At 40.6% G+C, this 72,089-nt stretch overlaps 1 protein-coding gene and 1 pseudogene across 2 annotated transcripts; both read right to left on the bottom strand.

Annotated features, from left to right (window-relative positions):
• Positions 1-26,630: 26,630 nt before the first annotated feature.
• Positions 26,631-26,730, bottom strand: LOC118971706 (U6 spliceosomal RNA; annotated as a pseudogene).
• Positions 26,731-52,699: 25,969 nt separating this feature from the next.
• On the bottom strand, positions 52,700-69,717 carry SLC30A10 (solute carrier family 30 member 10). 2 transcript variants are annotated; one of them, XM_073221397.1, is made up of 4 exons: positions 68,664-69,717; positions 67,980-68,095; positions 61,996-62,235; positions 52,700-58,809 (listed from the first exon to the last, which is right to left on the bottom strand). In XM_073221397.1, exons 3-4 carry the CDS (start codon positions 62,216-62,218, stop codon positions 58,328-58,330), a joined length of 705 nt encoding a protein of 234 aa, XP_073077498.1. In that variant the 5' UTR covers positions 62,219-62,235; positions 67,980-68,095; positions 68,664-69,717; the 3' UTR covers positions 52,700-58,327. The 2 variants fall into 2 exon arrangements, with proteins under 2 accessions (XP_073077498.1, XP_036870484.2); XM_037014589.2 differs by having other exon boundaries at positions 67,980-68,057; positions 68,664-69,417.
• Between the last annotated feature and the right edge of the window lie 2,372 nt (positions 69,718-72,089).

Below are 72,089 nucleotides of genomic sequence, written 5' to 3'. Positions count from 1 at the left end.
AAGTTCCTTCTCTGTCCCCAGATGACATCTTAGGCAGATCCCACAGCTTTCCCAAGCACTCTGAGATAATTTAAATATAACTGAGTCTAATGACCACCCAACACCAGATTAATCTTATAGCCAAATTCCTGCCCAGTGGGGAACGTCTTGCCCTCCTCCCACTGCACCCCGCAGCTCAGGCCCAGACACTGAGGGCATTTTCTTGTCCACTCGCCTCCCCAGTCGGCTGTGTGCTGTTACCCATCCTGCCAGTATCAGGCACAGAAGGATGTGATGAAGGCTCTCTAGAGACCGTTTGTATCTCCTGTGACGAGGGCCGTACCACGCCTCCTGCTGACCCTCGACAGCTCCACAGGCATGGGATGATGAGCACGCACCCCTTCACGGGTTCCTGTGCCTCTCCAGTAGGTTTTACCAAAGGAATTCCTGCAAGGTGATCCCAGGAAAAGTCCTTTTCTTTGACTCCATATTAGGCTCTTGAAAACCTGCCCACTTTCCCACTGTTTGTGCAAATAGGCACCATTCCCACCATAGCTGCACCTCTCGTGTCCCACCAAGTGCAGATCCATCCTCAGCCCCGGCCAGCAGACCTCCCCAAGAGGGATATTAACCATGCCTTTTATTTTCTGTATTTCTGATGCTTTGACATCTGCGACTGGCTGATCTGAGGGTCGGCCTCTCCCAGCATTCACAGTGAGCAATCTACCTGCGAGGGCTCCTTTCAAACACAGACCAGCCAGGCCAGAGCCCACACCCCAGCCACCTCCGTTATTGGCCCACAAAAACCAGAGCCCTGCACAGGTGCCCTGGTCACCCCAGAGCCAGGCAGCGGGCAAGGAAGGACGGCCCTCAGGCCCAGCACCCACGGAAATTATTCAGCCTGGCTAATCCCATATGTGCTTACCTGCCTCGCCCACCTCTTCCGCAGAGACCACAAAAAGACTCTTACCCAGGGTTTCTCCCTCTGCCACATGACTGATCCCGGGCCTCCCCATCCCCATTTCCATACCCCACCACAGCATACCCCGCCCCCTCCTCCTGGGAACTGTGAGGAATAAACTATCTGTCCAATGACAAAGAGTCTCTTGATCTATTGGCCTCACTATACCTCACATTTTCTATTAATATATTGTATTTTAAAACAGAATGGCATCAAACCCAGACCCTATATCTCCCAAGCTCTTGAAAACATTGACTCAACCTTTGGAGGCCCCTACACTTGGCTTAAGGGACAGGAACCCACTCTGCACACTCTTGTGTGCAAGCAAAAGGAACCTGCCACAACCCTCGCCAAAGGAACTCTTAGTCTCCAATTTCTCTCCGAAAAATCTTCCACATCTTTTATAACCTTGAAGTGAGTGCTGAGCAAAAGGTAACAAAACCACGTTCACAGTCCTTAGCATACTCCAAGCAGGTGGTCTTTCCCTGTGATACTGTTATCAGTCCCCAGCAGCAACTAAAATGGACACGGAAAGAGTCCCAGTTTAATATCCTCTCATATAAGCCTCCTGGTTCCACAGATCTGCAGCGGCTGGAGAGGCGCAGAGTTGTCAAAATTGTGTCTAGAGGGCTTCACTCATCAATTACAAACTTATTCTCACTTTACAAATGAGGAAACAGGCTCAGCAAATGAAGCTTTTTATCCCAAAACCTCAAAGAAAGTCAGAGAGAAGCACAAAAAAAGAAAAAATAAATAATAAACCAAAACAAAGCAAAATAAGCCAACATGGATGAGGAAAATCTCACCGAAAAGCTACGTATTCTTGTGATCATTTAGCAATACATACAAATGTCGAATCACTATGTTGTACATCTGAAACTAACATAATGTTATATGTGTCAGTTATACCTTAGTTCTTTTTAAAAAGCTGGCGATAAGTCACTGTACCAAGGAAGGTATCAGCTCCCCCTGAGAAGGAGCCCATTCTCTGTGCTCCACAGGCCCCTGCGCACATGTCACTGTGACCCATGTTGCCCCTGTTGTCTTACTCCCTGTCTCCTCCTAAGAGCCTGAGCCACTTAGGACAAGATCTGATTTAGCTTCGAAAATCCATCAAAAATTACTATGTACCTTCCATATTCAAGATACTGGAATAAAAAAGATGAATAAGGTATGGCTCTTGCTCTCAAAGCATTTGCAATCTAATTTCAGCAGGTGGAGGATGAGGGGGTTGAAAATAAATAGGTAATTTTAATATACCACACTAAGAGTAAAAATTGAAATATATCCAAGATCATATAAAAGCATAACAGGTGGGGGAAGTCTTCTTGCAGAAAGTGACGACTTTGTCTTGGACAATGAATGGGAGTTGGCTAGTAAAGGTAAAAGGAAGGGATGACAGAAGGGTGCTCCAGGCAAGAGGCAAGGCCTGAGTCTAGTACCGTGTTATGCACCCAGAACTACCAGTCATATAATCTCTTAGAGAGTCAAGTTCAAGGCAAGGAGCAATGGGAAGCAGGCAGGAGGCAGTCAGGTTAAGGAGATGGTGGAGGGGATCATTGGGCTACATTAAAGAGCCTCAGTTTAATTACTGGGATTCATGGGGAGTCACTGAAAGGCCAGAAAGGGTAACAGGGAGATTTGCATCTGCCAGAGAAGGAAGAACCAGAATCAGGAAGGCCTTGAAGACAGCATTGCAGATTGGAACGTATCTGCGCAAGTGTAAAGTCCTGATAAATTATGCTTTTCTAAATATATCAAGTCTAATTCCCATTCATTCTCCCAGTACATTTAGCTCTATGAATCTGCAAAACTGATTTGATCTTTCAGGCCTAAATTAAGACACTCTCTGAAGAGTCAGGCAATTGGTTATCCCAGAAATGTTGTTTACGTTGAGATTATTCTTACCACGGGTTGTACGTGAGCATCAAAGGCACTCATGTGGAAGGCAATGCAACACAACCAGGAGAGAGAACTCTTAGAGTTTAGATCTGGGCAAATCCTTTCTGTGCTATTTTTTATGTGGTGAAAAAGGATTTTTTAATTACTTGCTAACTATAGTCTCTCCCCCTTTAAAATATAATGAAGATTAAACCCAGGAAGTTCAAACTGGCTGTGTTTATTTCATCCCATTCCATAAGAATTGATTTAGGGAATAATTTTACTCATGGTGGAAATGAAAAGAGAGCACAGGCCTGAAAATTCCAACCCCGTCAGTCAACAGGCATGGTCTACAGTATGCAAATACCTTAGCAGGAACTCTGCGGAAATCATTTTCCCTTCTCTACTTTGAATTAGTCCTTTGGAGCTTTAAAACTCAAAATCAGAAGTTTCCTCTTACCAAATGTCAGCCCTGGAAAATCACTCCCTACCCCACAAAACAAACTCTCTTTGGGGTTCCCCCAGCTGAAGTTGATTTCCTGACTCTACCAAATGCTTATACTCATTAATGTTTTATGTCCTCTAATTGAGGAAATTCTCTCTTTCCAAAGGCGTAACTATTTCCAACAAGATCCCACTGCTTCTCTGTGACAAGCCTGCCAGGAGAATTACTGCTGTACATTTCAGTATTTTCTCATTTCTGCCGGTTAAAGGGAGGAGCTGCACCCACACCATCCCCTCCCTCAATCGAGATGCATTTATTTCCAGATGCATGACAGGAACGAACAGAGGATTGTCTGCTGATTCCCTTGAAGCAAGAGGCTTGCAGGGAAAAGTTTTAAATTACCACTATTTATTCTTTCTTCCATTTATTTTAAGACATCTCTATAATTATCCCTATCCCCTCACCCACCCAAGTTAAAAAATTGACTTGGGGTTAAAAGTTGGGAGAGGGGGTCAGGAGGCTGGGTAAGTCATTGTAAAAGAATGCCAGATAACCAAAGTTAGTATACCTAGAGTGAGCAGAACCCTTCTGGAATGATGTCATAATTACTAATATAATTAAGTATTTGATCTGTATAGGAAACACCATGGTTAGAAAATGAAAGAAAAGCTCAGAGAGTTACAATGACTTACCCACATGCCAAATAACTAGAAAAAAACTGGTATGGAGCTGGAGTCTGGTAGTCTTGAGGCTGCCTGATTCCACACCCCAATGTTCTCTCCACTGTGTCCACCATCCTGAAGAGGAAATGAACATTTCCCCTGCTCAGATCTGAGTGGACCCACAGCTGCATTGCAACAAGAGCCAGTCCTTCACGAGATAATAAATGCTGGTGTGGATATGGACAAAAGGGAATGCTTGTGCACTGTTGGTGGGAATGTAAATTGGTGCAGCCACTATGGAAAACAGTATGGAGGACCACAAAAAATTACTACCATATGATCCAGCAATCCAACTTTGGGGAATATATCCAAAGGAAATAAAAACACTAACTTGAAAAGATATGCCCCATGTTCACAGCAGCATTATTTACAGTGGCCAAGACATGGAAACAACCTAAGTGTCCATCTATAGATGAACAGATAAAGTTGTGTTTTACATAGACACACACCAACATATTGGAATATTATTCAGCCATAAAAGATATCCTACCATTTACAACAACATCAATCAATCTTGAATGCATCATCATAAGTGAAATAAGACAGAGAAAGACAAATACTGTATGATCTCATTTACATGTGGAATCTTTAAAAAAAAAAAACTAAACTTATAGAAAAAGAGATCAAACATGGGGTTACCAGCATCAGAGGGTGGTAGGGAATGGGAATTGGAGCAAGCTGGTCAAAAGTACAAATTTCCAATTATAAGATAAATACTAGGGATGTAATAAACAGCATGATGACTATAGTTAACACTGCTGTATGGTATATATAAGTTGATATATAACAAGAAGAGAAACCTTTTGTTCACACTGTACCTATGTGCGATGATGGATATCAGCTGAATCCACTGTGATAATCATTTCACAAATTGTGTAAAGCAAACACCATCATGCTGTCTGTCTTAAACTTACACAGTGATATATGTCAATTATTTCTCAATAAAACTGGGGAGGGAAACTATGGTCCTTAATAATGAATACTATTAAAATTATAAACACCAGATTTATAAAAACCATTTCAGCTATTATACCTTATGATACCACTTTATTACTTGTTGAATAAATCCTTCCTAATTTGAAATGTAACCCTTCTATAGCACTATTTCTCTATTCAAATCATTTCACTGACATCCCATTATCAAATGATGAAGTTCAAATTCCTCGGTGGGTATCAAAGCCCTTCATTTTTGAAACAGAGTCACTTGGCACCAAATGCTTATGGGTTCTTCGGGTTCCCTAAGCTGGAACAGACTGTGGTGAGCCGGAGGGCAGGTCTGAGCAATCTGCTTTATAATCGTCAAAGCTGAATGATAAGTACCTTCTGTCTACTTTTGGTATATCTGAAATTTTTCCATAATAAAAAGTATTACTTAAGTTCACTCTAATAGCACCATATTTCCCAAACTAAAAGTATGGTATTGCCATGTACCACCGTCATAATTTCGGCCATCTCTTAGCAGTATGTAATATCATATGTAATATGTTTCTTTATATTGAATTTAAACTGATCCACTGTTATAGTAAGACTCGTGATAATAACATTCATTCAATCACAGATTTAATGTGCTAGCGATACCATCTTCCAATGTACATTAAAATCCATATGTAACTATCAGAATTAAAATATTTCTACCTGTGCCATTAACAACGATCATTCATACCAATAACGGTATACAGGCCACACTTCAGGAAACAGCAGCAGAAGAGCAGGACCGAGGCTCGGCCCTGGACACGATCAACAGGTAGTTGAATCACATTCGAACAAGAGGAATGTTGAGAACATGAGTTAAAAAATAACGCCTTCGTAAAGTTTGAAGGGGGCCAACCTGAGAAAGACTTCAAATGCCAAGTTAAAGAATTTGGGTCATTTGGTGGAAGTTTCCATTACTGAGGAAATGGAATTATCAGAGCTACATGTCAAGAAAGCTAATCAAGATGCAACGTGTAAATGGTTAATTAAATTCCTGATCTCCCCCACTCCAAATCTCCTCTTCCAACGGTTCTTTCCTCTTCGGTAAATAACCCTCCCCCTGCCCCCCATTCTCCAAGTCACTCGGGCTGAAATCCTTGGCTCTCTTCTCTTTGATTCACACCCCTTCCGTCAGCAAATCCTTGTGGTTCTACTTTCAAAATAACTCCAGCCATTTTCACCATTGCCACAACCATCCTTTAGCCTCCTGAGCTGTGTTTGTCTCTTGCTGGGATTATTGTAACAGCCTCCTAATGGCTCTCTGCCTCCATCTGACTGCCCTTACAGTCCCTTCTCTACGAAGCAGCAAGCATATTTTTTCAATAAATGCTCTATTGTATTATTCTATAAAAACAGCATTGTGGTCTTACATAACCATAGTGTGATTTTCAACACTGAGAAAATTAACATTGATACAATGGTATTATCTAGTCCACAGTCTATATTCACATTTCATCAACTGTCCCAATAACGTCCACAGCTGCCTGTTTCTTCCCAGTGCAGAATCCAATCCTGTATCACAAGTTCCATTTCCTTGTCGTGTCTCCTTAGTCCTTTTAATCTGAAATAGTTCCTTGACCTTTTTTTGTGTTTCTTGACCATGCTATTTTTGAAAAATATAAGCCAGTTCTTTTGAAGAAGGCCATTTGACTTGGGTTTATCTGATATTTCTCCATTATTTGATTCTGGTGATACATTTTGGGGACAGGAAAACCACAGAAGTGATATGTGCCCTCAGAGCATCATTTCCAGAGGCACATGATATTGATTTGTCCATTTTTGGTGATATGAATGTTGATCCCTTATGGATGACTGCCAGGTTGACCATAAACTAAGCTACTGTTTTCCCCTTCATACTTCCTTTGCAGGTAAATATTTGTGCAAATATATTGTTCATTAAACTTTCAACCACTGGTTTTAGCATCCATTGTTGATTTACTAACTTCATTATTCCTTCTACATTTATTAGTTGACAGTATGATCTAAGGAAGAGCTTTTCCATCTCTCCAATGTATTTATTTATTCATTCATGCATTCATCATTTACAGTAATAAAACATATGAATCATGCTCAAATTGGCTCAGATTTTGCTATAGGCAGCCTCTTCAAGTTAGCTGCTGTGTTCTTTAAAAGAATAATATTAATATTCATAATAATAATAATAAACTTCTAATTTGAGGATCATTTTAGATGCACAGAAAAGTTGCAAAGATAGTGCAGAGAACTCACATATATTCTTTACCCAGTTTCCCTCATTGTGCCCCACTTTACATTTCCTTGATACGTGTGCCAAAACCAAGAAACCAACATTTACACATTACTAAGAACTAAACTCTAGACTTTGAGAGTTTACCAACTTCCCCACTAAGGTCCCTTCTCTGTTTCAGGATCTAATTCAAGATACTGAATTGGAGTGTCACTGCTTCTAGACTTGAAAGCTTCCTTTTAAAACATAAGTAAGAGAGAGGGAGGGTGGTGAGAGATGAGGTGGGCCATTTTAGGGGTTGTGTTGTACTGGTCCCAGTAATGGGCAGAGCAGCGATTTACATTCCGGCTCCTCTTAGAAAACAGAATAAACCCCACAGGTTAGTTGTGAGGGAAAGTGAAGACAGGTGACCCAGAGGATGCCAGGTTCTGAGAGACACAGAGGACGAGGCAGGGAAACAAACTACGGATGACCCTTTGGCCCACTTTGCTGAAGACAAGCCTTGATGACAAGGTTTGTGGTGGAAAAACCCTGAGGAGGTGTTTATGGTGTACTGCTGTCAGTCAGTGTAATCATTTCTTGGACCTCTTCTAGAAATTTCCATGAAGACTTAAGCCACTTCTCAACATTCTTTGGATTTCATACTTGTTTCTCTAATTTTCTTTCTGGCACCTGACTGGCCTCCCTGTGTGACAGCCTCCAAAGGAGTCAAGAGTGTCCATGTGAAAACCCCACAGTTCCCTAAGGCAACTGACCTCAGCAATTCATAACCTCTGAGCTGCTTCCACCCAAGGCCCCTTTGGTGCCTTAACAGCAGATACCACACAAAGGGAGAAAAATATTCACCTTCTAATAATCTTGTCTCACTTACCCAATCCTCTGTCAGCCTGCTTTAGGCTTCAGATTACGTGTCCACCTGGTGGCCATCCCTTCCTCCACTGGGTGTCCTTGCCATCCTTCAAGGCCCCACTGCAAAGGACACAGACAGAGGGAGAGGTAAGTTTAATTCCGCCATCTACAGTTCAGATTTTGAAATTCGGGACTGATGTTTATATGGAAAAATATATATATATGTTTTCCTCTTACATAAAAAATGCAGAGGAAAATTGTTCAATGCAATTTGGAAACTCCGATTGTCCACCCGTCAACTGACAATGCAACATCTCCTGGCAACAGCTGAATGCAGTGCAAATGCATACTGGGAAATTTGGGATATAAATGAACATTCACTTTTAAATAGGTTTTATAAAGCAAACTCACTCCAGGAACTGCAGTCCTACAAAATTTAATCAACTGCAGAAGAACCATTATAGTTTGTGCATGCTTAAGGATTAAATGGTTCAAAATATTTGGACTAGAACGGTCTCCTGATTTCTTTCCAAAGAGGTTCTCCAGCAAGGGTTACCTCAGTGCAAGCAAGCCCAGGTGACATTTTTATATTTTCCAGGAAGCTCTTGTGCCAAGATTCAGCCCACAGAGAATGATCAAGTCTTCATTAAAACTCCCCAAAGTAGGAATTGAGACCAGGAAATAAGATGTTCTCACTTCACCAGTGTATTTAGCACCAGGGCTCCAAGTGTAAGAGTTGCTCGGGAAACAGGTCTCAGTCCTGGCAGAGGGTGTGTTACAGGGCCCACAGCTCTCACCTCCGCCTCCCCTGTTTCCTGTAGTAAGGAGGGAGGGTCTGCCCCGGGGTCAGAAGCAGGCGTGAAACGGCGCGCTTGGCCTGGCCTGGTGTCTTGAGGACCTGAGAACGTGGGCCCGAGCCCAAGCTGGGAGTATCTGCAGTCAGGGAGGTTGGGAATGGGTGCCTCCTGGCCCTCCCCGCCCCTTGCCTCTGACTCAAAGTCGGCCCGGCCTGATGACCTTGCTACTCAGAATCACTGAGTATTTGCTGTCACAATTCTGAGCAGCATTTCCAAGGACTGGTTCATCAGCGCTCTCCCACCGATGTTGTTGGGGTTTGAACGCGGGGAGCAAGTACTCACCTTTCCAATGCTGGATTGTCAATCAGGACACCTCTCTTGACTGACACTGCTTGGTCACGTGACTTTAGATGGCTGCTTAGCCTCACTTGGATCCGTTTTCCCACACGTAAAGTGAGAGTTTGGAGTACATTATTATAACGGAAAGTGCCCAGGTCTAAGAGTCTGTCTTGCCAATGGGTTTCAGCCCCGGGCAAGTTCACTCTCGATTCTGGAAGACCAAAAATGACAATGGAACGTTCTTGGGGTGATAGGGTTTATACCCAACTTTATTCCGACGGGTGGCAGGTCAATCACTAGAATCCCGTCCACTCAGAGTGAGTCTGCATGCAGCAAGCCGGTCTCTGCCTCTGGGCCTCTGTCCTCGGCCCTGCCACCACTCCAGCCTCTACTCTGCTCTCCTGCAGTCTTGCAGCCCTGCCACCGTGCCGCCCAGAGCACTGGGCAGAGCTCTTTATATAGAGTCAGTAATGACGCATTGCCCACACGTGTGCACGAGCTAGCCAACCAGGGCCAGGTGAGAATCCTGGCCACAGGAACTCTCATTTTATCCACACCTGCTTTTAAACTTTGGGGGGTAAAAAACAGGTTCATGTGGTGACCGTTTTGTTACCAGACTCAGTTTCTTCTCCCTGGTCCTTGTCCCCACTGAAACAAAGAGCTGAAAGGCAGAGACACAAGAGCAAAGCAGAGCGAAAGTTTTATTTGAATACACTCCAGGGGAAGAAAAGGCCAGAGTCAAGGGAGACAACAGCCCATGCTCTCAGGCGGGAGGTCTTTATATTGCATTCTGGGTAACGGGTGCCTCTTTGACTGACAAGGTGGGGTCATTCGACTGACAGGCCCAATTGCATAGCCTTCCTCTCAGCACGCATGTCCTTTCCCACAATGAGAGGTGGTTTGGTCAGTCCCTAGTTCTGTTCCATTGTGCGCACCCTGGGATCTGGTTGGGACCCGTTTGGCCTTGTCCTCGTAGGCAGGGAAGTTCTCTCCCTACATAGCCTCTGTTGTCTTCATCTGGGACCCTACCTGGGCAGAATTTGGGTGGTTTTTTTTCTTTGAGCCTTATCTGGACAGTTTTTTCTTTGAACCTCATCGTGCCCTTCCCCAGCTGCTCATGTCTATCTACCTAACTTTCATCATAGTTTTGCCGCAGGTGTGGGCATTTTTCAAAACCTATCCAAGTGTGCCCTCTAAATATGTGCCATTTATTTTATGCCAGTTGAATCTCGAGGTGTTTTCGAAAGAGGATGTGTGATGTTGCACATAGGCAAAACATCTTAAAGTGTTCCTTCCGTCTGTTAATAGTGGCCATGAGAAGGGAGGATTTGGGCTGGGCACCAGGGAAGCAAAAACATAAGGAGTTTGCTTTCTACTTTCATACACTTTTGTATTGATTGATTCTGATATCATGATCATGTTCCAATTGTGTCATTCAATCAATTTAATTTTAAACCTTTATACCTTAACATTGAGAATTGTTTCTATTTGCATGCTTATTGTAACATACTACTTTCTAATTGTATAGATTTCTGGGAGGGAATGAGATGTAGAGAAAGCCATTTTGCTGAAGGGTAGGAAGAGAAGAGGAAAATTGTACCACAGCGCACAACGCGGGCAAGAGGAGGCCCAGGCAGGAAGCTGCAGAAGGAGGCTTTGGACATCCAGGAAAAGCCCGGGAAACTGCCCCAGAGCAGCTCTAGAAAGAACCCAAGCCTGGGAATCAAAAAGCTTCCACACAGATTCTACCACTCACGACTGATTTGGTTCCTAGGTGAGCCGGGAGGGCCCAGGCATCTGCATTAGAGCTCTCAAAGGGATTCTGATGTACAGCCGGGATGGGGAACTATTGCCCTAAATGGTGTGAAAAGGGAACCTGCTCCCAAAGTCTGGAATGCTGATACTCAGTTCTATTTAGAGTAAGACTTGCCCAGTAGATGGCGCTATTATTTCTGAAACCAAATTGAGAAACTCCCAAAGTGCCTGCATCTCTCACAGAATGAAAGTTTGGAGAATATGGTTGAGGCCCAGGCTGTGAAAAGCCTTGACTAGCCATCAAATAAATGTAAGTTTATTGTCTATTCAGCGTGATTTCAATCCTCCTTCTGAGCAAAAGAATCATGAAAGGCATTGTTGGAAAAATTAATCTGATAGAAAACCAAAGAATGAGTTGTAGGGGACGGTGACTTGTTCAAGAGGGAAAACCAAAGGACCTGGAGCTTCCAGAGTTCACAGAGAAGTAAAAAAACAATAATAATGATGATGATGGTGATGATGATGTATTATCATAGATCAAATTAATGTATTGTTAGTATGCAATAGAGTATTATTTAATTGACTGACTGTTACTATTACTATAGAGCGCTGACTCTGTGCCAGATACTGTTCTGAGCACCTGACCTCTGACTATCTAGTCCTCACGGCAAAGGTATGAAATAGGAATTTTATTATTCCAGTTTTACAGAGGAGTAGACAGGTCGAACAACTGGCCTAGAATCCCCTATGCATATATGAGATAGATAAATAGATAGATATAATTAATGCAGGTAATGAGTTAGATTACACCTGATTCATAGTAAGTGTTCTGTAATTTTTAGTCCTTATGTTTACATTACTTATATACATATGGTGGAGCTGAGACTCAAACCCACATGGTCTGGCTGCAGACTGTGCTCTGGTCACTAAATGGTTTCATGTTTCCCAGCCTCTGTGATAAATAATAATAATTATTATAATACCATGTCACAAAAAGGGCAATCATGACAGAGATTGGAACAGACGATAAGATGAGTGATGAGTCTGGCCTTACTCCCATTGAATTTAAGGTGAGGATGGGTATATGGCATTTAAACTGCTGAGGTTGCTTGGCCCACACTCAGTCAATATAGGATTCCCTTTTACAACTTTTCTGAGTGGTTATTATAAAGTCTGAAATGGATGGTAGGGTCACTCTGTTCAAATGTCCCATCTCTTCCTCATAAGCAAGTTCTTCCCTCTTTGTCAGAATCACAGACAAGGTGAATGTTTCTCCACTGCTTCCTCCGTGCCTGAGAGAGAGCACACTTCTCCTCTGCTCTCCCGCGCACCCGATTTCACGTGGCCACACCCTGGCTTCTCAAAGAAACAAGGACACATTGAAGCCAGAGGAGCATGATATTTATTCTTTAGGTAAAAATACATTTTGCCATTTTTCATGTGTACTTCCATTTGCATTTCATTGCAAAGTTTTCAAGTCCCTTTTTCCTGAAGGCTAGAATCTCTAGTTGACCATAATTGGTGTAGAGGTGGAATGAACTGCAGGAACCCAACAGTAAGAGAAAAAAAAGAGGCGCCATTCAGGAATTGAACTGTCACTGAGCTGCCCAGATGTTGGGAGCAAATCTGTGGGCCTTTAGGCAGATTCAGTCACAAAAGCCTTAAGACAACAGCAACGTTTGAGTAAAGTCTTTCCTGTAAAGTCAGCAACAATGAATCCATCCACGCGTTAGAAACAAGTTTTCCCCTATTACCAAGAGGCGCATTTAGTGAACTCCTAGGTTAGAGCCAGTGGTTAGGCTACCTCGCAGCATGTGCCTTCCTGTCCTTTGTTAATCAAGAAACACCCTCTGCCCCAGGGGAAAGCCCCTCCCTTAAAACCTCCCTCCCAAGGGCCCCCACCCCCAAAATGGCGAACTCTCCGCTTCTCTTCAGGGTTCTCCATTCCCGCCGGCGCCAACCAAGACCCAATCACCCCTCTGCACCTCCCCGCTGGTGTCACCTAAGGTCCAATTATCTCATGACCCACCCCTTACTTGCTAACCTGTATAAATTGAGCCTGCAAACAATAAACTGTGCCAGCTTGATCAGACACCCTGTCTTGCTGGTCGTTCTTTGTGTCCCTTGCCCCATTCTTTTTTTTTTTTCAATTCTCTCCTCCAGGTCGTCGACCCCCGTTGATAGTCCTGCAGGTCGGGACACCCAGATAATATGATATAAACAAGAAGTGTATGGATCTAAGTCCCAAATCGAAGAGCTGTTCCTTCAGTACCGTCCAACTACATGCCAATTCATGGTAAGAACCCAGATGAAGATCCTAGGGATTACTAGACTATCTATTTAACTTGAGATCTGTCTGTTGAAAAATAACAAATAACAAATACATATCATAAATAAATATTATAATAATAAATTAAATATGATAATTTGTATATACATTTAAATAAATAAATATTTATTTAGTATATTAATTGGTTTTATTAATTTTATTGGTTTAAATATATAACCAATATTAATTTATTTGATTTACATCACTTAATATAAAATGATAAATTATATATTATAAAAATAATAGATTTTAAAAATAAAATTTTTTATAAACACACACGCAAATCATCTTAATATGTCATTTCATTCAATTCCTTGCTATCTATACAACTTTGTGGAAGATACCTGAAGTTTATTTGACTCAGTTTCCTTATCTATAAAATAGTATTTCTCACCTTATAAGACAGTTGACAAAAACAAATGAATTAATGCATGTAATCAGTTAGAACCATGCCTATTCATAATAAGTGCTCAATAAATTTTGGTTCTTATGTTTACATTATGTATCTCCTTTGAGTCACATAGCAACCTTATGAAGCAAGATGGATACACAGTATTACTTTCATTTAAATTTCACAAAGGTTATGAGACTTTCACAATCATACAGCTGGTAAGTCTGTGAGAGAACTAGAAAAAAGCAACTGATAGATAGTAGATGTTCTATAACATTTGCTGCTGCTGTCATTGTGATTTGACAATGCCAGTTTCAATCACAAATATTCTGACTCTGGTATCAAGTTGTTTTCTCTCTTTTATTCCTTTTTTTTTTCCTCTGCACTTGGGGTTCTATGGTGAATAGGAATATAGTTGAAATGTGGAGTCCTAGCCAAATCTTGTATGACACACCATTATTTATAAAACACTTCAAACACCCAGATTATCCAAGTCTTAATAAAGCAAAGTAAACTTAATTCCTCCAATTAAAACTAAGGCTTAAAAATTCAAGTCATGCAAAATTTATACTCAGACTTTTGATCAACTTGATTTTTTTATTTTTTATTCACAGACAATGCCTATTTTTATCTACACTTTCAGAAGCCAACCCAAAATGTTCATACTAATAAATAATGCCTGTTTAAATTTTTTATTACATTCCCTTAGGGTGTTGATTGGATTGGAGAAAATAATTTTGAGAGATAAGGAAAGTGTGGAAGAAAGAACTGATGGGAAGAAAGGCAGATAAATGTAAGTTAAGTCAAGGCACAATCACCCATTTTAATAATTCTGAGGGCATACTAGGCACTACATTATATTCCACTCTCCTGGGACTCTAATTTTACAACTATAAATGTTTGAAAGTTGGATAGCAGGGCATCTGTGAGAGTCAAAGTTTAATTTTGATTTTTAAATTTTAAATCAGAAGAAAAAAATTCTTGCTAAAATAATTACAATAAACATATAAGCTCTTTAGACTTCTCTAAAATAAATGCAATATTAATACATAAAAAATATCACCTATGGGAGGTATTAAAGATGGCAGCATGAGAAGTGAGACAGAAACCTCCTCCCAAAAGCTACATATAATATTAAAATATAGCAAATACAACAAATCATGAATGAGCAACAGGAAAGACTACAACAGACTGCCTACATCTGGGGAAAAGAGAAGATCTCACAAAAAAGGGAAAGCACCAAAGCCGTGATCTGGCAGGACTTAAGCCCTTCCCCAGCCCCAGCTTACCAATTGGAGGAGCAGGGAGTGGGTGGAGGCCTAAGACTGCTGAACACACAGCCCTGGAGATCTGTTCTTGGAACACGAACCTATATTACATGGTGCTCTGAAGATGAGTGGGTTTGGAAAACAAAGACAGGCAGAATACTCAGAGAGACTGAGATTCCAGCCCCTTGTGGAGAACAGATACCCACAACTGGCCACTCTGGACAAAAGAAAGGCAAGCACTCTGAGAGACTTCCCAACAGTGAGAGGGCTGCTAAAGGGGCAAGGATTGCACAGAGCTTGCTGCTCAGTAGAAAGGTCAGGTGGACAGAATCTTCCCAGTGCACTCAGCCCAATAGATTGGGCACTTTCAGGAGTTTCAGGTGCTCCATCCCCCTAGCTGGCAACACAGACCTAAGGTCCCCCACCGAAATATGCAGCCTGCCGCTCCTTCCTCCCAGCCAGCACCAGCTTGGAAACCTGCTGCCCCAACCATTGCGCCAGGCCAGCCAGAGGGTGGCCCTGCCTACGGCAGCTACAGGGGCATAGCATAGAGGCAGCTCCCTGTGCACTTGTCCCACTGGCACTGGCAGTGTAGGCAGGCAATGCAGCTGGGAAGCAGGAAAGAGCACTTTTCTCCCGAAAGGCAACAACACCGCACACCTGTGATCCCCACCATCAATCCAGGTGCTGAGCAACTCCAGAGAGTAGAGCTTCTGGGCGCTAGAGGGCACCTCCTACACAAAGTTTAATTCCATATTATTCATTACAAATATGAAACATCAAAAGAACCTGGTACAAACCAAAAAACCCACAAACAGCAGAAAGAGGGCTCAGTGAAACTGAAATCACTGATCTTCCTGAAAAAGATTTCAAAATGAAAATCATAAACATGTTCACAGAGCTACAGAAAAATATTCAAGACCTCAGGGAGGAATTAAAGAGATAGAAACTTTGAAAAATAGAGTATCTGAAGTAAAACATACAATGGAGGGATTTAAAAGCAGATTAGATGAAGTAGAGGAGACGGTATATGAAATAGAAATTAGAGGACAGGAATACAAAAAAGCTGAGGCACAGAGGGAAAAAAGGATCTCTAGGAATGAAAGAATATAAAGAGAACTGTGTGACCAATCCAAATGGAACAATATTCACATTACAGGGGTACCAGAAGAAGAGAGAAAAAAGGATAGAAAGCTCCTTTGAGGAGGTAATTGCTGAAAACTTCCCCAATCTGGGGAAGGAAACAGTCTCTCAGGCCATGGAGGTGCGTAGATCTCCCAACACAAGGGACCCAAGGAAGACAACACCAAGACATATAATAATTAAAATGGCAAAGATCAAGGACAGAGTATTAAAAGCAGTCAGAGACAGAAAATACATCACCTACAAAGGAAAACCCATCAGGCTATCATCAGACTTCTCAGCAAAAACCTTACAGGCCAGAAGGGAGTAGCATGATATATTCAATGCACTGAACAGAAGGATCTCGAACCAAGAATAATCTACCTGACAAGATTATCATTTAAATTTGAAGAAGGGATTAAACAATTTCCAGAAAAGTAAATGTTGAGGGAACTTACCTCCACAAACTGTCTCCTCAGTGTATTTTGGAGGGATTGCTATAGATGGAGGTGCTCCTAAGGCTAAATAGCTATCACCAGAGAAAATAAAACTACAGTAAAGGAAGACCAATTAAATACTAAGCAAATGCAAAATTATATCAACTACCCCAAAAGTTAGTCAAAGGATACAGAACGAGTACAGAATATGACACCTAATATATAAAGAATGGAGGAGAAAGAAAAAGAATGGAGGGAGGAAAAAGAACCTTTAGATTGTGTTTGAAATCTTTTCTAAGAAGGAGATTTCACTTAATACTAAGTGAGTTAAGTTAAACTGTTAGATAGTAAAGAAGCTACCATTGACCTTTGGTAACCACGAATCTAAAGCCTGCAATGGCAATAAGTACGTATCTATCAATAATCACCCTAAATGTAAATAGACTGAATGCACCAATCAAAAGGCACAGAGTTACAGAATGGATAAAAAAACAAGACCCATCTATATGCTGCCTACAAGAGACTCACTTCACACCCAAAGACATACACAGACTAAAAGTGAAGGGATGGAAAAAGATATTTCATGAAATAATAGGGAGAAAAAAGGAGAAGTTGCAGTACTTGTATCAGACAAAATAGAATTCAGAACAAAGAAAGTAAAGAGAGACAAAGAAGGACATTACATAGTGATAAAGGGGTCAGTACACCAAGAGGATATAACCATTAAAAATATCTATGCACCCAAAGTAGGAACACCTACTTATGTGAAACAAATACTAACAGAATTAAAGGAAGAAATAGAATGCAATGCATTCATTTTAGGAGACTTCAACATACCACTCACTCCAAAGGACAGATCAACCAGAAAGAAAATAAGTAAGGAGACAGAGGCACTGAACAACACATTAAAACAGATGAACCTAACAGACATCAACAGAACACTTCACCCAAACACAGCAAGATACACATTCTTCTCAAGTGCACATGGAACATTTTCAAGAATAGATCATATACTAGGCCACAAAAAGAGCTTCAGTAAATTCAGAAGGATTGAAATTGTACCAACCAGTTTCTCAGATCACAAAGGTATGAAACTGGAAATAAATTACGCAAAGAAAACAAAAAAACCCACAAACATATGGAGGCTTAACAACTTGCTCCTAAATAATCAATGGATCTATGGCCAAATAAAAACAGAGATCAAGCAATATATGGAGACAGATGACAACAATAATTCAACACTGCAAAATCTGTGGGACACAGCAAAGGCCATGGTAAGAGGGAAGTAAATTGCAATACAGGCTTACCTCAGGAAAGAGGAACAATCCCATATGATCAGTCTAAACTCACAATTAATGAAACTAGAAAAAGAAGAACAAATGAGGGTCAAAGTCAGTAGAAAGAGGGACATAATGAAGATCAAAGCAAGAAGAATAAAACAATGGAAAGAATCAATGAAACCAGGAACTGGTTCTTCAAGAAAATCAACAAAATAGATACACCCCTAACCAGAATTATCAAGAAAAAAAGAGTCTACACACATAAACAGAATCAGAAATGAGAAAGGAAAGATCTCTAAGGACACCACAGAAATACAAAGAATTATTAGAGAATACTATGAAAAATTATATGTTAACAAACTGGATAATCTAGAAGAAATGGTCAACTTTCTAGAAAAATACAATATTCTAAGACTGGCCCAGGAAGAAACAGAAAATCTGAACAGACAATTACCAGCAACAAAATTGAACTGGTAATCAAAAACTACCTAAGAACAAAACTCCTGGACCAGATATCTTCACAGCTTAATTTTATCAAACATTTAGAGAAGATCTAATACCCATCATCCTTAAAATTTTCCAAAAAACAGAAGAGGTGGGAATACTCCCAAACTCACTCTACAAGGCCAGTATCACTCTAATACCAAAACCAGGCAAAGACACCACAAAAAAAGAAAATTACAGACCAAATCCCTGATGAACATATATGCGAAAATACTCAACAAAATATTAGCAAACAGAATTCAAAAATACATCAAAAAGATCATCCATCATGATCAAGTAGGATTTATTCAAGGGATGCAAGGATGGTACAATATTCAAAAATCCATCAACATCATATACCACATCAACAAAAAGGTCAAAAATCACATGATCATTTCCATAGATGCTGAAAAAGCATTTGACAAAATTCAACATCCATTCATGATAAAAACTCTCAACAAAATGGGTATAGAGGGCAAGTACCTCAACATAATAAAGGCCATATGTGACAAACCCACAGCCAACATCATACTTAACAGCAAAAAGCTGAAAGCTTTTCCTTTAAGATCAGGAACAAAACAAGGATGCCCACTCTCCCCACTTTTATTCAACATAGTACTGGACGTCCTAACCATGGCATCAGACAACACAAAGAAATAAAAGGCATCCAGATTGGTAAGAAGTTAAACTGTCACTCTTTGCAGATGACATGTTACTGAACATAAAAAACCCTAAAGAATCCACTCCAAAATTACTAGAAGTAATAGCTGAATTCAGCAAAGTTGTATACAAAATCAATACACAGAAATCTGTTGCTTTCCTGTGTACTAATGATGAACTAGCAGATAGTGAAATCAGGAAAACAATTCCATTCACAATTGCATCAAAAAGAATAAAATACCTAGGAATAAACCTAACCAAAGAAGTGAAAGACCTATACCCTGAATGGAAATACAGCCCATGATCATGGATAGTAAGAATTAATATTGTCAAAACAGCCATTCTGCCTAAAGCAATCTATAGATTCAATGCAATCCCTATCAAAATATTGACAGCATTCTTCAACGAACTGTTCTAAAATTCATATGGAACCACAATAGACCCCAAATAGCCAAAACAATCCTGAAAAGAAAGAATAAAGTTGGAGGGATTATGCTCCCCAACTTCAAGCTCTACGACAAAGCCACGGAAATCAAAACAATTTGGTACTGGCACAAGAACAGACCCATAGATCAATGGAACAGAATAGAGAGCCCAGACAGAAACCCAAGCATATATGGTCAATTAATGTATGATACAGGAGCCATGGATATACAATAGGGAAACGACAGCCTCTTCAACAACTGGTATTGGCAAAACTGGAGAGCTACATATAAGAGAATGAAATTGGATTATTGTCTAACTCCATACATAAAAGTAAACTTGAAATGGATCAAAGACCTAAATGTAAGTCATGAAACCATAAAACTCTTAGAAGAAATCATAGACAAAACTCTCTTGAATATAAACATGAGCAACTTTTTTCTGAACACATCTCCTCAGGCAAGGGAAACAAAAGCAAAAATGAAGAAATGGGACTACATCAAACTACAAACCTTCTGTACAGCAAAGGACATCATCAGTAGAACAAAAAGACATCCTACAGTATGGGGGAATATATTCATAAATGACATATCCAATTAGGGGTTAACATCCAAAATATATAAAGAACTCACATGCCTCAATACCCAAAAAACAAATAACCCAATTAAAAAATGGGCAGAGAATATGAACAGACACTTCTCTGAAGAAGAAATTCAGGTGGCCAACAGGCACATGAAAAGATGTTCCATATCACTAATTATCAGGAAAATGTAAATTAAAATCACAATGAGATACCACCTCACACCAGTTAGGAGGGTCAACATTGAAAAGACTAGGAACAACAAATGCTGGGAAGGATGTGGAGAAAAGGGAACTCCCCTACACTGTTGGTGGGAATGTAAATTTAGTTCAAACATTATGGGAAGCAATATAGAGGTTCTTCAAAAAACTAAAAACAGAAATACCATTTGACCTAGGAATTCCACTCCTACGTATTTACCCAAAGGAAACAAGGTCCCAGATTCAAAAAGATATATGCACCCCTGTGTTTATCGCAGCACTATTAACAGTAGCCTAGATACAGAAACAACCCGTAACAGTAGCCTAGATACAGAAACAACCCGTGTCCATCAGTAGATGAATGGATAAAGCAGATTTGGTACATATACACAATAGAATATTATTCAGCCATAAGAGGAAAAGAAATCCTACTGATTGCAACAACATGGATGGAGCTAGATGATATTAAGCTTGGTGAAATAAACCAGGTGGAGAAAGACAAGTGCCAAATTATTTCCCTCATTTGTGGAGTATAACAATAAAGCAAAACTGAAGGGACAAAACAGCTGCAGACTCAGACTTCAAGAAGAGACTAGTGGTTACCAAAGAGAATGGGGTGGGGAAGGAGGGAGAAGGGGATTGAGGGACATTATGATTGGCATATATGGTGTGTGGTGGGGAGGTCACATGGAAGACAGTATAGCACAGAGAAGACAAGTAGTGACTGTGGCATCTTACTACGCTGATGGACAGTGACTGCAATGGGGTATAGGATGGGACTTGATAATAGGGGTGAATGTAGTAACCACAATGTTGATCATGTGAAACCTTCGTAAGAGTGTATATCAATGATGCCTTAATAAAAATAAATAAATATGAAGGAAAGAAAGCTTTAAGTGTACAAAATTTAAGTGTAATAAATTTCAAGTTAACAGTGTTGTTAACTACAAATATATCTAAATATCACCTACGTTAGGTTTCACTGTAAGAGGGATAAATACTATGATTTATGAGGTACTCAGGGAACACAATTTGGCTCATCTTTGAGATTCTTTGTAATGACATATTAATAGACTTTTTTAAATCAATAAAGAATCTAGTCCTTTAAACAAAGTGTAAATTGGATTTAGGATGAAATTTTTTTTCTGCATTAGCAATTTTCATAGAAAAATAAATGCACACCTTCCATTTGCTATCTACTTTTAAATGCTAGATATGATTTCTAATTTATGCAAAAAAGTCCAAAATGCAGGACGGGTTGGTGGTCTTTCTTTAAGTACAAAAACAGAGACATGCCAGGAGAGGTGTAATCTGAGAACCGAGAGTTTGGAGAGATGAGAGAAGTCCATCTTCTTCCCAGGACGGTGGTGAAAGTGGAGGAAATTAAGATAAAAAGCTCAAAGTACACAGTCTGTGAAAGGGGCCCCAACTCCTACCTTTAATATGATAAAACGTAACTGCTATGCTGTCTGCCATTTGGCTGTAACTTCCCCCTACATCGATAATGCATGCTCAACACTGGTAAATGTCTCCAAACAGTCAAAAATACAAACTCATTTCTTTCCCTGTCTTTGGGGGCAGAGGGACGTGTTTGCTTGTTCATTTGGTCGTTTGAAATTTTCACAGTTCAATCAAGAAATGAATCTAGACATGCTACGCTAATGAAAGGGTAGCCAATATTTTTATATTGCTAGCATTCAGCAAAAATAATTGAGAATATTCTTCCTGTTGTTTCTAGGCAACCTCGGAAACCACTGGGCATGAACAGAGGAGGCCCTCTAACCAACACTGCCACGCACTCCTGTCTGCTCGCGCCCAGGAGCGGGCGGAGGCGACCACGGAGCTCCCCTCCGCTCCTGTGTTTCTCAAAGGAGTAGAGCCGCAAAAAAAGGTGGTCCCAAGGAACCAAGGCTGGGTGTCCTGACTGCGTTCCTCCAAATGCCAACGCCCACGAGAGAAATCTTGGGCAATTAAAATGACTCAAATAGACTCGGCTGTTACATACAGGTTTCTGGGCAGAAGCTCCTCATTTACAGGTTGCTCTTTAAAAATATCTGAGTCATCAAACAAAAGGAAAAACACAGAATTATGTGCCGTGTATCTGTCCCTTCTACCTGAGTATCCCATTTACACCTCCTTCCCCAGAGAAGCGCTTTCAGGGAACACCTTTCAGCTGAGTAAACTGAAGGCCAGACTCTGTCTTCCAGGTAATTCCAAGTGAGCAGCTTTTATGGGGCCGTTATCACTGTGGAGCCTCACACCTAAGGTCAACAAGTCTGTCTGTAATTACCCCCCGTATTTGCTTTGGCAAACCTTGGTTGGGAGGCTACTTTCGCTGCATATAATCAAAATATAAATTCTACATATGTCAAGGAAAGCTGAATGCACTATTTCTAGTCCAAAAGCATAACTACTACAGTGTCCTAGAAGGCAGACGCAGGGTCAGATAGCTCTGAAACACCCTCCACCACCTCTAAGACGTAGGCCATGATGTTTCCCATAGTAAGTCCTTGACCAGTGTACAGGGAAGGATTGAACAGATGAGTCGATATTTATAATTAAAAGAAAGGTCTCATTTTTAGATTGCCATCTTACTTATTTAAAAAACAGATAAAACAGTTTGTAGTGGCCTCATGCATGATACGTATAATGCTGCCCCAAGATTTTCAAACATCTGCATCCATGGTCACAGACAGGATGTACAACTGAGGCACGGTCGCCTCTGCAAGTCTATGACTCTCAGGAGCCGCTGTTGAGGGAGGAGGAGGGAGAGAAACTCAAGATGTAAGGAGGGCAGGTAACTCACTGACTTCGGCATTGAACCAACCTAGGCTTGAATTCCAACTCCAGTTGCCCTTCAAGAAGGTTGATCTCACTGAGCCTTAGTTTGTACATGTGTAAAATAGGGAGTAATAATACTAATTTACAGAGCTGTTATAAGGATTCAAGGAGCAAATGTGGGGTCACACCTACCGTACTGCCTGACTAGTGAGTCTTTAGAAAGGTTAGGGGTAGAGGTCCTTCATGGAGAGAAAGGCTGTGGGAGGGATATGGTGAGAAGTCAGAATACACGGGTGTATTTGCTTTACAAATTTATTTGAATTGAAAGGGGTACGTTTAATTTTGACAAAAGTATTAGGCTTTTCTCACTATTCTGTACAATCCAGTTCTGGGGTTTGAAGACTCCTCCAACCTCCGATCCTGGCCTCCTGGTAATATGCTCCTTTTCTTTCCTCCCAGCCGTCCAGCCCAGCATCTAGGAGACAAATAGTCTGAGGCCACAATGCATACAGTTCTCCAAGGCTTAGCCTCGGTGTGTTCCGTGCACCTGGGCTCACCACTAAGCCACCTTCCGGACTTCGGCATCTACTGGGGCCACGCTTATTGATCTGGGCCCACCTCGATACCTGCTAGGCTGCGCCAACCCAGAACCTCCCCGCTACCTACTATTCAACCTCTTGCCCTCAACTGCTCCCCTTCCCTTGAGCACATGGATGAATCCCTGTTTAGGTAACCAAATTCTCCTCACACTTCCCCTGCTTTTTCTTCACAGCGGAACAGACCAGAGGCCTGTCTTTTGTCAAAGTGATTTCAAAATCACAAATGCAATACTTCTGCGTCCTTGCCAGAGTTCATCAAAATGTCCCAATTCATCGTGGCTCAGGAAACAGATATGAGCGTGCTCTTGATCTCTACGGTGAGCGCTCCCCTACTTAAACTATTTTTATCCAATAAGAGCTGCTTCTTTAGCAGCGCTCAAAACCAGGGGCTTCAAATCTAAATCCACACAGCAATTAACCAAGTGCAATCTCTATGAACCAAGGCTGGGTTACCATAACATTTATTTATCCAGAAAACACCAATTGTCATTTTTGAAAGGGAATTGCAGATTTGTCTCATTCTACAGTTTGAGTGTGCAAGGGAAGTTTAAACACACAAGCTCTAGTTTCACACTATTTTGAAAACAAATGGGGACTTTTCTGACCTTCTGGGCCCTTGCAAGAGATTATGAGGTTAATGAAAGTTCTTCATTAGGCATGCTAACTCGGCTTTTGATCTCACTTTTCCTAGAGAAAGGTGTTGCCTGTAAGGGATGTTTAATTGATACAATTTCATGATACACTCTGACGTGCAACTTGAGCAACTTATGCTTATTTATCAGATTATGTGGCAGCTAATTGTCTTTAAACCAAATTGTTCTCTTAATTTTGAAACACTAATTTAAAAGTCCTGTGAAATAAAGTATAAGGATTTTTAGCTGATTTTTCTATCCAATTAGAGTATAAATTACTCAAGCTTAAAAAGTCAAAATAAATGAAACCTATATTTAAACCATATCTATCAGGGGGGAAAAAATTTTTAAAACATACAAACAAGTGTTTACTACAAAAAAAAGCAAGAATAGCAACATTTACTATAGTCTAGTATCTAGTGTATCATAATGTGTTTTATGAAGATGACAGAAAGTTATTTACTAATACAGTATTAAAGATTTTCTTTTCTCTGGCTTCTGTTGAAATAGAAAATAAGAACGTGCATAGCTGCCATCGCTGTTGTTAATCAAGCATCTATGAGGATGGTTTATTATGTCTAGTCAGATTTCTCCCAATGAGTTCAAAGCAGCTCTGAAATGAATTAATTAGACCCTGATCCTTGAGATTTTAATTCCTGATAAACAGTGATAAAGATGTCCCCATCACACTGAAACAAAATGAAAAGTCTAAATTAGGTAAAGATGATTTTCAAGTATAAAAAGCAAAGACCAAAGCAAATTGAAACTTTTTTTTTTTTAATCAAGCTTATCCTCTCTCTAGCCATGTCTTCACACCCAACGGCAGGTAAACGTTTTCTGGCTTCCTTATTTTGGCAAAACCAGGAAGTTTTGATCTAACTTTGAAAAACAGACTCCACCAAAACACCTTGCAGGTTCAATTCAAAAAAGCACCACCTCTGAGTCATAAGGGCTGCTGACCCATGGCTCAACTATTCTTCCCTGTCGTAAACCTCAAAAGCCCTCATGGTCCTACATTTCTGAAGTCCCAGCTGCTGATCTTTGAAGGCTGAAATCTGGTCGCATTCCAGAACGTGGGAGTGCTGAGCCCTCGGCCCCTGCTGGAAGCCTTGCTTTGTGCTCTCTAGGAAGTTAATATTAAACCCCGCGCTCTCCGGAGATGCCTTCTCTAATCTGATTATTTCTATTTTATCCTACCAGAAAAGCCAGCAGTTTGAGTTGTTAAGAATCATGACTGCTGAAAACTTAACCGCACACAAAATGAAAGGTCATTCTGGGACCTTAGATAACATGGAGATAGGGCAGCTTGTTTATTTTTTTATTAGAGTAGTGCAAATGTTGTCTAACTTTATTATTTTATTATCTTTGAACCCAAGGACCTCCCCCTGCCTTCTTACATGAACTCATTAAACCCTTCCAACATCACTGGATTGGAGGCAAGTTCTCAGTTCAGTTTCCTTACGCCCTGTACTTTATTACAGACACAAAGAAACGGCTTATTCGTTGGTGGTCATGGAGTTCAACGGGAAGGTGGCCTGGGCGGCAACTTGGAAGTGTGATTACCTAGAACTCCACGAACGGCCGCACAGAAAAAGATCACTCCCCACTGATGTGGTCAGGCCTAGGGGGAGGCAAGAAAGACACTTGCCTGGGGGTCAGAACTTAAGCGGAGTCAAAAAAAATTGAGTAATCAAGATAAATAATATTTTGATGCACATTTTTCAAATCGATGCAAAAAATCCAGGATGAGCAAATTGTCAATTTTTTAAATAAAGACAGTAGTGGACCCTGCACTGGCATGATTGGGCCTTGCTCACCCCATTCAAGTCCTAATCTTCGGTGTTGACTCAGTGACCCCAGAAATTCCACACTTCAGGAACCCCTTTTTCATTAACAACATTGCCTGCAATTGAAATGCGAATCTCCTAGAGGGAACAGCATATTAAACCTCAGGAAATTAGATCTTAGTGTGAGTCAGTTTACCAAATGCCTTCCAAAAAACAGATTGGGAAAGGCCCGGAAGAAAACAACAGATTCCTGGTGCCGGATCTTCCCGGGACAGCAAGTGGGAAGGCAGGCGGTTGAAGCCATTTCTGGTGCTGACCGTCCAGGACGAAAGCCACCATTTTTGGTTTCTTACTAATATGATTTCGACATCATTAGTTGTGTATATTCTAGATTCTGGACTTAAGGGGGCGCTGCCAGGCTGTAGATGGAGGCTCAGAATTAATATCTGCTTTTAACTTCCAAGACTCATTAGGATCTATTGCAGCACTGAGGAGAAAAGCATAAAATTTTTCTCAACAGATGGTTCAGCATTTATAGATTTTGCAGCTGCTGTGAGTTTATCTAAATTATTCAAGAGGACCTTTAGAAACTTTCTTTGAGCCACCGGGTGAGTAATATGCAAAGCCAGAATACAAATACATATAATTATAATAATGATAAGGCTATCCAATTTTTACATCATAGACATCACTTGCAAACAGTATATATTTTTTCAGATTAGTTGCATTCAATAGCTTAATTACTTGCTTTTTTCAGTATGGGACGCTTCCCAAATTTCGTGTCATCCTTGTGCAGGGGCCATGCTAATCTTACGGTTCCAGTTTTAGTATATGTACTGCCTAAGCAAGCACAATAGGTTACTTTCTTAAGCAACAGTAGAGGATATCTCAGGCCAGCAATACCAAAAAAAAGTGCAAAATGTAATAAATTAGTCAAAACATCTTTGGAGCTACAGTGAAATTCCCCCCCCCCATCCCCTTCCTCTAGATACATATCCTCTCTGCTCCAAACAAAAGTGATTTGATTTGTTTTTAACTAAATTCAAGTTTACATGTTAAAATAGCAAATAACCGCCCTATTGCATTTGTGGGGATTCTGGTCCTTTTCAAAGGGTCCAGAAGTGATAGGATATGGTGCTCATTTCTCAACTTTTATGGTTTCATTTTTCCTGGTCCTACAAAAAATACACACATGTGCAAAGAATATGTAATACACAGGTCTTCTGAAACTAAAGGCTAATTTTAAACTTTGATGTTTAAAGAGGGGAGAAAAAGCCATTTTCCTAGAAGAGACAAAAATGGTTAAATCAATGCTGGAAAACTCATATAGACTATCTGTGCAGTGAAATGAACAAACCCACTAAGAATACGAGGGGCAGTAAACAGAGGAAGTGGAGAGTTCAGCCTCACCAGCTCTAATCCTACAAAACTAAACTTTAGACACAATGTGACTGGTGTACAACATAAGCAGAAAGATGTAAAATAATATAAAGCAAAACATGGGTACAAATTCAGAAGGAAAGAAGAAGGAAGGATCAGTGTCTTTTCCTGTAGTGAGAGAAAGGAATTTACATTTCTGTGTTTTATCTTTAGTCCTTTTAAGAAACTAGAGGAAAAAGTGGGCATAATAAATACTTTCCTACAATGTAAACTGTGTGACATGTAGAGAATGTTTCAACTTGACAAAGATGGAAATAAAGTATTTAACAACTATTAATAAAGGTACTACACTAAGATGTAAACTTGTAAAACTGTGACTTATCAAAGCTCCAGAAAAATAATTTCTTAGACAATAATTTGGTGGGGTGGAGGAAAACACTGTTACATTTTTAACGTTGATTTTTAAATCACCTCTTCTGCTTTCTTTATTCCAGAAATTCAGCTGATTTCATATTTCTACATATCAAAAAATTACTAACTGTTAATGAGTTTTTTATCCAAGTGTTTTCTTTCTTTGTTTTTATACTTTGCATTGATAAACATGAATGAGTATTTGGACAGATTTGAGTTCAATTTAGATATGCATAAAACAAAGCCTGTTCCATTGAGAGTCAATCTTGGAAATCCTGATTTTGCTTGGATAAATCTTTAGACAAATCTGTAAAATAAAAAGCATGACCTTAGCCCACTCACAAGATTTAATTCCAGACTAAGCTTTAGAGTTCTTCAGTCCCTCTGTGGTCAAGTAAGTCTAAGAGTAGACTACAAAATTAACTTCTACACCAATATGTTTTCAGAGATGTTTCTCTGCATCTTAAGAACTCAGAAGCTTCTAGTACCATATAAAAAAGAAAAATATTCTATTTACTAAATGCTAAAGTAGCATTTGGTATTAAAGAGTCTGTTTTTTCTTTACAGTTTGAAAAACATTAACTCCTTGTGAGTAGATACACTAATACACCAATATGTATCAAGTTACAAATATGTTTTCATAACTGTTACAAACAAATGTATAATCATACCAGAAAGATTATTTTATTTATTAAATTATCAAAAAACTTCTCAGATTCTTTTTTCAAAGAAAGTCAAAGAGAAAAAATATTCAGGAAATATAAATATCAAATTGCACTATAAGTAAGTAAGCTGATGAGTTGTTCATAGTTCAAAATGTTGAGCTGTTCAGTCACAGTCATTGTAAAGTAATTTCACTTCAACTAAAACATTTTCAAAACAAAACCAAGTACAGTCTCATTATTTAACTCAAACATAAAATGAAAAAATGTAGAAGATACTCAAAAAATGTTAAAGGGATCCATCCAGTTTTGTAGGGAGTATAAATTCAGTTCTTCAGGAATAAATAAAACCTAAACAGAGAATTACTTTAAAGAGGAAATGGAGAGTTGATAATTTTGTTTCACTAAGCCTATTATTACACCTGATCATTCCTGAATTAAGGGAGAATCGTTTTTAAGGATTAAATATTTTTAGTTTTTAATATCATGTTAAACTATTGCAGATGACATGAGTTATCTAATGGGAGATGATAGAGTCCAGAGAAAATAAACAAAATGTTTAAGAAGAAGATACTGAAGTTTATATTCTTTATTTTGTAGTCTTTATTTTATATTCTGGAAATGAACTATATCTTTAATTTGTTTCCAATCCAAATTATAAATATAGGAAAATGTATCTAACTCAAAGATTTCAGGTTGTCTTTATGCTATTTGATGTGAAGTTACCATGGTACAGGGCAGGAATTAAAATTTGTATCAAGAAAATAAATGTGCAAAAATTAAATGACATTTAATCTCTTACTACAACCAAATGTATTGTTGATGCCACAGGAAAAAACTTGTATCACTGAATAAATACATTGAAGGTTTGGCAATCAAATGAATGTTTCATTTTAAAAACATTTCAAGTTTGAGACTTATTAGTGTCATATTTATAAACACATACTGAAAATTGCCCTCCTAAAATACTTAGTTTCCAAGCAAGTATTAAGTTTTAAGAAATGTAATGAGAGTATTGTCAGCAGGAAATTCGGAAGTAAAACGCTCATGTGCCTAATAAATGCTTCTTCAAGCCGTTACTGTTATCAGTGGTTTATTTTCCCTGCACAGCTGAATCAAAATGCTTGGTCAATGTTCTTGGCCTCCTTACAAATCAAAAGTATCTAAATAGCATTACATTTATGTCAATTTTCTTGTATAACCAATAACCTTATATCATGAATTCATTTTCTCTAAAATAATGAACTGTCTGTCTTATGATAATCCTTATTCGGGGGTAATTTTTTATGGCATCTACATCTTCACTGTTTTCTGAGTGAATTTACTTATGTGCCAAAAACATCATTAAATGTGTCCAGGAACTTATTAAAGCTGATTGGAAATTGTCTTTATCCTGAAACATTATGAGATCTTGATACGCGGGATTTCAGTCTTGAAGGCTTTTTGGAATAAAACTAACAAAAATTTTCCTCTGCAGCTGATAATCCTTTACAGCCATTGCTCTAACTGATCTTTGACAGAAAAAAAAAGTAATCAGATAATGGAGCCTATCACTAATGTAGCAAAAAGTACATGTCTGTAAACTATGGGCTCTTTGTTTTTTCCTCTTTTTGGTGGTGGGGGGTGTGGACAGAGGCAGTGGTTTCTCTGTGGCTGATACCAGATTTTTATTTTATTTATTACATGCACCTTTGAGTGTGCATTTATAGTATATACTAGCTGCTAAAAAGGCATCAATATTATAGTCCCTATTTAAATTGTAGAAAGTGTAAGTATTTCACTGACATTATCTCCTATAGCCTTTCTACCCTCTTGGAAATAAAGATAATAAGAACAACTCTTTCAGCAATGACAGTAGTGCTCTAATTTTTTTTTTTTTCAAAGTATAACTGAGAGCTGGGTCTTCTGCTGTTATTTGAGAATAAACAGCATTTGATGTACTTGCCATCTTTTGAGAAGCTGTATAGCCCCAAGGTCAAGAGCAGAGACTCTGCAACCAGACTACCTGGGTTCAGTTCTTGGCTTTATCACTTACTAGCTGAATGAATTTAGGCAAATTCATTCTTCTACAGTTCGGTTTCCCTCATCAGTCAAGGGGGAATGAATGACAATATAATAATCTCCTTAACTGAATCACTGTGGGAATAAATGAGTTTAACTTGTAAATAGCTGGACAAGCAGTAGCTTGCATGTAGTAAGCACTTCATATGTGCTTACTGTGTTTAAAATGATTCTATGCTTTCATGAGTTTCATCAAAGTGGTAGTTTTATTCTCCCATTTTTGAGTTGCTGGGTATCACAGCTCCACGTGCATTATCATTCATCTTCAATACCTTATCATGGCAGAAGGTAATAACTAGGAGGTCCAACTTTTATTTCAAATCTTTTTCTTTTACAGCTGATTCATCTGTTTAAGTATTACTGTGAAAAATTAACAAGTAGCAATTCACTGTGCTTATGCTTATTATGTGTACTCACTGGACTAGAGATATGATGACTGATAATTTGTGATAAAAAATAAAAATATTTGATCCTAACATCTTATTAACAAATGTGGTTATTGTTAAAGAATGTAATAATGCTTTTCTATTATCATATTCACATGTTATGAAAAAGTCCAGTTTTAGGATTAGGGTTTTTCAAGGCATGAAATATTTGCAAGTAAACGGTTAATATGGAAAGTGTACTGTTCTGTCAAATATGCCAAATAATGTATATTTGTAAAGTATCACATGAGAATGAAAGATTCACCCACTAATTCATTCAAGACATATTTAGTGGTTATCTATTACTTAGTAGAATAAACTAGAATTCAAAGCAGGTCCTATAAATGGTGGTGAAAATTTATTAGAGTATCTAGGAGCAATTTTGTAAACCCAGGTTAAACCTTTTCTCACTCACCAACTTTCAATCTAAAAGTCTATGAAAATAACGTTCAGCTGTATTTAACCCTTATAACGTTGTCACAGGTTTATAACAGCTATGGCTCCCTGCACCAAATAGCCAGGTTCACCCCCTTGCTAAATAAACCAAGAATAAGAATGGATCCATAAGGGGTCAATAAAAAGGTCCCTGTATAATTTCACACAGTCTGTATCATTCAGTTGCTCCCATTTTCTGTGTCCCCTGCCGTCTCAGTGAAACAGTCCAGGTCACTGCCATCTACTCATCTTTTGTCCTCCAAGGAAATATGCATGGAGAAGGAATGCATAATCATGAAAGTGGAATCATGATGCAAAAATGCACTGAATTTCTTTAAGAATCACAGTGCATTCTCTCTTCCTGAATTAAATAAAGCCTGCCTTAGGAAGCCATTGATAACCAGGATTTTGCTTCTGTTTTGCTCAGTTACCCTGGCAGCTAGCGCTCATTCAGCCAAGACTGAGAGTCCCTCAAATGCAGCCTTTTAAGCCAGCATGAGAACAGTTCTTGTGAGTCGTACTATTAACTCCTCTGTATAAATACAAGTCTGGTAAATGCTCAGGGAACTGAAGAAAGAAACAAAGATTCTCTTTCTTCCAGAAAAGAAAAAGAGATTTAAAAACAAAACTGCACTAATATGTTTTATACTCAAGTAATGGAGGGGACAAAATTGTTTGAAGACTTCTATTGTTGGTTAAAATAATATTTATTATAATACTAAGTAAATATAAAAAACATAAAATCAGGCTATGGCTATATAGTTTCACTCCTTTACAGCTTTAGAAACACAGTTAAAATGCTAATACCAACAAAAAAACAAATGGAAGACAGTAATTTAATGTGATAAGTCATGTTTTGCTTCATCTAAATCCACTGCCCACAGTATAATTCAGATGTATAGCGCTGATGTAGCGGTGGAGAAATTTCTAAGGTCAGCATGCACAAATTATTTTGTGCTATGTGATGAATACACGCTCCCACATCTCCCCTCTATTTAAACTATTGTAAAAGCCTGGAGTTTTGAGGTCCAGCTGCCTAGGTTCAAATGTCAAGGCTGCCAGTTCTTGAATTCTGAATGTGTGATGATAGGCAAGTTACTTAACGTCTCTTTGCATCAGTTTCTTAGGGCTGTTGTGAGGATTATAAGAGTTATTAAATGTAGTAAACACTCACGTAATATTACTACCTTTCATTGACTCAAGCCCCATGTTGTAAGTCTACAAGGACTCAACCCTCTCAGTCCATTAGGCACACCAGGCAATGGAGAATAGAATTTCAATTGGGGAAAACAAACTGAATCCAAACCAGGCTTCTGCATAAAGCCACAAGCTTGCTTTGCACACACACAAAAATGAAGGCTACAGTTACCACTGGAAACAGCTGCACAGAGACACGCTTACCAGCAGGTCCCACTCACTGACTCTTGGGACTGTTACTGTAATGATCCCAACATGCAAACTCTTGAAGCAAAGCTGCTTCTGAACTGAGGTCATCTGCATCATCATTTTCTCCTTTCTAACTGAACTATTCCCATCCACATGTAAGCATCACTTAATATTATACATACTTTTTTCCTAGTTTCATTGATGTGTAACTGACATGTAACATTGTGTAAGTTTCAGGTGTACAACTTGTATTGATATGATCCACTTATATATTGCAAAATGATTACTACCCTACTGATAGCTAACACCTCCATCACGTCACATAATTACCATTTCTTCTTTTAGGTGAGAACGTTTAAGATCTACTCACTTAACTTTCAAATATGTAACATAGTATTATTAGCTATAAACACCATGCTGTAGAGTCCCAAGCTTATTTGTCTTATAACTAGAAGCTGATCCACTCAACATCTCTTCATTTCCTCAACCACTGCCCCCCACTTACGGCAACTATCAATCTGTTCTCTTTTTCTATGAGTTTGGGTTTTTTTGGTTCCACATATAAGTGATATCATACGAAATCTATCTCGAGAGACTTCTGCACTCCCATGGTCAATGCAGTATTATTTGTCATAGCCAAGACATAGAAACAACCTAAGTGTCTATCAATGTATGAGTGGATAAAGAAAATGTGATATATATATGAATGAATATTATTCAAAAATAAAAAAGAGAGAATTCTGTCACCTGTGACAACATAAATGGACCTTGAGGGCATTATGCTAAGTAAAATAAGTCAGATGGAGAAAGATCTTTCACCTCCTTGGCTAAATTGATTCCTAAGTACTTTATTGTTTTTGATACTATTGTGAATGGGATTATTTTGTTTATTTTTTTTTCTGATGTTCTGTTATTAGTGTATAGAAGCACAGCTCATTTCTTTATGTTGATTTTGTATCCAGAAACTTTACTGAATTATTGGTTAGCTCTACTGGCCTTTGTTTTTTTTGGTGGAGTCTTAAGGATTTTCTATATGTAAGATCGTATCATCTGCAAAGACAATTTTTCTTCTTCCTTTCCAATTTGGATGACTTTATTTCTTTTTCTTGCCCGCTTGCTCTAAGACTTCCAATAAAATGTTGAATAGAAATGAGTCTTGTTCCTAATCCTAAAGGAAAGCTTCAGCTTTCACCAGTGAATGTGATGTTGGCTGTGGGTTTCTCATATGCGGCCATTATTGTGTTGAAGTGTGTTCCTTCTATACCCAATGTAAACATTTTCATGAAGAAAGGGTGTTGTGTTTCGTCAAATGCTTTTTCTGTATCTATTGTGATAATCACATGATTTTTACCTTTCATTTTATTAATGTGGTGTATCATACTGATTGATTTGCAGATGTTCAACCATCCTTGCACCCCAGGGATAAATCCTACTTCACCATAGTGTGTGATCCTCCTAACATACTACTGAATTTGGTTTGCTAATATTTTGTTGAGAATTTTTGCATCTGTATTCATCAGACTACAGGGAGATTAGTCTGTAATTTTCTTCATGTACTGTCCTTATCTGGCTTTGGTAAAAGGGTAAGACCAACCTTATAAAATGAGTAGGTAGTGTTAGCTTTTCTTCTATTTTTTGGAAGTTTGAGGATTGGTATTAATTCTTTAAATGTTTTGTAGAATTCACCATTGAAACCCTCCAATACTGGGATTTTCTGTGTTGAGAGTTTTTTGATTACTGAATCATTTTCCTAACTCATTCCTGATCTGTTCAGGTTTTTTATTTTTCATGGTTCACTCTTGGTAAGTTGTATATTTCTAGGCATTTATTCTAAGTCATCCAGTTTGCTGGTGTATAATTGTCCCAGTACTCTCTTATATATTAAGTAAACCCAGAATAAGAATGTATTTTTTTGTATTTCTATGGTATTATTGTAATGTCTCCACTTTTATTTATTTCTGATTTTATTTATTGATGTCTCTTTCTCTTTTTCTGAATCAGTGTAGCTCCAGGTTTGTAAGTTTTGTTTATCTTCTCAAAAAACTGCTCTTAGTTTCCTTAATCTTTTTTACTGTTTTCTATTTCATTTCTTTCTGCTCTGATCTTTCTATCCTTCTTTTTGCTAACTTTGGGCTTAGTTTATTCTTTTTTCTAGTTTATTGAGATGTAAATTGAGTTGTTTATTTGAACTCTTTCTTTTTTCTTATTGTAAGCACTTATTAATATAAACATCCCTCTTATAATTCCTTTTGCATCATTCCATAGGTTTTGATATACTGTGCTTCTAATTTCATTTGTTTCAAGATTTTTTTCCCTTTTTTTAATTCTTTGAGCCATTGATTATTCAGGAGTGTGTTCTTTAATATCCATATTTGCTCATTTTCCTTCTGTTACTGATTTTTTGTTTCATACTATTCTGGTCAGAAAAGATATACTTGCTATAATTTCAATTATACTTAGTATGATTTCAATCCTCTCAAATTTGCTAAGACTTATTTTTGACCTAGCATATGCTCTATCCTGGAGAAACTTCTATGTGTGCTTGCAATGAATGCATATTCTGCTGCCGTTGGGAGGAATATTCTTTATATGTCTGTTAGTTCCACTTGGTCTAAAGTATTGTTCTTGTTGATTATCTAACAAGATGATCTATCCACTGTTGAAAGTGGGGTACTGAAGTCCCCAACTATTATTATATTATTGTCTATTTCTCCCTTCAGATCTATTAGTATTTGCTTAGCATATGTAGATGTTCCTATCCACTGTTGAAAGTGGGGTACTGAAGTCCCCAACTATTGTTATATTATTGTCTATTTCTCCCTTCAGATCTATTAGTATTTGCTTAGCATATGTAGATGTTCTGATGTTGGGTGCATATCTAATTACAACTGTTAGATATTCTTGATGAATTGACATCTTATCATTATAACGACCACCTTTGCCTCTTGTTACTGTTTTTGGCTTAAAGTCTATTTTGTCTGATACAAATATAGCTATCCATGCTCTCTTTTGGTTTCCATTTGCATGGACAATCCTTTTCTGTTCCTTCACTTTGAGCCTATGTGTGTCCTTAAAGCTGAAGTGAGTCTCCTATAGGCAGCATATAACTGGTCCTCGTTTTTTTATCCATGTAGCCAGTCTATGAGTTTTGATTGGAGAATTCAATCTTTTTACGTTTAAAGTAATTATTGATAGGCATGGATTTACTAATGCCGTCTTATTGTTTCCTGACTGTTCTATAATTCCCTTGTTCCTTTATCCCTTCTTGGCTGCCCACCTTTGTAAGTTGATGATTTTCTACAGTAGTAGGCTTTGACTCCTTTCTTATTATTTTCTGTGAACCTACTGTAGGTTTTTGCTTTGTGGTTACATAAAACATCTTACAGATATAACAGTCTATTTATGCCTGTAACAACTTAACTTTGATTGCATACAAAAACTCTACCCTTTTACTCTCCCCATTTTTATATATTTGATGTCACCATTTACATCTCTTTATATTGTGTATCCCTTAACAAATTGTTATAGCTATAACTATATTTAATGCCTTTGTCCTTTAATCTTTATACTGGAATTACATAGTTAACACATCACCGTATTACAGTATTAGTATATTCCGAATCTGACTATATGCTTGCTTTTACCAGTGTGTTGCACCCTTTCATATGTTTTCATGTTACTTTCAGTATCTTTTCATTTCAGTTTGAAAACCTTTGAGCATTTTTGTAAGGCAGATGTTGTGATAAATTCCATTAGCTTTGGTTTATTAGGGAAAGTCTTTATCTCACTTTCATTTCTGAAGGACTACTCTGAAGGTTAAGTATTCTTTGTTGACAGCTTTTCTTTCTCCTCCTTCGCTCCCTCCCTCCCTCCCTCCCTCCCTTCCTGCCTGCCTGCCTGCCTTCCTCTTTCTCCTTTCTTCATCCTTCTTACTTTCAGACTTCGACTATCATCTAATTCTCTTCTGGCCTGCAAGGTCTTTGTTGAGAAATCCACCGACAGCCTTATGAGGCTCCTTTGTATGACAGAATTTTTTTTTCCCTTGCTGCTTTTACAAATATTTCTGCCTTTGATTTTTGACAGTTGTATTACATGTCTTGGAGAATATCATTTTGGAGTAGCCTATTAGCTTAAAGAATTTGGATGTCCAAATCTCTCTCCCGGTGTGGAAGTTCTCAGCCATTATTTCTTTTAAAAAGCTTTCTATCTCCTTCTCTCTCTTCTCCTCCTGGGACTCCAGTGATGATTAAGGGTGGACCAGAAGTAAATAGATTCTTACAGGATAGCAGTTCCACTCCAGATCCTCTCAGTCCTTAACACTGGACTGAGATGATCCAGCCTTGCTAGTCCCTCCTAGATTCCTAGAAGAGATCAAAACGATATTTTCTCTGTAGGAAGATAACAGCCTAGCCTCATTTTATTCAGCAAAGAATTTCACCATACAATGTGCAGCATATAATCAACAGAAAGCAGACAAAACAAGGAGACAATATGGCACAAAGAAAAACTAGCAGGAAGAAAATCAGACAATATAAATAGATTAACTATAAGTAACTATAATTATATAACTATAAATAACTATTTATAGTCTTTAAGTAGACTCCAGTTATTAGAGTTTTCAGGCACAGACTTTAAGATAAATATGCTTACAATGTTAAGGAGATAAAAGACATGAAAAATCCATCAGAGAACAGAAATATGTATGTGCATAAGAAGCAAATGGACATTCAAGAACTAGAAAGTAAAATAATTGGAATGGCTAGGTATAACAGCTGTTTGGCTATATCTGAAAAAAAGAAAGCATGCTCTGGAAGATAAGGCAAAAGAAAATATTCAGTATAAAGCACAGAAAGATTAAAGATATGGAATATAGCTGATAGGATAAGACACAGATAGAAGACAGTGAGGTTTAATATATGAATACTTGTAGAAGATGAGAAGAATGGAGCAGGAGAAATGTTTGAAGAGATAATGGCCAATAAGACATATAACATATAGACATAAGACATATAACATATAACATATAGCCAACTAAACATATAATTAAAAACCTATGAACTCCATGCAGAAAAAAGGAAAAAGAAATCCACCCCAGGTACATTACAGTAAAGCTGATGAAAACCAAAGACAATATCAATATCTCAAGAGGAACGTTTGGGGATAAAAGGGAAAGGATCACGGGGTGGTAGGGGGTGGGGGTCGGGAAGGAAAGATTGTCTTCAAAAAGCAGGACTACAGCTTATATTTCAACACAAACAAAAGCCAGAAGGCGAACAAATGATATTTAAGTTCTAAAAGAAAATGACTGCTGACCAAGAATTTTATGTCTGATATAAAGGCTTATTATAAGGCTATAGAAATTAAGACAATATGGTACTATTACAAGGATTAGCAAATAGACCGATGTAAGACGATAAAGTTATGAAGCAGCACCTGATTTGTTGAGTCATATTAGGAAATAAACTTAACCCTAACCTCGCCACACAATACACATACATTAATTCCAGGAGAATAGTATATTTTAAATGTGAATTGTAAGACAAAGCCTTCTCAAAAGGCCATAGGAGAGTCTTAGTGATCTTGAGTAGGAAAAAACTACTTAAACATACACAGTAATCACTAATTGTATTAAAGGAGGAAATTTGAATAAATTAAGTGACATTAAACTAAAGAACTTCTTTCTAGCAAGAGACACTATTAAGAGAATAAAAGGTAAAAATGATCAAAGATACTTTTAGCCCATACAATTAGAATGACTATACTTTGCTCATCATAGAATGGCCACATTTCTTTACCCCCTCCCTTTGTCTCATCTGCATTCTAGCCAGCTAGAAAGAGGGGGGTAGAATTTGCATGCACTACTTCTACATATATTCTGCTTTCTAAAACTGACCACAAAACTATATTAAGCTTCTCCCTGCAATGGATAATGGGAATATAGAATTTATTCCAAGTATCCATGGACCCAGCTAATACTCGGGTTTTTATTGACGAGGAAAAAAAGGAGAATGAATACCTAGAATTAACTAGCAATCTCTGCCATGTTCTTGATTGGAAAGATTCTTCCTTGTGAAATTTAAGTTAATGCTAGGCAATTGACATAAATTTCCTAACTCTGAAAAGCTTAAATTCTTTTTTGCTTTCCCAATTTTCTTTTTGCCAGGTTAAGAGTTTAATGAACAATCTTGGGAGAATTTGTTTTCCAGAACTGACAAATGGATCATTGGTGTAAATAATTATAAACTCATTGTTGCATATATACTGAGTTGGGAAATGGTCTTAAAAGAAGCAGTCTAGATTATAATCTGCTTCATCATTAGCTTAAATTCTTGTATTGATTTGTTTCAGCTTTGGGTATTAATTTCAAGAGTATGGAACTGGAGCTGCATATTGGATATCCTGAGAGCCTTCTGGGACTTTCGAAAAATCAAATATATGAAAGATAAGGTTAGGAGTTCCCAGCAATACCACACAGGAGAACTTTAGTCTCTGGGTAGTTAAAGCAAACCCTCTGACCCCAAACATAAAATTCATAGAAATTTTTCTCAGAAGCAAACACAAGGCTTCCTTTCATGAGATTATAAAACTGAAGTTCAAGACAAGTTTAAACATCTAATAAAATATATGAAACACACATCACCTTGCTGACTTACTCCATGCTAAATTTCACCTTGCAATGAAAATGACTAGGAAAGAAAAATTAAAGCAATTTAAAGATCTGGAAAGCAAATAGAAAATGCATCAGTTTTAAGAATGACATTTTTTTTATTTTTAAATATATATCATTTGCATATATATGTTATGTAATAGTCAGTCCAGCTCATATAATTCTGAGTAGGCTTTGGTGTCCGAAAGCCTGGATTTGTTTCCTGCTCTGCCACACTTAACTCTTGTTGTTTTGGGCAAATGACCTACCTCTCTGGGTTTTTCTCCACTAAAAGTAAGGTTAAAGGGGATAAGTAATAAGAATATCCAAGTCATGTGATCAGTTGGAGCATTCAACAATTTAGTACTATTCTTGTAAAGTGTTGGGGACACTAAAACTATAAAGTTCTCTTCAGATTTACCATTATCATCAAATGGTAGTCCCACAAAATTGTCTTAAAAATATTTTGTAATGGTTCAGTCACCTGCATTTAGAATTCTTAAATGGGAACAATTTCATTATGTTAACATTTTATTTTAAGAGAAAAGAAAAAACCCTCATTGATTAACTAATAGCAATTTAGACTATTTAATCATAGTCTAAATTGACTTGAGGTCTGCTATGACTGCCTTGGCATTAGCTTCAGAGGGTTCACTCAACACATAATTTAAAAAAATAACAATAATAACCAATTTTAGGAAATGAAATTACCCTACTTATCACAGTTTTGTGCCAGTCCTGCCCTCCACTGAACACTTGACTGAAGTCACCTGCTCTGTGAAGCTTTCACTCATTATTACAGTCCCCAAACTCTCCTCTCTGCCTCCAGAATGGTAACATTCATACCACTCGTTTGGACAGAACATTCCCACTCTAGAACCTTCCAACTCAATAAACTTAGATTAGTTGCCAACTAGGCAAACCAAAAATAAAATAACATATTTTCAACAGATGAAAAAAGAAACCGAATTCCCTTCGTGTTCACGTGGGATCAAAGGTCAAGTCTGATTAAGGGACTCCCCCAGTGTCCCCCAAGGGCAAAGTATCAAAGGTGGGATTCCAACTCTACATGGAGGGCCTCCTGAGTTCAGTCCACTGTTCCCTCTGCCTCCTCATTTCCCCATCAGATAATGAGGTACCTGGTCACAGACAACCGTGAAATTCTATGCGTGCCTCCATCTGCAGAGGAGGAACTCAATAAGCATGTTTACTGAGGAAACAGTTGAAACTGTAGAATCCCTAGAGAAAAAGTTTTAATCATACAGTAAATTAGCAGAATGGAGGAAAGGGGAATCATCTAGTTAAACATTCCACTAAAGTTATTTTGACCTTTACTCCTACCTTGCTTCCCCAAAATGATGTAAGTTTGTTTGAACTTTGCATTTTATTCAGGGAAGTTTCAGACTGTATTGGAATTGAACCTTGATTACTAGATTAAACAGTTAAATTGGGAGTTATGACTATGCAATCTGCTAAAGCTTTTGCAGTCAGTGCAGCACTGGATGGTAAACCTTCTTATATAACAGTTTGCTGTATTTAATTAATTAATCTTATCTACCCATATAAGCAGACCCAGTAGAAATTTGTCTTAGCTTTTGATGTGGCTCGACCATTTCCTTTGAAAAGCCCTTTCTGACTAAGTTCGCCACATAATAATTTATATGCTATAATCTTTAATTTAGAGTGACTTTATAACTTAGCACACTTCTCTAACTCAGTTCATTTTTTTTTTTAATCACAGATCCTTTGAGGACTTAATGAAAGCTGTAAATTCACCGAGAGGAGGGCCTGTTCTAGCTTTCCCCTGCGCATTTGGAGCATCACACACACACACTAAACTGAAACTCCATCAAAACTTTATTTTGCACCTCATCTAATATCAGTGAGCACACAAGGTAGGCACTTAAAATTCTTGCTATAAGGGAAAAATGTAATAAAATCATGTGTTAGTACTTTTCATTACTCCCTGCATTTTCCCTATAATTTTCATTAATTTTCCCCCAAATTAAATGAGGTTTCATTTTGTATTTACAAAACAAAACAAAAACGAACAAATTCAAGTACTATTCTTCAGTGACTGCCAAGGCTTAAATTGGACAGCGGAGTCTCACAGTCCCCAACTCATGGACCATTTTGGAGTTAAGCTTTAGGGAACAAATAGGAAAGGCACACAAAACTTGGAAGGAGAAAATGCCTTGGGATCTGATTAGAAGATACAGGGAATAATAATATCTTGCACTTTATGGCACTTCACAGTGTCTGAATACTTTCACATACATTATCGTACATGATAACCCCCATCCTAGCCCCTTAAGACCGGCAGGGCAGACACCGTCAGCCCCACTTCACTGATAAGAAACTCATGTCCAGTTTTGTGAATGACCCACAATCTTCATGAAACCTTAAATAGAAGAGCATTGAACCAATTCTGCTTTTCTCTCTAGTAGGGAAAATGTGAAGAAGAGCAGAGTATTATTTTAAAAAAAAAAAGAAGAAACAATGCACACGCATTCATGAGGGGAGTGGGAGAGCTTATAAAAAGCACTTTCAACCACAATGCATGAAATTTCATTTTCAATGAAGGTATCAGGGCAACTGGCTACTTTTAAAATGCTTAGTAAATCAATTTCTTTTCCTTAAAATGCAATTGCCCTTGTATTAGTCATAGAGGTTTAATCATTTGTGAAGAATAAAATGACCCTATCTTTACCAAATGCCACTGTAATCACTTGAGTAAATAGTCTGGAGCCATATGTATACTCTCTATGGGATACTGGGTTCAAAGTTGTAAAATCTGGAAATATTTTACCATGAGAATGCTGCTATAGGCATTTCCTGTTTTGAACCTAAGGTGGCTCTGCCCACATTACATGGTGTTAGTCAGGAACCTCACTTTATGATGGAACATACAGTGAACCAACCAATTCGGGAGCTACCCACTTACAAACTCATAGAACTGGACGGGACCTGAGAGGTTATCCTATCGCCCACCCCTCTTCTGACGGAGATCCAGCCCTTCCCTGCCAGCCCAGCTCCAATCCAGGCATGTGCGCTCTTCCTGCATCTGGTTTCCCTGGACTCTGTGGTTCTTCTGGAAGGAGCCCGGCATCAATTCACCAGGCTGACGCTGGGTGGGGGGGGATCAGAGAAAGGCACCTTTGCTTAAGGCATGTGAGGATTGTAAATGTCAATGTGCTCACTAAGAGATTCCAGGGAAGTAGAAGTCAATGTGTATTCTTTACAGACACCAATACACTGTATACATTGGGAGCTGTTACTTCTTCTAAACCTCTCAAGAGTCAATGATCCTCATGGTTTACAAGTGAAAAAACGGGAATTCACGGAGAGGAGAGGGAATTAATATGTGTTCAAAGCTTACAAGATGATGAGCAGGACATTCTCCCCATCACTTTAATAGAGGTTAAGTGACGTGTCCAGAAATACACAATTGATCAGTGACCAAGCCAGCATCTGAGGCCTGTCTGACTCGAAAGCCATGTGCTTGCCGTTACATGAGAACGTCTTAGACTCCAGTCATTCACATACTACCCTCACGACTTGTGCCAAAATCTTGTTCCATGCACTCTACCATTTCCTCAGAGGCAGGTGGCTTAGTTCCCAGAACATAGTCTTGAAGTCACCCCTCCTCACCTCCAGTCCTGGAACTGCCTCTTCGTGGCTTCGTGACTCTGGGCCGCTGAGCTGACCTACACGTTTCCTCATGTAAAGCAGGTGTGGATAACAGCACCAACCTCATAGGGTCATTTTGAGGATTAAATGCATTTATGTATGTTACAGCACTATAATATGTGCTCAAAGTTAGCTAGTATTATTTCAGAATATTCTTCAAAAATTCCATGTTTGACATATTGCAATAAACATTAAAAGAAATACATAATTGTGCAACCACAAGTCCCATCACACACCCAAGTGGGCAAGTTGTGATAGGAAAGCCTTCGAAAGACCAAAGGGAAGACCCAGAAACGCCACGTGAGACATGAGGGTTTACTGGGACTGAGGTAAGGAAGTTCAGGAGCAAAGCTGGACAAAGGTGTGCACCACTAGTGTAGACAGGGAAGGAACTGCTTATAACTGGTAAGGAGACAAAGACTACATGCCACCAGCTTCCTAAGGAACAAATCCTTAGTCATCAGGTCTCCCTCCCAATGTTTCCTTAGATAAGACTGGCCTAGACTTGGGCAGACCCAGGCCATCAACATACCATATACCTGGCATACCATCCGAAGGAGGGGACCATGTAGACATACAGTTGTTCTGGAATAAAAGGTTATGAGCCAACAGTGCTTGTCTCCATGACAATATCCAAATAAAAGATGTTCATCTATGTGTCATCTAAAGTTACTTCCCATTCCTAAGTTTTACTTTGAGAAAATGGCCCCACACCAGGCTGTTTGCTATCCATAAAGAGAATATAGGAAGTTGAGTATATAGAGCTAAAAGGTAATGATAGAGAAAGTGATTTTAAGCTTACTAGATGCTTGGAAATGATTTAAAGGAAACCAAAGTGCACGGTGGAATGTAATGGAGAAGATGCCAAAACAATTTAGCAAAGAAAAGAAAAACTAATTTTTTGCAAGGCTCCTATTTCCATGATATCCACTGTCACTGGTGGGGTGGGAGGAGCGACACCCTGAAAGACCACAGTGACCTTCAGAACAGACATTAGGCCAGACTCCTGACATTGGGGTCACAAAGAGGCCCTGTGTGAGGAAGTTACTCTGAGGACAGGGGTCCAGACAGAAGTCAAGGCAAGAACACAAGTGAAAGGGATGCGAGATATAAAAAAAGCCTTTAGACAAAAAAACCAGGGAGAAGCTAAAATGAAATACAGTCAGCCAAGAAGAGAACCAAAACACTCATCATGTACCACAGACATTCAAGCGGAGGAGGATGCCAAGACCGAGTAGCAGGAAATACTCAGGATGCTCCAGAGTGAGACCAAGAAACTCAAAGCATGAACCAAGGAACCCTGGGACAGACGTGCTGGAAAGAGCCCTGGGGCCATTCCCACAGACAGAAAAAAAGAAGGTCCACGGTGAAAAGATTTGCCCACGACTCAGAAGCCAGCCCAGCAGTTCTGTCTGCAAGCTCAGATCCAACATGTAAAATGTGACAGCAAAATAGAAACCCATTCTTTAATTTGCAGATGAAGGAGAATTCACCTAAATGGGGAAGAAACACTTGAGACACGACTCTTTAAGAGACAATCCTCTTAAGGGTCTTTTTAATGGTTTGCACTTCCAAAATGGAAACTATAGTAAACTCAGTTGAGAACAGGCTACAACAGGCTACCAAATATAAAGAAGAATAATATTTATTTGTACATTGTAAATAAGCGATAAAGACGCTATATGATTTCATAATATCATCACTCACTTGCTAGAAAATAATCGTGATATGTCCCCAATGTTGAAAGCAAAGCTTGTTCAGTCACTTTGAATTTTTTTCTTAAATAGATAATCCTCATACAAATCTTCATACTCGCAATCCAAAAAAATGGAAGGCATTTTTTCCTGAGCCAAATGCTGAAAGCCTTTCCTATGGATAGTAAGACTTGGGGCTGCTGACCCCTGGTTCCCAGAGCGCACCCACTCAGTCTCACCCCAGGCTTTCTGGAGGCTCCGGGCTTCCAGGTGACTTTGAGCTTTAACATGGAAATGCAAGAAGCTTTGGGTAACCGCGGGGCGCACAGCATCTCAAGGCCAAGTTTAATTTCCCTCTTTGGCTTTAATCTTTCCTAAGACATGCTTGCAAAAAACTCTATTTCTGCTCTGCCGCTGTTTTTTCTTCTCTCTTTCCAATATCTAGCTCCCTCTTTTTCCAAATAATCCCCACAGGAGTTGACATGCAATTTGCACATTTCTAGAATCCAAGTTTTCCCAGGCACTAAAAAAGCATACAGAAGCAAGTCATATGTTCGAATTTAGTGAAATAAGAACTTGTAGGTAAGGACAGATTACTATGTTTGTAGATGTTCATAAAGAATGACACTACAGGAAAAATGAAAGACCACAATGATAAAGTAAGACATGACTTGCTTTCCACGGGCCTGGATGAGATATGATTATTTTCCTTAGGAACAGCACATCAAAAACATTAAAAAGTCCAGAGATTTTGCTTTCCCAGCAGTTCCCAATGCAGCCCCTCTCATATGACAAGGCAGGTATGAATTCTTCTCATGAGCAACTGTTAGATAAGAAGGTTAACTAATAGGCACCCCTATGTTTCAATATCAACAACCAGGGCCCCCTACTAGTCATTTGCTCTGATCTACTGAGCTTCACCCTCTGTCTCCCAGCAAATGTTTCCTTTCCAGAAACGACTTTACCTTTTCCCTTGCTGATATTTTTCTTTTCATGTTATGATATCTCGAGGACAACATGCTGAAGTGAGTGCAGCCACTGAGACCATAAAGAAGGGAAGCATTAGTGGAGACACATGCAGTCAGGTCACATCATGTGGACTCGGTCTTTGAGGAGGCTGGCTTGGATATGTCTTTTAGAGGAAGAACTGTCCTCAGCCATATTCAAGTCAACAAATTGTAATTACACTTGTATAGTGTGTCCATTCTAGCACCAAATGCTGCAGTAGATTCTGAAGTAGGGGACAGCTCAAGGCGATAATGAAAAGGGTCGGGCACTGGAGCCAAAGAGATCTTGGTTTGAATCCTGCCTCTACCTCAACGGAGCTGAGCAAGTCATTTAAACTCCCCGAGCCTCATTTTCTTCACTACTAAAACAGGAAACTGATTTTGTAGAACTTTCGTGGGCATTAAATGAGATCATACACACCTGGAAAATTCCTGGCACACAGAGGTGTTGAATCAAATCAATGTTATTATTATGAAGATGCAATCGACTTCTCAAGAAGCATATTATGTATTTAAAGAGATGAGACATATAAGCAAATATTAGATGATGTAGTAGTGGCAATAAGTACCATTAGACTTCAGAACCGAACAAAACATCTGTGAAACAAACATTTTTAAATAACTTCTCTGATATTATATAATATCAAATATGCTCATTATACAAAATTGGGGAGGTTGCAAAAAGCAGAAGAAAATAAATAATTTAATGACATTAATTCCAAATCCACACTCACATAATACCCATAAAGTGTTAGAGTAATGCTAATGGAATTTAAATTCCATATGATTTTCCAAAATAAGTAAAATTCATAAATAGGAGAGAGACATAGTTTGATGTTGTCAAATGATGGAATAGTATATAGCTATTAATAAAAATAGAAGAGATCTTTTATCTCTGGAAAGATAGCCAGGATATATAGTTTATTTTTAAAAAAGCAGGTTGAGAAGATGTGGTACATATACACAATGGAATATTTATTCAGCCATAAGAAGAAAACAAATCCTACCATTTGCAACAACATGGATGGAGCTAGAGGGTATTATGCTCAGTGAAATAAGCCAGGCAGAGAAAGACAAGTACCAAATGATTTCACTCATCTGTGGAGTATAAGAACAAAGCTAAAACTGAAGGAACAAAACAGCAGCAGACACACAGAACCCAAGAATGGACTAACAGTTCCCAAAGGGAAAGGGACTTGGGGAGGGGGACAGGGGGAAAGGAGGGATAAGGGGCATTATGATTAGCACTCATAATGTGGGGAGTGGGACACGGGGAAGGCAGTATATACAGAGAAGACAAGTAGTGACTCTAGCATCTTACTACGCTGATGGACAGTGACTGTAATGGGGTATGTGGTAGGGACTTGATAGTGGGGGGAGTCTAGTAACCACAATGTTGCTTGTGTAATTGTATATTAATGATACCAAAATTGAAAAAAAAGCAGGTTGAGAAAATACATAGTGTGAAAATGTTATATTTTTAAGCATACTTCCCTCCGAGTTTGGAATTCTGTCAGACACTTTACACATTTGGGTTTCTTACCATTTAGTAATAAAAAAAATTATTCTAAGACAAAGAAAATATATAAAGGGAGGTGGGAAGGAAGAAGAAACAAGAGATATCAGGAACCCCAAAGTAACAAAGGACATTATCTTATCCAGTGAGCAATGAGGCTCAAGAGATCTGTTCCAACTCTGATGGCCTGAAATGCTTGTGGGTGTGGTAGCCTAAAACCAGGGTGCTGTAGAGAGGAGATAGGAGGCTTGCTCCTCGGAAACACGATTCACTGTTGGAAACCACAGATATCTCACTCAGAGCATTCTTTGCATTGAAGCATTGAGCATGACTTGTAATCTGTAATATGAGCCTCATCTGAACATTGGTGTCAAAGGACAAAGAAAATACCTGCTTGTTAGACTGTGAACTACACTTCACCATTTATATTTATTTATTCATGTATTCAATGAACATGTATAACTGGTTGACAGATACCTGGGTATTTGAATAATAGTCTGGCACTCAAAGCTGTATGACCTCCCACACTCTGACACACATGTGAGCCCTTATTATTTGACACCATCGTAATGTAACAGCAGTGGTAATGCCTGCAGTGACGTGAACGTATTTCCTATGAGTGCGTACAAAGGACGACATAACTAGGTGTCTGGCAGGTCTTCTAATCTGATATTTAAAGGTTGTTGTTTTTAGTACTCCCGTGATGCAAGAAACTAAAATGAGGCAAAATGAGACAGTGCATTTGATTCATGTCCTAAAAGGAGACAAAGACACAGACATAAGAGGGACTCAATAAAAACAGCTAGTAATTTTAAATCATAGAGTCTTTACCAAGAACATGTATAATCTCATTCCATTTTCACAACACCCCTGGGAGGAGGAGTCATACCTCTTGCAGAAAGTGCGGAGGACACTGACTTTCCCAGAGATGAAGTAACCCACCCAGGGTTTTAAGTGGCCTTTTAACCGGATTTAATTGCTCACAGCCTGCTTCATTAATATGCAGCAACAAGTGCACCAAGTACTGAAAACACAAGAAAGAGATAATCAGGCCCCTTGACACCTGGAAATGGACAAGCTTGGCTGTTATGTTGCCAGGACAGCTAAACCAGGATGTTCTCCTGTTGGACACAATCTCTCAGAACACCAGCACCAGGCGTGAAGCCACTCGCTCCTCTTGTCTCAGTACAAAGACACGAGCACCCTGCCACTCACAAAAACAGCAGACATCCCCCTATCCTGGACACCGCGTGACTGCTGCTTGTCCACAATTAAAGCTGGAGCCTTGCTTCATTCTGCCAGTCTCATAGATAGGACTTCTTAAGCTACCTTGTCTTGCCAATGGGTTTCAGCCCCGGGCAAGTTCGCTATGGACTCAGTGTGGCCAAAGGAATCAACAGCAAAACGTTCTTGGGGTGAAAGGGTTTATTACCCGGCTTGTTCTCCGGCGGTAGGTCGAGCACTAGCATCTCTGCCTCTGCCCAGAGCACTGGGCCGAGCTTTCTATATAGGGCAATAATAGCTTATTGCCCACAGGTGTGGAAGTGGCAGCCCAGCAACAGGCCAGTTATATCATCAGGTGGTTTAAGTTCAGTGAGGATCCTGGCCATAGGAACCCCAACTTTCCCACATACCTGATCACCCAGAGAACAGATTACTGGGTGCCGGAGGTGGGGGGGGGAGGGTTGGGTGAAATGGGTGAAGGGGGTCACAAGGAACAAACCTCCAATTATAAAATAAACAAATCATGAGGAATGTAATGTACAGCATGGTGGTTATAGTTAACAATACTGTATTGCACATTGGAAAGTTGCTAAGAGAACAAATCTTAAAAGTTCTCAACACAAGAAAAAAGTTCTGTGACTATGTATGGTAACTAGACTTACTGTGGTGATCACTTAACAATACACACAAATATCAAATCATTATGGTGCACACCTGAACTTAATATAATGCTATATGTCAATTCTATTTCAATATTTTTTAAAAAAGGTACCCGGTCATAGAATTATCCCCACTTGCTGGCAGCATCTAATCCAGGACAATGCCCCATGATTTCCTTGACTCCTCCCCAGGATCACCTGACACAAGCCCAAATGCTACAGTAGGTCCTTGTGAACACCGTCTTCCTGCAATGCTTCCTGTTTCCCCCTGGTGTACAGTCTCCTCTCTGCATTGAGCATTAAAACCCACGTGTTCGACCACAGGTATGTCCCTACAGGTCTTCTGGCCGGTAGACAGTGACAGAAATGGAGATTCACCTGGATTCATTTGAAGCTCTCACTGCTTCTGCCTAGAACCCTGGACTCAGTAATCCTCAAGGAATAATATCCCTGTTGAAGGTGCCACCTGGCCTGGGAGTTAAGGTCCTTTGGAACCGAGCCCTGATATTCCACTGAAGCCCTTCAGCACTGGGTCTGTTTTATTTTCCTACAAATAAGAATAGGGCAATTTTTTTGGTCAGGTGCTCAGGTTTATATTTTTCATGGAATAGGGCCTCTGCCCTTGAAGAATTTAAAATCTATTTGGGTACTGACACTTGGTCTGGCCTACACTATACATTTTTGGCATTTCCACCACAAGTAGTGAGTTCACATAGGAATAATCTAGATAAAATCTTACCTGTTAAACTAGGTATTTTGATGATTTGGCTTTCCTCAAGCATTTATGGGGTCTTTCGTCCTCACAACTGCCTCATGAGGCAAGAATTACACATGGCAAAACTGAGGCCCAGAGAACGTCTTTTGTTCACGGGCCTAGTACTTCCTGGGGTCAAGCAGCTGATGAGTGGCAGAGCTGGGACCTGACACCAGGTTGGCCCCCGGGGCCAGAATGCTCAAGCTTCGAGCTGTCCTTCATATAGATGTTAGTTTTCATAATAAAACCTCTCTGTAAAGCCCTTTTTTATAACTTAGGTTTGGGCATGCCATAGGCCAAATCACGTCTCCACACATAGATGCACCACATGGTGCACGTTTCAACAACAGAAAGCAAAAAGCTAGAAAACAAGCACCAAGCCTCATTCCTGCCAAAAGTGGCATATTGGTTTTTTTTGCAAATACTTTTGAACATCAGATTACAGCCACATGCTCACGACACTCCAGCATGATTTTCTCCAGGTTCTCAGCTTTCTGAGGCAGATAAGAGACATGGTTATTATCATCACCAACGAAGCCTGTATCAACACCAGCCACTCAGAGAATTTTCTCTTCTCTCTTCCCCTCCCTCCTCCAAGAAAATGTAGGGAGAATGCCACCACCCAGCCCTGTCATAAACTCCATGCAAACTAACTCTTGCCTCTATTAAGCCTAAAAGAACTGGTGTGAGGAGTCACATCTTTTGGCTCTGTGTTGGGGTTCATTGTTATGGCTCAGACACATTTGTGACCACGTGGTGAAAATCTGAGACAATGGAGAGTCCACCACCCTTTGCCTCACAAGACTAGAAAGATCAAAGATCTGCTTCCAGGCCTGGAATTTGTCAGTTTCAGAGTCTGCTCCGGAATCAGGACACCAGGCGTGGAAGGGCTGCATCCAATATCCACAGGAAATCACCCTTTGGGACAAAGGGACACACTAACATAGAAAAGGAAGGAATCTGGAAAAAGAGAAACCAGAAAGGAAGTAATCTGGTGAATGTAACTCAAAACTTAAAAAAGGGAAAATGTCTTTTTAGCATAAAAAAGCCAGGCTACTGTATGATATTCACTCTCCAAGTCACAGCGAATTCAACTTGCTGGTCCACACAGACAGCATGTGCGAGCTCCCTTAGGTATCTCTGAGCTCTTCTCTTCTGCTGAAGAAGATAAAGGCTAGGGGGCCCCGGGGAGGGAAGGGGCCTCAGTAGCAGGCTGAGAAGACCGTTCCTCCTCCCAGAGCAAAGGGAAGCAAGGGTTCACAGGAAGGCGTCCGGAGGTGGCCCGGGGGACTTCTGTAACAGCACAGATGTGAGGTGGTAAAGCTGAACCCCAGAGACGGGGGCCGAAATGGAAAAAGAAGGGCAGACATCTAGAGCCCTTTGGAGGGAACACTAACTGAGGCTGATGACTAATAAGGCATAAGGGAGGGAAAAAGCGACATGAAACCTGGCTGTAAGGCTCGAGCTGGTTTGGGGGGAATGTAGACAGGATGTACCCACTGAACTCAGCAGAAAAGCATCAGGGAAACTGGTTTTAGAACTCAGTGTCTGCAGACTTGCCGAGGACATGCACAATGAGTCCTGAGCAACTGGTGGAGCTCAGGATCCGGCGGGACAGGAGGTGAGGTGGCAGATGCCATGAGCCCAGGATGATAGAGCAACATAGAGCATGTGGGGAAGGTGTCTGGATAAAATTGTTGCCCAGGAATAGTCTATTCTTGGCATTTCCCCGTCTGCACAACCGCCAAACCTCCCTCCTATGAAAGCTGTAGGGCCATCTGCCAGAAGAATGCATTCTAAGGTCTTAAGCTCTTTCCCTCTTGCTCCATCCACTGAACTACTCCGGACCAGTTTGAAATGTCCAGGCTTCTGTGAAGCCATCCTTGACTCCTTTCCTCTTCACTTTCACCCATGTTGATTGTACTACTATTTAATGCTATTTAGCTTTAAATGGTGTTTGACAGAATAGAATTACAGAGATGAGAGCAGACAGGATAAGAACACGAAGAATGTGAATGCCAGATTGAAAGTGTAAAATAATAAAATCCATTGACATTTAACTCTGCTCTCCTATCTCCTAGGAGTGCAACAGCTCTGTAAGGAAAGTAACACAGGCTTTCCTCAGTAGCCTCCTGTATAGATAAGAAAACTGAAGTGCAACAAAGCTAAGTCACTTTTCCAAAGCCTGCAACCAGTAAAACTGACACTGAACCTTTCATTCACTGATGTGTTTATTCATTTCTCCATTCGTTCATTCAGTAAATATTTATTGAGCTACCAGCATGTGCCAGGTCCCTTGTTACTGTTTGGATCACTGTGATAGGGGTTGAAGATTCCAATGGTGAATATGCAAAGCCTTCTTCTAGTGGGGTAGACAAGTAAATGTGCAATAAAATGTTACAAAGTGACAGTGCTATGAAGAAACATCAGGCAGGGTAGCAGACAGACAGAAAGGCAGAGTTCTCTTTTGGATGTAGTAGTCAGAGATTCTGTACTCTAGGCCCTGGGTTTAGTGCTCTGCTCAGACTCATTTCTGAAGGCAATTGAGAGTCACGAAATGTACAGCCTCCCTTTGCAGATGCTGCCCAGGGCTTAGAATGTGCACATTTGAGCACCAGATCCAATCCAGCACAAGATCCCTTCAACCACTCCCAGCAAACTCAGGCTAAGGGTAGCTCTCCTTTAACTCTCATAAAGTTGAATTGCCTTACTTAGCTTTAATGTAGACTATAAACTCTTAAGAGGCAAGAAATACTTGGATGCTTTCATTTACAGTAAGTATATGCTGACTAATCAGTTGACTGATTGACCTGGCAGACCCTGATGCCGGGGTTCTTGTTTTCCGAGTCGAAGAATGAACTTAGCAAACAGTCAAGGTAGGAGAGCCCGGGAGACTTTTATTGAGATACAGTGAGAGGACACACAGAGCTCCTGGCGTGAGCCAGGCGGGGACAAGAGAGCCCGGGGTGGTGCCTTGTCTAGGGGACTCACAGGTGGTTGAAAGACAAAGAGCTAGGGATGCAGACCCACCAGATGGTCTCTAAATGTTTATCTTTAAAGAGACACAGTTTTCCGGACTATTTTGTAGAGTTAACATAAGAAATTTACTGCTTTGATCCTTTCTCAGAGTGGCAGTTTCTTAGTTTGGGAGCTTATCAGTCAAGGCTGCTTGTGTTGCTTTGAAGGTGAGCTGACTTATTGATTTGATTAGGGCTGGAGGAGGAAAAGCAGCATCTGGGTAAAGTTAAAGATAAACCAGGTTTTTTAGCAGGCTAAAGTAAATTTTACAATAGCTTTATTTAATTGATACCAACAAGACATGGGCTATGCTGAGGTATTTTCTTTTCTGGGAGGTTTACAAACATTTGAGGCTAAGTTACTCCTGGCTTTTTAGTTTTAACTAATTTTCACTGAAGAATGCTTATATTCCTAGTTTGATATTTTACTTTACAGAATTAATGTGACTCTATCTTTGCTTAATTGTTTAATATGGAGTTTTGATAGGGGTCTTTTCCCAGAGGCCTTCACCCTACTCTGACTACACCCACAGGCCCTGTCTCAACCCTTCCCCTTATTCAATATTTGTAAAGATGAGAGCTCACTGGAGAGATTCCCAAATGTACAGGGCCTCTCCAAAATATGCCTGACCACTCCACCATTCCCTAAATCCCAGGAGCTCCCCTCCTACACAAACCCTACTGGGTAGCCCAGGGCCAAATAGGGCGCCCTAGAAAACCAGGTCAGTCCAGGTTACAGGAACTCAGGTAGCTGGGTGGGCTTGTGACATTTGTGCCAAGAGGGGCCCTGGGACATCATTGTAGGTGGTGGAGAGTGGTGGGAGGGGTGTGAAGACAGCAGCAAAATGGAGACAGCGAATTAGTCCCCATTTACTAAAACCAATCTGAAGAGTTGCTGGGTAATAAATGACCTTGAGTCAGTGAGAAAGACAGAATGAGTTCAGCTCCTTTGAGTTTATCTGTTTAACTTCCACAAACATCTAGGGCGTGTGTTTATTTTTAAAAATTTTTATTTACAGCACCATTAAACCGCCTCTGCTTTTAAAAGTGTGCATATGTGCATACATTGTTGGGGGACTTCGCGTGCCACTAGTGAGCTATTTAAACTTTACATCTTAGAGTTCTAATAATTCCCCCAAATGGGACAATTACACTTTGGCAAAATCGTCAGTGAGGACAGAAGGAAGACTTTCAGCAACAAAACTCCACAATACTGTAACATAACTTCAGAGCTCCAGGAAGGGGTCCCCTGAAAATCACCGTCCTTTATGGATGATTCTCATTAGCATTCGAAGCGGGTTCAGTGTCTCTGGCCTGGCTCTGTAGCAAGAGCAGATGGTTGATCCATTTAACAACAATCATGAAAGTTCCATGTAAACAGTAAGGTCCAGAAAAAAAAAAAACACGTCAAAAGGAAGCTCCAGAAAATGACACACCGTCATTAACTAGACTCAAAATTCATAGAAACATTTAGATTCCAGTCAGGGTCAGTCAGTGTCTGATGCAAGTTCCATTTGAGCCGCCAGTTTCCCAAATCAGTAACTTCCATTTCTTCCTGGGGCTGCTCACACCCAAATCTACTCAGAAGCACAAACAGGCGAGTTTATCAGGAAAACAACAGAGCTATAGAAAAGGCATTCAGTCCGTGGTCATTACTTGTCTAAATTCAACTCAAATCACGTTGTGTTGCCGTGTTCTTTTCTAAACCAGCCTTCTCTTTGCAGTTTTTTATTGCAAGAGTGTGAAGATATATTTAAAAGCAGGAACTGTATTTTGTACTCTTGGGGAAAATAGGGTTATGATGTGGCAAAGGATTAAGTTAGCCATAAACAATAAAGTTTTTGTTTTTTTTTAACTTCTGAGCCAGTCACTGTCAGGAACCAGGAAAAAGAAACATCGTCAACTTTAAAATTGGTGGCGAATTAAACACCTTAACCCCAAGAGTCAATTATACTGATAGTATATGGTCTCCTTTTATGGTGGGTTCATCAACTGAGGATATTCATGAGTTGAAGAGATCATCGCAGCACAAAGAGTAAATGCTTTTTTCTCCATTTCATTCATTGTTCTATTAACTGATCTGTATAATCAGATTTGTAAGGTCTTTTTTTCCAAATTATATATATTTTTAAATGTCCAAACTTTCTATGTAGACTACTGGAATTTTTATGAATCATTTGATCTTGTCTTAAAAGTAATTTTTAATGAGTGAATTCTGCAGAATTGATTCTATTCACGGGGATATTGGGCTCTAGAAGGACTTTGTCAATAATATCCCTCAATTACGCTTAAGTCAGGGGTTCAGAATTAGGGGCAAACTTGCCACCAGGGGACACATGACAATGTCTGGAGACACGTTTCATTGTCACAGCTGGTGGGGATATGCATTCAGTAAGGAGAGGCCAGGGGGAGTGCTAAAAATCCTACAATGGATGGACAGCCCCACACAACAAGCTGTTATTCAGGTCAAAATGTCAACAGTGTTGAGACTGAGAAAGCGTAACAAAATCTCTTCCTACCTCACCGGTAGGAAGCTGTCTTACTATTATCCAAAATCTACCTCAGTGATTTCTTTGCATTCCAAGCACCCATTCCCACGGAACTTTGGAGTTCCTGATTTACCTTCCCAAGAGTTTGGATAGTTGGCAGCCAAAAAAAAGGTAATTAAGTATGGACAATATTTTTAATTCTTCCTCACACAATGTTCTCCCTATTGATATTTTGTCAAATAATCCAAGGGATGGTATCTGTGAACCATGGGGCCTGGATATTCATAATGGCCAAATATCATGAAAAAAATTTAACCTCTCTTTTCAAAAAAACAAAGTTGAAGTTTGGAAAATAAAAGCAGACATAGTACTTCCCACAGCTGGTGCTGAAATAATGCGGAAAAGATTCTTTCCCTTGAAATAGAAGTACCCTGAACAGAAGTCAGTGCTACACCTGCGTCCTCCAGGCGAGCACGCGGGATTGCTGCTCCAGCCCAAACGCGCTGAGGATGCCCTGGCTGGAAAAATTATGTTTAGCTCTTAAAAAAGAATTTTCTAGAATTATCCTAGGCACACAGGAACACTAAACTGAGTGACAGTGGTTTTCTAATCTTGGAGAAAAACAGTATTGTATAAATCCACTTTTCATCAGGCACTATTGCTACCAAGCAGCATTGAGTCAAAGGGAAAAAGAAAAGTCGTGCATTTCCTTGGGAAGATTAAATGCAGGGCAATTAAAGGAGAGTAAAACCCAAGTAAAAATGCCAGACGGCATCACAGCAGCTGAGAGGGGAAAGGCAACCACCTACCCTGGCACAAAAATACTGCATTAATTAGCTGGTTTGAACATTATTAAATACGTGCCACCGAAGTGTCTTATACCAGTATTATTTTACTGGCTCTAGTCCATAATTTGATATTATTTTATTGGCTCTAGTCCATAATTTGATGTTCCTAAGTGTCTAGCAACAAATTTTTCTGAGGTTAGATTTAATTATATTGGAATTAAGTGCCTTTTCCTTTCCAGAAAAATGCTTTAGAGATTAAATTTACAGAACACTATTTGGATGTAAACTAATAGGCAATCCTTTAGCCAACTGAACAAAAATGATGGATTTGTAATTTTTTCTTTTAATAAAAGCAAAATGGTGAGAAATCAAATTAGACTTTTAAATCTGGAATTGAGACAAATTTCTTCTTTCACTCCAAATCATCTAAGCCAACAATTATTCCAGAAGAATTTGGTCCATGTATCACCTTGATGTGTTTCATAGAGAGGCCCTGTTTTTTATGAGTACATGACAAAATATTAACATTAAAAATAAAAATGTTTTCTTAAATTTTACCCCTTTCTTAGCTCCATAGTATATATATAGCCTAGTCCAATATACTCCTAAGGATAAAAACATATTTAGGTATTCTTCTATTTACCTCATTTATGGCCAATTTAAACTCAGATAATACATTTTTGAGGTATGAAAAGATTCCTATCCTACTGACCATAGTTGCTTACTTACTTCAGACTTAGAATTTAAGAAAGCCACCTTTTTTAAGCGGTGTTTGTGCTGAAAAAATGTGGGCGTTTTTTCCATTAGCAACCCGACATTTCTGGTAAGTACTGTGCAGATTCTAAAGAGGACTTGGTACTTACAGTCTGAGATGATCACTTTCAATTTTACAACCCATTAAGGAAGATTCTAGTTCTCTAGTAAGGCACCTCCAATTTTCTCATACCTATTTGGAGACTGTTCTGATTAAAATATTGCTGCTTAAACAATTTGTTAAATACATGGCAGATGTGTCCTCAATACTAACATAGGTTAGTTACAGGTTCAAACTAGATTCTAGCACATTTATTTGAACTTGGTAATATGGGTCAGAGACATACAAAAAAGTGTAAACTCTTCAAAATACATTGAAGGCAGCAATTAAATTCTCATTTCTCTCTGCACATTTGCCCATTAAGTTACTAGTTGGCAGCTATAATAAATACCTTAAAATATGTCTAATTAAAGAAAAGACAATCTAGTTACTTTTTGGCAGGAATGAATACTCAATGTCATATATTCGAGGAATACTCATTTTCTCCGGGTAAATGCTATACTGATCAATGTGATCATATCAAAGAAGACTCAAAGGAAACTGGAACAACTAAGTCATTATTAAGCAATAAATGAAGACAGTTCCAACTGGACTGACTCTAAAAGGCAGTGTGTACGAACTTCTGTCATACTTCCGGAAGTAGAAATATTCCCCAACTTCCAAGTGAAAAAAAAGCATACTATATATTTAAACATTTGAAACATGCTACAGCTGTAGTTCACAGCAAAAAGTACACATTAGTTTTCTCTCCACCTCATAAAACCAAGAGGTGGTCAAAAAGCATTTTCCTCCTACCCTCTGCCATTAAACTGTACTTCTTCTAATATTCTGAGAGTATTTTCCAACTTCATGGGTATTTATTTGATATTTATTCAAAAATGAGTCAAAAAAATTTTCTGCAGTGACAGAATTACCTAACTTTCCTCTTTTATGATCTTATAGTGGAGTTGGGGAAAAAAAACAGCTATTATGGTTATTAAAGTTTTTTGATGTACTTGGCTATGAGCTCACCTGAGAGTCAGCTACAAGTTCTAATCAGTTTAAAACATAAACTACTTTGAATCCTGTGTCCATGGCCATTCAGTCCCAGTGTTCAATGTCCCTGATACATATACAAGATCAGTTGGCTTCAGGAAATAATTGTCCAAAATGTCCAAACTAAAACGGTTGAGGAAAAGCAGCAGAAGACACCCAGGACAATGTAAAGGGTTCTCAGTGACATAAAAATGAAGACACGTTCACCTAATATCCCAACCAACCCACCCCTACTGAACGCGGACAGCGCACACGGCAGACTTGGGCAGGGCCTACCAACCACACAGCTCCCTCCACAAGCCAAGCTGGTGCTTCCAACATGCCTCATCTATACAGTCTGTTTAGGGGGCGCCAGGTTAAAAATGTGTACTGCTGGCATAACCTTGGTCCTCCTGAGTTTTGCTGACAGCTTGTCCGTGCTCACTCAGACAGCCTTCCAGAGATACTTCGATAGCCACGTCTGTGGTTTCTCTTTGGTATGGGTCCAGAGGGGGACAGCCATTGTGCTCAGCACAGCCATTGACGTGGGCCAGAGGCAGCGCCCTGGGGGGACAGCACAGCTGCTTCTCACAGGCTTTGGAGATGCAGGGTGAGCTGCAGAGCAGCAGCAGGTCCTTCTGTTCCAGGGGCTCCTTCAAGTCCACATGCTCAAACTGGATGGTCACATTGTGGATTCCCGCCTTGTGGAAGATTTCTCGAATTTTGACACTGGCATCCTGATATTCTCTGTCCTTCTGATACTTGATATGCAGGGTGGCAATGATCTTCCCATTTATAAGCTCCCAGATGTGCACCTCATGTACACTGCTAATACCAGGCACGGCAGAGAGTTTACTCACTAGAATAGAGAAGAGCAAATAATAACTACGGTGAGTGCTATATCTGAAGCAGGCAACTACTACAGAAGGGACGTGGTCCCTTTAAACATTCTCACCACAATGATATATTTACTGAGTAATAGGAAGAAAGATAGCTGTGCCTGTATGGGTACATTTCCCCGTACTCCTTCTCCCCTCTGACTTCCTACATCATACATTGTTAATCCACAGACAGCAATTTAAGGAAATTAACAACCAAAACCCCTGCCCAGGGTTGCTGAGTTTGCAAGGGAAGGGAATGGACAGTCTAACGGATTGCCAGTGCGAGTATAAAGTAGGATGCCTTTTTTAAAGGGGGTAGTTTGGCAATATGGTTTGAAAACTTTTACCAGCAATTCTAGTACTAAGAATTTAACCCAAAAGAAATAGCCAAATAGAAGCCACAGGGCATAAATCTGCAAAGAAGTAAAAAGCTAACCTTTTCAAACAATATGGCTTCTCTCTCACTTACCAACTGTACATTTCCCTGTATGGCCCCGGAAGATGACTGGTTAGCCAGAGACGGGTAAGATTCCTCAAGGGAGGAACAACCTAAGACAGGCACAGTCGCAGGGGGGCCATCAGGTGAGAATTTGGGGATCAACAGAGGTGAGGCTCAGAACCTCATCCCCCCTGCTTTGAGAGAAATCTTCTGCATCCGTGGATGTCTTGCTGCCCTTGTCTAGCCTGGATTAATACTTAGTCCGTAGGTACACATCTGATCATCTGATCATCTACATTTGCCCTCTTAGAGCACTAAACTATGTTTTCTACCTTTATCTTGCATCTACCTATCACTTCAGCATTTTATTAAAGATAAAAATAATAATAATAATGGAGGGAGAAATGTGGGATCAACATATAAATAAAGTACAAAAATCAAATGAGTATTCATATTTGACCTGATTGTTTATAGGTCATAATGCGTGGTCAAAACCGAAAGATTCTGTGATGAATGCCCTTGTACTGTTCACCATGTAAGAATTTATTCACTATGTAAGAATTCGTTCACCATGTAAGAACTTGTTCGTTATGCTTCAGAAGATTGGAGACTGATGAGAATTAGGCTTGAGATGGATTAATGATTGTACATTGAGCATTAACCCCCCTATACTGAATTTTATTGTTAACAACCATTTGATCAATAAATATGAGAGATGCCCTCTCAAAAAAAAAAAAAAAAAAAAGAAATAGCCAAGTATTTATGTACAGGAATGGCTCGTTGGTCGATGCTCTTTGTATTAAAACAAAAAGGAAACAGTTAAATCAATTACATAATGGAATTGCATGCAGCCATTAAGAAAGTGGCATATTTAAGGATATGCAAAAAGGTATATAAGGTATTTTTCAATGAAAAATCAAATAGCTAAACTGTATATATGGCACGGTCCTTTTATCCTTCTTTTTTTTTTTTTACAAAGTATCAGTGAATATACATAAACAAATTTTTTAGGCCGCTGTAGGTTTTTTTGACTAACTCACAAAAATATTAAGCATGGTCATATATGGGGGAGGTTAAATTATAAGAGATTTCTATTTTCTTTTTAGGCTTTTCTGTGTGTTTTCCATACTTTCTAAAGTGACTGTGTATTTGGAGAGATGATACTGAAGAGTGATTGTGAGCAAAGACCTTGTGGCCAGCTAGTTTGAATTCCAGTTCAATCATTTACCAGCATGGCCTTGGACCATTACCTACCTGCTCTCTGCTTGGGTTGCCTTATCTGTATATTAGGAGTGGTGACAAGAGTACCTTATAGGTTATAGTAAGTTAATTATATTATATAATATGCATTATTCATATATTTACTTATGTATAATGTATTTTCACATATTTATATATTTACATGTTTGTTATATAAACTTCATATAAGAACTTAAGAACACCTAGCATGTAATAAGTGCCATAAACTGTTGCTATTGTCATTGTTATTTTTTTAAACACCTGTTTTTAAATAGGTATATTACTTTGTTGCGAGGCCTGATAAGCTATTCCCTATCACCAATTGTTTGGTATGTTTATCCGGTTCCCTCAAGTGGGAGAGAAGCTGAAAGGCAAAGACAATGCTGTGTATCTGCTCCCCGCTGCCTCCCTCCCCCACCTCCTACCTCCTCCCCCTGCAGCTTTGGGCAGATAGTAGACATACAGGCCAAAGAAGAGGTCAAAAAAGGAAAAAGCACATCCCGGGGAAAAGATCGTAGAGGAGCACCAGCTGTTGGCAACGGTTCTGCCAACTGGTCCCAGTGCCCGCTACTAAACAGAGGGCCGGCAGCACCGTGACCTCCCCAGAGCAGTCACCCCGTAATCGCTCCTTCAGAGGGGACAGGCTGGCCATGGCCACACAAGGCATTATTAAGACCCGTTCAAACCTAAGGTCAGGTATTTGTCATGAAATGAGGTCCCAGACTTTGAGCCCCATAGGGGGCCTGGGCTCTATTTCATGTTTACTGGATCGCTAGTGAAGCAATGACAGACAGAATAAGAGCAAATATTCATGAAAATGTTCTTTTCTATTAGAACATAGTCTCCATTTAGAAACACTAGAAATACAGTTGCACATTCAATTTCTCACCCATCTAGATAGTTCCCATTAGAAAATGCTATAAAGTCTCTAAAAGTTTTATCCTCAGGTGCACATAACTAAAGTGCGAGTTTGACCTGTTCGAGCAAAGAAACAGATTTCATTATTGAATGAGGTTGCAAATGGTCTGGATTTAAAACAGTCCTTTTTACACTGATAGATCGACATGGTGACTTGCATGTCCATAAAAACTCAATTAACTAGAAAGCAGGGTGTAGAATACAAATGAATGATTCATGTTTTCAGAATAAGGATAATAAAAATCAAGGTCTTGACAGAGTGGCCTCATCTGAGTTAAAATACATCGTTGACTTGAGGGTAAATTGCCCACGAATAGGTATTGCCCAAACACTATATTCTCAGACTTCTGCAGCTGAGCCAGACAATCATGGGTGGCAAAGGACCTTTGGCTCTTACAGCTGTCAGTCACTTTACGAGGCTACAAAACATATGACAGATGTCTTTGCTGCCTGGTGACATTTCATTATTTCAGGACACATGGATCAAACCCTGTCTGACATCATGCTGGCCCTCCGGCCTGAACACACGCAGTGGGCCACAGTTCCAGGTCACCATCATCTGACTTACTCAGCTCTTCCACGTTGACTCCTTTGGGGACCATCTGCAGCAGAATGGCAGCGGTCTCCTTGATGAGTGGGAAGGCCGATGACAAAATGATGATGACCATGGCGACAGTCAGGCTGGGGTCGATGTAGCACTGCCAGTTACATGCATCCTCGGGCTTCAGAGGAAGCACATAGAATATGATGGCTGTGATGACCACAACCACCGACCCCAGGGCATCTCCCATCACATGCAGAAGTACACCTGCCGGGAAGACAGAAAGACGGCTAAGGCGCAGATCCAGCCATGCGACACTCATTTGACTTGGGTTCCCAAGGCTATGAACACTTGTTGCTATTTGTTTTCTTTTTGGTTAGAACAGTAGGACAGATTAGAATGAAAAAATAATGGCAACTGCTTCACAGAACACAAAACCTCAGGTCACCATCCCAGGTGCTAAAGAATCTGGAACAGCCTGGGAAGATTCTGAGCTGCAGACTTGTGGGCAGAGGGACTGTGCATGTTCACAGTGCCACACTGCTGCCACCTGCCACCCCACAGAAGGCACTGGGCAGAGAAACAGAAGCTGAGCAAGTGGTTTCTTTCCCTTTTCAGACAAGTGTCTGTACTTGAAATCGCTTTAAACATTTTTAAAAAGAGAGGGAACTAAGATATATCAAGAAAGAGGTTCTTTTTATTCTGCCATCCCTCTGTCTTGATCTGTTCTTCTCCCTTCATTATGTACATTTGCCAACTTCTCACTCAGCCCGATGTCGTTTAAGCTGCCTTTGGTTTAAGAGGTCTTTGAGAACAGGGACTCCAGCAGCATTCCCGCTGAATAAAGGGCCATTCGTCAGAATAAAATAAAAGTAAAATGCTGCAGATAATCACAAATATTGTGGATGCCTTTAATTAAGGGAACCATTCCTAGAGGTTTGATTATGATACAGAAAGCATGCAATCCTACCAAAGAGAGCTGGGGGTCCAATTGCTAGACACAGATGAAACTGGCAGTTAGTGAGCTAGGGGCAAACGTTGTCAGAAGGCTTATAAAACATAAACACAAAAGCAACATCAGAATCTTGCTATTTGAATTATGGTTTGCAGATTAGCAGTATCAGCAACTTCTGGAAGCTTACAGAAATGCAGACTCACAGGGCCCTCCTCAGACCTGCTGAATCTGATTCTGCATTTTAACTAGATTCGAATGCATATAAAAGTTTTCGAAGTACTGCTCTAGAACAAATCATATAGAAGAAAAGTCTGCTTTATCGAGCTAATTCCTCCTCTTGGCAATACTTCTAGCGTTCTGAGTAGCATCATAGGTAAAACAGCACTTTGCAAACAAACGAAGTGTAATTTTTGGCAACTTGTCCCCACAGAAAAGACAGGAACAAAAAGAATCCCACACTTACTTATGGTAATTGCATTCTGACTGAACAAAAACATTAAACAGTGGCATTTTCCAATTCTGTGCTCTCTTCCCCACTCCACCCCAAAGGAGCATCTTAGTTCCCAGTTTGAGAAACAAAACGTTCCCGGTACACCTGGCTCCTCCTTGAGCAACCGAATATCAGTTTTAACCTTCTCCAAGGCAGTACAAAATACTACCATAAAAATAGGAAGACCAAATACTTCCTATTGCAATTGACATGGATTTCACTGCCTGACAGTCTGTGACTCTGTTGCCTGCATGTCGGCCTCATTTCCTCTGTTAGACTCTAGGCAGCATGAAGGTGAGAGTCACACCCTGCACCTCCCTTGTTTCTATTTAAGCATTGCAGGTGTAGACGGAAGGTACTCAATAAAACAGTATTTATAAAAATAAAATAGTCATTACTGGCATGACCTGGAGTAACTTCTGTCTTTTCCTTAATAATAATAACTGTAATGCTAGCTAACAGGCATGCACCAGAGGTTGTATGTACGCTACATGTATTTACACTAAGGACTTGCTGAAGAGGTTACTCTTATTTTACAAATGAGGAGACTTAGGCATAGACCAGCGAAGTAACTTATCTAAGAGCACATGGATAGGAAGTGTGAGAATGGGGATATAAGTCTGGGTGGTCTGACTTAAGAACCACAGTGCATCCTGCCTCATATAAGATCTAAGTTCCAGTTTCAGGTTTTCCTTCTGAGAAATCTCGTTCTTAGCTCCCAGCTCCTGAGAATTATATAAAATACCATTCAAACCTATTTTTCTCATGATCCACAGTCAGAACCCTACTTTGCATCCTAGCACACACACAGGCACACACTAAAACAAATGTTTTGTGAAAGATCTAAATTTATCCTTACATGTGATTTATTACTATTTTCTATTCAATTTCATTCAATGCTAGTTAAATTTCTAAATACTGATCATACTTTACTAAGTTGGTTTTATGACCCAAACTAACATGTCCTTCAGTTGGGAAAACTGCTTAAAGCAGCACCACTTCAATACACTTTGGGACTGAGTATTATGCCATGTTTTCTGACCCCCCATGTATGAACGAAGAAGGCATGGTCATTATGCTCTGGGGACCGAAGTCCACCAGCAGGACGCTGAGTTAAATGCATCCATCACCTCCAGATGGGAAGTCACAGGGAAGGCTTTTTGAGAGATGAGTAGTTTGAGCAAGACTCTGAAGGGGAGACAGACTCCAACAGGCAGTAATATCCCAGCCAGAGCGAACTCAGAGAGAAGGTTCTCCAGGCAAAGAACCCCAGGGGGGCTGCAGATGAAGACGAGCTTGTCGGGCAGCATGGGAAACGGGGACACTAAGGGTGGAGGGAGGGACCCCGAGAGTCATTATATGAGTCATGGACCTCACGAAAGCCAACCTCGCTGAGCAACGAGACCCTCATCTGTGAAATGGGGATGATGGTTATATCTGCCTCATTTCTCTGGCTGCGAGGTGATGACAATCATGAGCACCGTTTGTTGAGTGGGTCCTCTGTGCTGTTCCGACCACTCACGGAGCTCTCAGAACACAGGGAGGTTGGCGTTGTCACCATTATACAGACAAGGAAGCTGAAGCTCAAAGAGGCTAAGTTGCTTGCCTAAGGTCACCGAGCTGGTAGAAGGTAGAGCAGAACCCAAGCAGACCTCACCTCACTATCAGTGTGCAATGGTGGGGGGATGGGGAGAGAGTTTAGGGGTGATGAGAAGGGCAGAAATGTCTAGAAAGGGATACTGACATCTGAACAGCATGCCCTTGAATGTCAGCAGTATTAGGACCTTGTTCTGAATGCCATTCAGGTTTCAGAGAAGACTCTGGGGTGACCACATCTAAGATTCAGAAAGACACACCAGGCAGAATTATCTGAGGAACAAAAATCACCACTTAAAAGGCAACTAAATCATCCGATTAGTCATAACCCTCCAAGGTTAGCTTTGCAATGACAGGGCGGCTCAGCACTTGACCCTCATTGTTGTCTTCAGATAAAAACAAAAGACAAAAATATTGGCATATAACATGGCAATTTGGCATAAGCAAACATTAGATAATTATCCCAGTGCTCAGAAAAGCCATCAGCGCTGTTGAATTCATGGAATAGCCAGAAACACAGTGCCTTAGCACTGGGCATTAGCAAGTGGTTATGGAAGGATGAGAGATCTTTGCTATTGGGAAAAAAATAAGAACTAGAAAGAAACATCTCACCAAAGGACATGTACATTCAGAAGAAGGCAAGATTGCTATTCATCTATTTATATTTATACTGAAATGCAAAGGGCTAATCGTCTTTCCACACTGTCACATTTCTAATGCATCACGTTTGATCCCATTAAATGGAAGTCGACCACTACCATGCGCGTCAATGAGATTCTTTAAAGAACTGTGCCTTCGCTGTGCTTTGCAATAGAAGATGGAGTGTGTTTCTCAGTAGGCCATTTTTCTTATTCTATTGGAACAAGAGAAACAGTATTGAAAACCAACAGATGGTTTCTGTTCACAGCACCCCCATGGGATGTTTGTTCCCCTGCAGATCTGTGGGGACAGTCCTTCTTTCAGAAGCAGTGGCCTAAGTGTTGGAAATGTCACCATTCAGTGGATTGTGTACCCTGGAGATCCTGTGAGGAGTTTAGAGGCTGTGTGTGGTGATGGGAAGAGGAGACATTCCAAGCAGGAGCCCAGAATACCAGCCCTGCCTCTGTCTGTCACTAGCTGGGATGACTTGGGGTGCAACCTGACCCTCTAGATTCCGTGTCCTTAGCTGTAAAATGAAGAGGGCATGTTCCATTCTTCCTAAGACCTTTCCAGCTCTAACATTCTGTGGCCCCTCTCTGACTCATGGCTGCAAAGATACAGGACCTAAGGTCAGGCCAGCCCCCCACTTAGCCCGAGACATGGACACTGTTAGCCAAGGCGTGGGCACTGAGCTCACCCTTGCAGAAGAGCACAGGTTACATAGAGCCCGGCAATTCCACTACTGAATAACAATAGTCTCCACCTGGTAAGACTGTTACAATACTAAGTGTCTCATTCATGTATGGTCCTGGCACAAAGTATGTACTCCATTAAATTTTAGCTACTCTTCCTGCCATTTTTGTGAGCGCTCTACATACTGTATGTCACAAGAACCTCATAAAGCAGATACAATTATTATTCCCATTTTGAAGAGGAGGGGATTGCAGGCTTAGAGAGGGCCAGTAACTTGTCAAAGCCACAGAGTCTCAAGCGGCAGGGCCAGGACCCAAACCCAGACAGCTTGAGCTCAAACCAAATCTTCCAGCCACTGCGTTATGCACCTGTTAGAAGCCAGAGGGGCACTTTTGCTAGTGCCTGGGGACCACAGGGCTTAGCCAGACAACGAGGCATTTACACTGACATTTTTCTACCCAGGAGCTCCAATAGCTTTGGACTCAAAAGTAGCAAGTTTCTCTTACATTATGCTTCCCAAAACAGGTCCACAATACCCACTAGCCCTTACTCTTATTCCTCTTTGCTCTTTCTCTGAAAGATAAGAATGAATAATTAACAGAACATGCTTGGAAAGGTGAAAGTGCTATAATGGTGAATTCCATCTCAGAAACCTTCAATGTAGAGTTTTTAAACTGAACCTTGAAAAGTAAAGGTAAAAAAGGATCAAGATTCTTCAATACAGATTGCTTTAGATTTACCGCCACCCATGCTCTTTAGAAATTCCCCCATTGCAGTTCCATTATAAAAAACTAATTTATTTAGATGTTTTTAGGGGCTCATGCCTTGTTTTCTGATTTTCCCTGTAGATCCATTCTGGGTATCAAAACTCTCAAAACTGAAGGGGTGTCCTGGATTATTCATTTTTCTTTATATCCTTTCTATCTAATCCCCACTACAGGCATTCCCCAAAACATCAGGGAAAGGGCTGCATAATCTTTCTTAAGACTCTCAGCGTCAGGAGTGGGGACTGACCCTTCTGCGCCCAGTCTGAAGCAGAACCTGTGCCCAAGAGGTGAAAAGGAGCTATGTTGGTGTCTGGTGAGAAATGCACCTCTGACCTCCCCGGGCTGGCCTCTGCCCAGGGCTTGCGACCTTGAGGGATGCTAGTGAATGGTCTTCCACATGCCTCACCAGAGCCCCCACTTGGGGCCTGGAAGGGGAGGGTCAAGTGTGCCAACAGACCAATCACAGATTTCTGTTTCTGGCAGAAAATAACTGAGGCACCGAGGGTCATTCAGCAACGCCACCACCCTGTCCCCACCTGTATCAAAACCATACTCAGTTAGCAAGGGCTGCATTTTATGTCAGTGATACCCACGGTGGGGCAGAAGCAGCTAAAGCAGACATGCCACAGACCTGTGAAGCTCTGGAGTAGCAGCATCAGCATGGGTCTAAGTGCAGCGAGATAAATCATTAGCAGCTAGTGCCTCCCGCAAAATCGATGCAGTGATTAGGCAAGAGCTGGGCCATAGTCTGTGCAGGTAAATGGCCCGCCTTCTAATGCACCTTACTAAGAGGCAAACAGAAATGAATGGTACGGCACAGCCCCTATATCCTACTGAAAAGGGTTTCCAATTGATGCCAAGTCAACCCTACCTCTGATATTCAGGGCTTCGGACTTCTTCTCCTTTTTCACAATCTCCTCTGGCTCATTCTGGGTGTTCAGGGAATCACCTGCATTCAAAGAAGAAACCTTGTGTTGTGTATAAGTTCTACAAGCAAAAAGAACCAATGGACTCAAAACCAGTTTTGTTATTTTAAAATCCTATTAGCTTACCAGACACCCCCCCACCCCAACCTCTCCATACACACAGTCCAGCATAGTACAATATGGCCTGCAAACAAGCCTTGTGATCCACTTTTGGGCTTCATGCACTCTTCCATTCAAGTTAAATTAAAAAACCTATACCTCCCAAGGGGACAGAGGACGGTCAAAGGGGGAGAGAAATAATGTAGGCACAGCTAGCAGCTCCTGAAGGGGCACCGTTTGGGGAGTGCTATCTGTTGCCCAATAAAAATAACTGAATTCTGAGAAAATCAATTCTTCTATACAGAGACCATCAGCAGTAGGGAAAAGAGACAAAGGCTGCCGAGGATGCAGTAGAATAAAAGAAATCGTAAGCGGTATGTTAAGTTAGCAGAAGAGAATTAAAGCGGAACTGCAGAGGAAATGGATTGGAAAAGAAATAGAAAGCAGAGGGCGTGGGCTGAGGAGGAAGGACTGGGCGCGCAGGAGGGGAGGGAAAGGCAGGGGAGCCGGAGGATGCACCCGAAAGGCACCTGCTGCGTTTGAGGACACGGTCGCCCGCTCCTCCGACTTCCTCTCCGCCGCGGCCGCGCTGAGCGTCCCCGCCGAGGCCCCGGGGGCCGTCGCGGAGGCGGCGCGTCCCCCGCCCTCGGCGCCCTGCGGCCCCGCGAAAGCGCCGTGAGCCCCGCGCTCTGCCGGCTGCTGCTGCGGGCGGCGGCGGCGGCCGCAGCCGGCGAAACACGCAGCGCAGTCCTGGAAGACGAGCAGCCCCACAACGTTGACGGCCAGCCCCAGGGCGCCGACGATGAGCACCAGCTGGGGGTCGTCGATGCGCTCGGGCCGGGCAAGGCGCAGCACGGCGTCCACGGCGATGGTGAAGCACAGCGCGGTGAGGAAGACGGCGTTGCTCAGCGCGCCCACCACCTCGGCGCGGCTGTAGCCGTACGTGGCCCGGGAGCCCCGCGCGGGGCGGCGCGCGATGTAGCCGGATCCCAGCCCCACGCACAGCGAGATCAGGTCGGACAGCATGTTGAAGGAGTCGGAGAGCAGCGCGATGGAGTTGCCCAGGTGGCCCGAGACCAGCTCGGCCACGAAGAAGACGGCGGTGAGCACGAGCATGAAGAGCAGCCGGCACGTCCTGCCCGAGTAGCGGCCCATCTCCCCGCAGGGCGCGCGGTGCGGCGCCGCCTCCGCAGCTGGGGGCGCGGCCGTGCGCCCCTGACTCGCCGCGCCAGCCGCGCGCCTGCCCGCAGCCCCGCGCCCGCGCTGGGCGTTTTATAAGGCTCGGCAGAGCGCCCCCAGGCCCGCACGGCCAGAGTCTAAAGGACTCCGACACGCCGGCGGGATCTGGAGACCGTGCGCGCCGCCCGCGGCCCCTTCCCCCTCGCACGCGTCCTGGCCTCGCTGGGCAGCAGGCCACCGGCCAAGGTCTGTCCTGTCGGGCAGGGCCGGGCGGAGAGGGGAGCTGCAGAGTGGAAGGCCCGCGTCCGACGTCTCCCCTCGCAGACGCCCCCAGAGGTGGGATTCCCCCGATGACCCCCGCTTCTCCAGTCAGCTCCTCAGAGCTCTCAGTGCCCCAACTATTGACTCAGCTATGAGGACCTTGACTGGGTGTGTTCCTGGGGCGGCCGTGGACAGCTTCACGTACGTGCTTGCATTACAGATTCTATATTAACCCGGGAAGGCTCGGGGCCAACGCTGCCCTTCAAGTGCTTCCTGCTTTGCGTTTGGCGAGGTTTGGGCTGAATCCCCCTCTCAGCACCCCACTTCATTCCCACCAGTGGTGTATAGCTGGTGTGTCCTCTCTTCTTGCTCATGGCCTTCATAAAGAGCACATTGTCGTTTCTGTCACCCCCTCATGGCACAGTATCGCCCCTCTTCCTCCCCCACCCTCCACTTTAGGATCATCATCCCAAGGCCTCCTTCCGGAAGTGAACTGCAGGCAGCCCCGGAAGACAGCACAGACCACATTTGTAAGCATGGCGCTCCCAACCAGCACCCAGAAATGCAGTTTCTCTGAGGTAGACACAAGTCCCTTGACCACCAAAGGAGCCAGGGTGGCCTCCTTGCTTCATTCTCCACTGGAGAGAATATTGTGCTCACCACGGTGTACCCCTAAAGAGCATGACCTGATACTCATAGCTCAGTGCCTGACCCACTTAAAGGTTCATTCCAAATAGGGACTTTCCTGTTGACAAGAGGCTCTGTTCCAAGTAAACTTATCCAGGAGAGAACTATCTCCAGGACTCCGGGAAAGGTGGAGGGGCAGAACCTATGAAGGGTATTTGCTGGCAGTCAGGAAGTGGGGTGCAGAAAGTCCTGCAGGTTTCCTTATGGGGTTGGTTTGTTTTATATACTCATGTCTTATTCCAAAAAGGATCTGAAAACGAAGTCTAATGACTTCTCTTTCCCCTCCCCAACCCAACCCCTGGACCTTCAACCATTCCTGAAAAAACACATCTGTTTTTGGCTTGGAAATAAACAATGTCTCACTCCAAAAAAAAAAACACAGAATCCACACTAGCAGAACATTCTGATGCTAGCCCCATTCATCACCTTAGCCTTGTGAAACGTGATCCTATCTTTTAATGTTCTCTGAGGGTCCCCAGTGAGTATGCTACATAAAACATCCTTGATCCACGGGTTCCACCTTATGCCAGATAAGCCTCCAAACCGATTTCCCTCTCTACCTCCAGGAAGAGATCTCTGAGAACTTGAGAAAAGTGATCATTTACAACAGTCTCTAGTATTAAAATGATCAGCAGTTTCAAAGAAAGAGATACAGGTCCATGAAAGTTTTGAAGTTGTGTGGCCCAAACAAGTTCCTTAGTTGTCCAGGGCAGTCTTCACTACTGTAAGAAGGGAATAGTAAGAGTGCCTCTCCATAGGGTTGTGCGTGTTAAAGGAATTAATAAGTCTAAAGTGATTATAACATAGTTAGCACTCAATAAATGTTAGCTGTTTATTAAAACACAGCAGACAGCAAGAAAAAGACACTGGTGGGGTGAGGAGCAAGGGACTGGGTGGGAGGAGGGGAAAGCAAAGTCATCCAGAGATCCACATGTCATCCTCAGCATATTATATTAGCATTAGTATGACAGCACGCATGTGACAGAATTGCTTCTGAGCCACAGGTGACATACTATAATACAAAGACATGCCAGAGTACTGCTGCCTCGCCAGTTTCTGGTTTATGCTGTCTTCAGACTTTGAGACCCCTGAAACATGGAACATACAGCAGCAAAGCTGACAACAACACAGCGAGACCTTCTGAAAATCTCTTGACAGTGCCAGCGTAGTCCCGGCTGATAGCATTTCTTTGTCATTCCCACAGAAAGAAAAACCTGACCAGCAGAAATATATCACTTTTGCCTGTGACCCAGTCGGTCTCCTAGGCCAAGGCAGGTAATAAGAATTAGGTCCCAGGAGGGCAGTGGATGGGCCTATAGAGCCAGCAGCTGCGGAGGCACAGGAGAGAGCTGTCAGTGTCTAAGGTGCCCTGCCCAGGGTCTAGTTCCTGACTTTAGAAAGGCTAAGGTGGCTACAAAATACTGAAAAAAAAAGTTTTGCCTGAGTACGTATGATTATACATATGGTTTATTTATAGACTATATAATCTAAATTAATTGACAAAAACATGGACTGCATCTTACACTTGACTAAATTACAAGGTTTCAGTAGCTATTGTTGATGAGCTCTGCCTCAGCCCAGCTGGTGCTGAGTTTACAGGCGTTGTCTCATTTCACCCTCTACAGCACCATAAAATACTGTTTTATAGGTGAGGAACCTAAAGCCCAGTGATTTCAAGTAATTTGCCCAAGATCAGACACTCTGTAAGTGACAAAACTGAGATTTGATCTCGGCATCAAGCACTAGACTTTATATTCTTTATCCCCACATTATGCTAACTTAATCCTTTTTAACATTGCTTTTGTTCATTTGTAAACAAAGGAAAGAAT

The sequence above is a fragment of the Manis javanica genome, chromosome 14 (genome assembly GCF_040802235.1).
Source record: "Manis javanica isolate MJ-LG chromosome 14, MJ_LKY, whole genome shotgun sequence".
In the NCBI taxonomy this organism is placed as follows: domain Eukaryota; kingdom Metazoa; phylum Chordata; class Mammalia; order Pholidota; family Manidae; genus Manis; species Manis javanica.
Note: the sequence above shows the minus strand (reverse complement) of the source record. Positions and strands in the feature narration are given on the sequence as shown.

Bases quoted from the DNA above. Each gene is read 5' to 3' on its own strand.
- SLC30A10 (XM_037014589.2), bottom strand. From the start codon at position 69,288: ATGGGCCGCTACTCGGGCAGGACGTGCCGGCTGCTCTTCATGCTCGTG. The intron at 62,236-67,979 runs GTAGGGTTGACT...TCTTCCCGGCAG, and splicing joins CGAAGCCCTGAATATCAGAG to GTGTACTTCTGCATGTGATG. The intron at 58,810-61,995 runs GTAAGTCAGATG...TCTCTATTCTAG, and splicing joins AGTCAACGTGGAAGAGCTGA to TGAGTAAACTCTCTGCCGTG.